Source organism: Magnolia sinica, chromosome 7, assembly GCF_029962835.1.
Source record: "Magnolia sinica isolate HGM2019 chromosome 7, MsV1, whole genome shotgun sequence".
In the NCBI taxonomy this organism is placed as follows: domain Eukaryota; kingdom Viridiplantae; phylum Streptophyta; class Magnoliopsida; order Magnoliales; family Magnoliaceae; genus Magnolia; species Magnolia sinica.
In genome coordinates this window covers 41,728,285-41,800,373 of record NC_080579.1, presented here as the reverse complement: position 1 = coordinate 41,800,373, position 72,089 = coordinate 41,728,285, and positions in this window count along the sequence as shown.

Here is a 72,089-nt window from a genome sequence, read left to right as displayed (position 1 = left end):
CATCAAGGTGGGCCCGCCCATAAGCGAATGGATAGATGGCCAGCATAAAACACATATATCGTGGTTAGCCCTACAGTAGCACCGTCCAATGAAGGACGGTGTGGATACAATATACATCGAGGTGGGGTCCCTAAGGATCAAAGGTGGATTCCCATTGTCCAATTCAATGGACTATGAGGATGAGAGATGGACCACATGCATCTGGTGGGTCCCACATGGGCCCACCAGCTATATATAATATATTATATTATATTATATTATATTATATTATATTATATTATATTATATTATATATACATATTATATTATATTATATGTATATTATTATTTACCTTATTGGCGGATGGTCAGGATTAACGGCTGGTGGGTCCACGCATGTGGCCCACCACCTATAGCAAGCTGATATTTATGTTATCCCTTCGTCCATACCGGCCAGAGAATGGACAACAAGGTGGGCCGGCTGGACACGGCAGCGAGATGGGCCCCGCTTTGGATAGCAGTATAGTCCAATAAATGCACTGCGTGGATCAATTCAGGCATCATCAAGGTGGGCCATCAACATGGGGAGAGAGAGATAGAGAGACGTGAGAAGGGGAGGGACCCCACCACTATGGGCCCTCCCTATACAATACATACATCAAGATGGGTCCCACCATATGTGGGCCCTAAAATCATAATAAAAATAACAGTGGAAGTCATGAAATCACCCACCGTTAGATCTTGGACTCCTACTTACACCGATGCATTCTAGAGCTCCAAGGGATGAATTTCAACGGTTGAGATGAAGCTTGGAGGGTGGGATTGGAAGGGAGGAAGGTGGGACATACCTAGCTCTTTCTCATGGAGAGCTTGGACGTCCACCTCTCTCATGGGTGTTGCTTGGGAGATGGGTTTGAGAAAGAGAGAGAGAGATGGTGTAAGAGAGGGAGAGGGATGGTGAGTGATGGGTGTACTTGACATGTATGGGTTGTGTAAGAGAGATAGTTGACTTTGGGGATGGGTGTTGTACTTTGACTAGTGATGTGATAGATTTGAAAGGTTCTCATGGGTTTGTAAATGTGCAACGTTTTCTTGAAATAGATGCGGGCCCACATCCTTGGCCTGGGTATTGCCTTGGTGCGCGAGACCCGGCATCGGAACCGCGACGATGGCGTGGTCGCTAGGGTATAAGTTTTGAGTCGAGTAGACTCCGATATACAGGACGCGACTTAGGTTCACATGCAATTGCCGGTTACAAGTCGCGGTTCGCCAAAATTCGACGGGGAGGATCGTGGAAGTCTACAGAATGGTACAGTTTAGAATACGGGCCTTACATCTACCCCAAACCCTTTTTCTCACGGGAGTTCATTCCTCAATCCACCGTTTTCATTGACAATCAATAGAGTGGATTGGTGAATGAACTTCCACATTCAAGGATCTTTCAGCTACCACCTTAATGACAAATCATTAAGCTGGGATCCCTTGAATGCCTAAAGAACTTAAAATTACTTTATCTCTTCAATGATTATCATTTAATAGAGTAATTACCAACATAACCTTGACTCAACTTGTCGCCATACATTGGAGTATCATTAGTGTTGCGGATCAAGGGAGTTGAAGATTCTTCATCATCAAAGGAGAAGATTCTCATCAACGTGCTTAATGGGGCTCATCTACTTATCTGTAAGTCGTTAGAGTCCAGAGACTCTGCTGATCATTCCTTTGAGCAGGATTGGGTCACAGATGATTCTCACCCCTTTCAAGTCCTCATTTGAGGCCTCCGACGGGAGAGTACGTGTGGGTGCTGTGTGTTGACCCTTACTCATGTAGAGCATAAACTTATGTCCTTAGTGTAGGTCCTTGGCCTGTGTGGCCTAAAACTTAGGTGTTGTGTGTTGACCTTTACTCTTATGTAGGGCATAAACTCTAGGTTCCTAGTGTGGATCCTTGGCCTATGTGGCCTAAAACCCTAAGTTGTGTGTAAAGCATAAAACCTAAGTTCTATGTGTTAACCCTTGCTCCTATGTGGGGCATAAACTTGTGTCTCGTAGAGACATGCGTAGATTCCTCGTGTAGGTCTTAGAGTCAACCTTGTGTAGGTTGTGAAGGTTAGAGGTGAACCTGATTTGAATCCTCCTTTAGTGAGATCCGGTACACTCATGGGTTGAGTGAGTCCGCCAGAAGTGGAGTAGGCATGTAGCCGAACCACTATAAACGACTGTGTTTGGGATTAATATTTTCTTTGTGTTTACTTTAAATGTTCTCATAAAGCATGCTAATATGAATATTTAGAACTGATAAGAATCACATCCCACACACACATACAGTCATATCATTCATTCATCATAGACTGAGATTGCATACTATTTAAATACTGGATAGTCTTATGATTGGATCCTCTATTTAGCTTGGAAGCCTTTAGAGTTAAATTGGGGTCATCTTGGTAGGAGTTTGTTAAATCAGGATTATGATAATAGGATTTTAAATCATCATAATTTTTTTTATAAAGTCCTATTCACCCCACTCTTGGACATTTTGACCAATTCACACTTCTACTAAAGCAATTTCAATTGGTATTAGAGCGGTTCTCTCTTAAGGGCTTCACCGCCTAGAGAGTGATCTTAACTAAAGTTAGAATCATGGCCAAAGGAGAGGGCTCATCTGTGACTAGACCTCCTGTATTTAGTGGATCAAATTATGCCTACTAGAAGGCTAGGATGCATTACTTTCTAAGATTTTTGGATCATGATGTTTGAGATATTGTTGAAAATGGATATGTGCCCCCAACCAAGCAAGTGGTACTTGAAAATGGCACAACTATCTCCAAAGAAAAATCTAAAGAAATGTGGACTACATTTAATAAAGAAAAGCAAACCTCTGAAGCTAAAGCAATGAATGCTATTTACTGTGCCGTGTCTTAAGAAGTATTTAATCAAATTAGTATGTGCGGCACAACAAAACAAGCATGGGATTTGTTGAAAACAACCGATGAGGGAACCTGCACTATAAAAAGATCCAAACTATAGCTCTTAACATCACAGTTCGAAAGTCTCATAATGGAAGAGCATGAGACCTTCATGGAATTCTTCAGAAAACTGAACATCATCTGCAATTCTATGGGTGGATTAGGAGAAAAAGTTCCGGTTTCGAAAATATGTAGGAAAATTCTGAGATCCTTACCTGAACTGTTCAACTCAAAAGTTACAACTATTGAAGAGTATAGAAACATGGATGAAATTAAAGTAGAATAACTATTAGGTTCCCTACAAACATTTGAACTACACTTTAAGCAAACTCCTTAACCCAAAAATATTGTCCTCAAAACTTTAAAGCACACCACTAATGAGGAAGAGGAAAGTGAAAAGGATAATGAGGATGAGGAAGTAGCTCTCTTAGCTTAAAGGTTCAAAAAAAATTCAACAAAATTTGTGGCCGGCCATACAGAGGCAAACAAATGGACAACAAGCACAATATAAGAAAACCTTCCAAAAAGTCCAGAGAACCTCAGTGTTACAACTGTAGGAAATTTGGACATTTATCCACTAAATGCCCCAACAGTAAAACCAAAGGAAAGGCCATGGCTGCCGCTTGGGATGACACTAAAGAATCAAACTCAGAATTCAGTGATTTAGAGAGTGATGGGGACCAAAAGTCTTTGAAAATACTCATGGCTTCCACATCTACAAACTTTCTGGTGATAATCAAGGAAATTAATGAACCATGAATCGAAGAGACATTTCCCTCCGATGATGAGGAAGAAAAAGAAGAAGAAGAAGAGAAGGACAACATATAGGATGCCTATAATCAACTTTATACACATAACATCCATATCCTTGAAAGACGTGGAATGAATGAAACTAAAAATGAATTGCTGTAAATGGATCTAGATAAAACATCAGAGATCAATACACACTTGATTAACGATATTCAACAACACCATTTGAAAATAATAAGCTAGAAAGAATCAATTTATCACTCAAGTATGAATCTTTGAAACTGACTAAACAGATTGAACTATTGAAAGATGAAAATATGCATCTTAAGAATGAAAATCACACACTTAGGTTGATGCAGAACAATCTAGGAAGTCTATTGAACTGAATTACAAATTCACCCAGAGTAGTGAAAAATTAGAAAGACTCTTAGGAGTGGGAAGACCTGGAAAAGGCAAGAGTGGATTGGGATACAAAAAATTCAAATCAAGTCCCAAAAAATGCAGCACCAATGATGGAAAAATTAGCTGCATCAGGAAGTAAAACAAAACTACTCCTATCTGTCATTCATGTGGAGACTCAGGCCATTCTAAAATTTGAATGTATTACTCCTAGGTGGCCTCAATCAAATTATGGTCTGAATCATATTGGTAAATACAGACCAACTAGAAAAATAGTACAAAATGTCAAGGGTCCACCAAACAATATGGTAAGAGATAAGTCACATCCATCTCCACCCAGAATGACCAAGAAAATGGAGGAGCTATTAAATCAAGTGGCTCGATTGAATAAGAAAACAAATGATCTAATAAAACACGAAAAAATGATTCAATTACCTAATGTACCTAGACAAGTTCTTGACAAAGTAAAGGAAACATCCTCAAGGAAACCTGTTACAACATGGGTAGTAAAAGAAAAGAAAAATTTCCTTGTCACTCACTCAAATCATATAACAGGCAATAGTACTAAGTGGTAACTAGATAGCGGGTGTTCAAGACATGTCACGGGTGATAAATCTCTTCTCTCAAATTACTCAAATCTTGATGATGGGATAGTTACTTATGGTGATGGAAGCACCGTTAAGGTAGTGGAGCATGGAACCATAGAAGGAATGGAGATGCTTAAAAATGAGAATACTTTTGCATAAAAGGTCTGACTCACAATCTTTTGAGCATCTCTCAAATATGTGACAACAAGCATGTGGTTACATTTGATAAGTTAAAGTGCAAAATCTTGAATTTATCAGGAAAACCAGTTATGGAGGGTCTTCGCACCAGTGACTACTGCTATGTCATCAAAGGCAATGGAAAGATTGATCCATATGGTTAGTAACAATTGAGAATGAAAAACAAGTTCAGGTCATGGTATTTAGACCTGGATAGATGTGTGAGATGATACATTCTTTGAAATTATCATGATATATCTGAGGGTTTTATACCTCAAAACCTCTTTTTGTGTATAAGTATGACTGATGTTTATAATTTTGGTGTCATAACTTTTTGTACAAATTTTACTGTGTATACAAGCTGATAAGAATATACTTTATGATATGAATATTTGTATGATTATCAAAATCTGGAGATAAAATGTCATATTCTTCTCCTCAAATAAGTTAATCATCATATCGAATAGCCCCTCGAGATCATCGGGAACACATCGATATCATCGGTGCCTTCTCAGAATCAGAAACATCGGTCTAAATGATCTGTTATCGAACTCCTATTTAATAACATCGAATGAGGCATATCGATATCATCAAAACCAAACTCGATGATATCGAAGGTTACCACCTGATAAAAAGCGAGCGAGTGGGAAAAATCTACTTTTCACTATTCTCTTCACGGTTCATCTTCTCCGGTCATTGTTTTCCCCTTTTCACCATGAGCAGTCTAGCATCACTCAAATCAGGTAATTTGTTGCACATCCTCTTGATTCCTCAAGGTATACTCTAGTATTTTAGGTCTTTCTAGATTGGTTGACAGACTTCAGTTGGGAAATCTCGTGTTGATGCTCATTGCTTTCAGTCTTTTGTCAAAATCCTTCCTTTTGTCATTCCTTTTTGGTTATTGGTTGTCTAAATGAGTAAAGACAAAGGGAAAGCACCTGTCGTGGGGGAATCCTCCAGACCCACCATGCAGAAATCTCTAGCCCCAAAAGATAGGGCGAAGGCACTGGTTCAGAGGTCCTTAACACGCCGATGGAGCACCACAACTCGACAAACAATGCATGTTGAGGCTCCTGCTAATGCACCATCATCCCCACCTACTACTGTAAGCCCTCCACCACATATTCTTAAAAAATACATTGGGAGGCACCTGGTGCATGAACGAAGGGTGGACAGGGAGTGCATCAAACGCTTCAATCTGGAGCACTTATTGGATATGATCGACTGGTTACTCGTTCTAGATTTCGAAGGTTCGTGTTATGATGAGAGGACCTACCGTTTTCTTGCATATTGTCATTCTCCAGTCCTAGATCCACCATCCATTACTGTCACCATCGGGGATGATAGCGTTGACATTACTGTGGAATCCATTGCCAACATTTTCGGTCTTACCTTATCTCCAATCGGCATGTCTGATCTTGATCTTGAGAATCCCATCACTCGCTCTAAGATCACAAAATTCCTATGCCAGGATAGAGATATCCATGGTACCAAGGGAATGCATTGAAAGCTAAATATATGAACCCAAAGTACCAAGTCCTACACAGAATATTCTCCACAAATGTGTAACCTAGAGGAACAAATAGATCTGATTTTATCGGTTTCATGGTCATGGTCATGTACTGTGTTGCAACTGGTATCAAGTTATGTCTACCAACTTTGATCCTTCATCAGTTGGTGAGTGTCATCCACACCTCTAGAGAAGTCTTTCTGCCCTTTCCTCACATCATTCATGTGTTGTGCGATACTATCAGTCTTCCTATGACAGACGATCCTGAACGCCCGCTACAACATTTTAACAGGGTCAATGTTTGAAAGCTAGACCTTAAGTTTCATCCATATCCGGAAGGCCAACCTAAGGAAGATATTCATGGAGAAGGAGAGATGGGAGGAGCAGTGCCAACAGGAGGAGATCTACAAGAGCCTCATCCTATTCCAACTTCGGGCGATTTCGCTCAGACCCAACATTCAAATTTCATCAAGATAGGGTCAGGGCGACACTGCGTGAATTGACTCAACTAGAGGACAAGCTTGAAAAGAATGATGAGAGGTTCTCGGCATTGAAGAAAATGGTTTTTGGAGTGCAGCACATGGTCCAGCTACTCATTAATATGATAATGTATCGTCGAGATGACATGGCGCCATCTTTATCAGCCCCAACACCATAGTACCGATAGCTCTCATACTTACTCATCTGCACGTAAGGGCATGGGTATCTTTTTAAATGCCCTACGTTCTTGTGAGTGTATGTGGTGGCTATCTAACATTGGAAAGTCTAACAAGTTTTTTTTAGGTAATTAGTTGTTGTATTTTGTGGATATCCTCTAAATGAGGAAAATACTTTATTTTGATATGCTCATGGTTGGGTTGGATATTGGGATAGTTTGTTTTGTTTTGAATGCTGAAATACTACCAAGCTTGGGCAGTTTCTTTTCGAAATTTTGATGGCTGAATGTTAATATATATATTTGATGCCTATTCTCTGCCAAGTCTATCTGCTCACATTATTCACTAATCTCTATGGAATGCATGGTATAAATGTTGATTGCTTTTCTGATCATTATTATATATCCATAAGAAGTTGTGAGCTGATTTGTGATTTATAGTTTGATAAAGTGATGTTGCTATCTGCTTTTGACAAATCATAGCTCTCCCTAGACCATGATTCCCCCAGTTTATTAATTGTCAACTTTAGTCATTTGGTCTATTATTAGTATATACCAACCTTTGTCAATGACTAAAAAAAGGGGGAGAACAAATCCCACCATGAGATGACATTTGTTATCTTTTTTTTTTATCTCATGATGATGCAGGTGATAGGGGGAGCAGTTGCAACGAAGACAGGAGGAGCAGCTACTTAAGAAATTGTGTGAACTGTGTAGTATCTATGTAAAATTGTGTAAAGGGTCATGTACACACAATTTAGGATGTCGTTCTAGGTGTGATTAGGTGTTTTGTCACGTAATTGACAAAGGGGGAGATTAAAAGTACCCTGGTTTGTCAATTAGCGTGAGTGTTAAGTCAGCAAGTCAAGGGAGCCCCATAAGAAGATCATTCAAGCGTCTGCCTCACCTGGATGTGTGCTCCAAACTCGTCAAAGGTAAATTTAGCCTCACATCCCATGTCCCAAAACACCCAGGTATAAAAAACCCTTAAAAATGGATATAACAGCATAGGGTTAAAAGTATGAAAACTATTTTGCAAATCAGGAAAATCTCTAAGTTTTCAGCTTTTGTCGATATATCGAGATCCATCGATGTGATCGGACACCTGGTATTAATGTCATCGAAATGCACTTGATATCATTGAATTAGGGACCTCTTATGTCCAACAACCAACTTGATCTCTAGACAAACTTCTCGGTGAATTGATGGAAGAATCGATATCATCGACATTCAAATTTCGAGATCATCTAGACGGCTCGATATAATCGAATTCTGGTTAGTTTGTGTTCAACAAGCTGTTAAGGCAAATCATATATTTCTTGATAACTCAAAGAGAGCCTCGATATCCTCAGAATTCAAACTCTGATGATAATGATGGATCTTCGATGTTATCGAATTCGGACCAAACTAGTCCAGTAAGTTCTTAAGAAAATCCTCTTTAAATGTTCGAGGAATCGAGACTCCCTCGATAATATCGATATTCAAATATCGATCATATCTAAACTAGGTCAATATCATCGAATTCGGACAATGGAATGTCCAGCAAGCTTATAGGAATATCTTCTATAAATGATCGATGAATCGAACTAGGTATCGATATCATCGACATTTGAAATCAGATGAAATCGTGGGAGGATCGATAATATCAAAGCCAGCTATCTCATATTTAGCCTACTCTCTTGTTTTCATTGTCGAGGAATTAAACTATTATTCGATGAAATCGATGTTCGAAATCCGATGACATCGAAGAATTTTTTATATGATCGAGCTGAGTATAAGAGATTCAGCTGTAATTATCAATAGAGTTCTTATTGTTGATCTGTCTCTCGATGTCTTCGAATGTATACATTCGATGACATCGAAGATAGCTCGATGATATTGAACTCTGTAAAATAACTGACTATTTTATTACCGTTGGATCTCTTTGCCTATTGAAGGAGAGCTTGCTATTTGTTGTAAGAAGGAGAAAAAGTAAGAGAGCTTCGAGAGAGAGTAACTACATATCATCTACCCCAAGCCCTTTTTCTCAAGGGAGTTCATTCCTCAATCCACCCTTTTCATTGACATTCAATAGAGTGGATGAATGAACTTCCGCATTCAAGGATCTTCCAGCTACCACCTTAATGGAAAATCATTAAGCTGGGAACCCTTGAATGCCTAAAGATCTTGGAATTACTCTGTCTCTTTAATGATTATCATTTAATAGAGTAATTACCAACATAACCTTGACTCAACCCGTTGCCATACATTGGAGCATCATTAGTGTTGTGGATCAAGGGAGTTGAAGATTCTTCATCATCAAAGGAGAAGATCTTCATCAACGTGTTTAATGGAGCTCACCTACTTACTATAAGTTATTAGAGTCTAGAGACCCTGCTGATCATTCATTTGTGTAGGATTGGGTCACAGGTGATTCTCACCCCTTTCAAGTCCTCATAGGAGGCTTTCGACAGGAGAGTATGTGTGGGTGCTGTGTGTTGACCCTTGCTCATGTAGAGCATAAACTTAGGTCCTTAGTGTAGGTCCTTGGCCTGTGTGGCCTAAAACTTAGGTGTAGTGTGTTGACCTTTGCTCTTATGTAGAGCATAAACTCTAGGTTCCTTGTGTGGATCCTTGGCCTATGTGGCCTAAAACCCTAGGTTCCTTGTGTGGATTCTTTGCTTGTGTGTAGAGCATAAAACTCGGGTGCTGTGTGTTGACCCTTGCTCTTGTGTGGGGCATAAACTTGTGTCTTGTGGAGACATGCCTAGGTTCCTTGTGTAGGTCCTAGAGTCGACCTTGTGTAGGTTGTGAGGGTTAGAGGTGAACCTGATTTAAAACCTCCTTTAGTGAGATCTGGTACACTCAAGGGTTGAGTGTGTCCGCCGAAAGTGGAGTAGGCACGTAGTCAAACCACTATAAACGACTGTGTTTGGGATTGATATTTTTTTGTGTTTACTTTGAATGTTCTCATAAAGCATGCTAACATGATTATTTAGAACTAATAAGAATCACATCACACACACATATAGTCGTATCGTTCATTCATCATAAACTAAGATTGCATACTATTTAAATACTGGATATTCTTATGATTAGATCATCTATTTGGCTTGGAAGCCATTAGAGTTAAATTGGGGTCATCCTGATAGGAGTTTGTTAAATCAGGATTATGATAATGTGATTTTAAATCATCATAAAAAATTTATAAAGTCCTATTCACCCCCCTCTAGGACTGTTTGACTAATTCACACTTCTACTAAAGTGGTCATTACCGCAATTTCAACCTACCTACCGTAGCCACCCTAGCCACTCTTGTTTCCATGCCCTCATAATGACCTTACAACCATCATTACATCTCTTACAAAACAATCATTACAACACTACAACTCTCTCTCCCTCCCTCTTTCTCTTCATTTCCCTCCATTGCTAGCCATGGACGTCCAAGCGAGCTCCCTAATTTCCAGCCCTTACATGTTTCAATAACCTCTCATCCAACCGTCCAAAATCAATCCCAACCCTTGAATCTCATCTCTTGAAGCTCTAGAACATCGTGGTGGAAGAAGGAGATCTAGAAGCTTAGGTGGGTGCATCCTTAGGTAAATCTTTCCACTTTCTAGCATGGTGCAAGTGAGACCCACCAATCAATGGTGGGGATCCCATCTTGGTCCCTAGGTGTGGCCAATAGCCCACCATGTCTTGCATGCATGTATCCATGGTGGGGCCATTCCCCATGGACCCCACCATGAGGTTTGTTGAGATCTCATATTGCATGAAAGCCATTTAGGCCCTGATTTGTGTTGGAAATGGGATTTTCACCCTTGATATTTTTATGATTGTGGGCCTATATATGGATAAGACCCATTTAATGTATATGTGGTAGATCCTTGAGAGGAGCTCATAGTGGTGGAGCTCCTCCCACCACCAACCATTCTCTCTCCCTCTCCCTCTCTCCATTTTTTTTGTGGCCTACTTTTCTACCCTGGATAAACACAAATGTCAGCTTGATTTTAAGCTGGTGGGTCACACATGTGGACCCCACCCTGATGAACTTTATACCCACACCCTTCATAAGTAATCCTGTTTTTATACCTGGATAATAACTTTTAAAAATTGTATAAAATTAATCATGCAAAGATCGGGGTTGAAACTTATAAATGATATGAACCAAAATATGAGCTAAATCTGGACCAAATTTTGTAGCCATCTAATGGTTCAATTATCCGTAACATCAAGTTTACTTGGCTGCTATCCAGTAACACATGCAGGATTCCGACTTCCCTAAAATGAACCCATTTTTAACTCCTTTAATGAGTGTATTAGAATTATATGTTCCATTTGATTCATAGAAAATCATTCTAGCTTTCCAATGGTATATAATAAGCCTCAATCGTAATTCAGACGGCTGAGATCTTGGCCTTATACAAAAGATGTATTTGGGAGGTTATTATGACCATTCTTGTTTGGGCCATATCCGTAATTCCAATGGTCAGATGTATTTGATATTTGCTCTTAACTTACTTGAGATAATTAATAATCAAATGTATGGTCCCTATGGTCAGATTCTTTCATGATAAAATTTAGAAAATTTTGGACCAATAGATACTTCTGTAAAGATAAATCTTGAATTTTCTATGTGTGTTCCAGATGGATCCAAGGCTTTATATGGTTGGAAACCTATAAACGGCCTGAATGACTTGTTCTCAAATCATCCATTAGATATGATCTTCTAACAAAGAATCTGATTATAGCGATTTCATCAATATATAACTCATGTGCTACTTGATGAATATGCTGGATCTATGTTATACATAACAATTATCCTCTCATTGACCCACTTGGGTGTGGGATCACTTGTGATTCATACATTTTACAATGGACACCCATGTACATTTTTATATGTTCTTTATCTATGCTTCACTAGCGTATGAGCCCCACTTGTCATTGGATCTATTTCATTCCCTTTACACTTTCTATTTGCTAAAAATTTTCTAAGTACTTAACTGTATTGCATATAGGCCTCTTTGACACCTTGTAGTGGACCCCACACTCTGTAGTTAAGGGTCCCACTTTGGGTATGTATAATTATTATATAAGTGAGCTGGGATGTCCCACCTTCTTGTCAGGAATGATTTCTTAAGTGTTTGGAAATTGGGCCCTAACTTGTGACAGATGCCATTTCTGAAAACTGTCTAATCATTTGTGTTTTGTACCAACTTTAGGCCTCTGTAATGGACCACACACTGGAGGTTTGAGTAGGCCGCTACTTGGAACCTCTAACCTACACTAATGAATAGACAAATAATATTTTAATTGGGCCAAATTAGATATTTTGATTGGGCCAAATCAGACCTCATATGATTAGGGAGTGGATCCCAAAATGGGGCCAGGTAATGTTGTGCAGAAAATTAAAGTGCCTATGTTGGGCCCTATACCAAATATCACGTGTGCACAACCAGTTGGTCCTAACTTATAATTTTTGAAGTGCATATATAGTACAGACAAGGGCACCTGACGGCACAATGAAATGTGGTCCCTTGTGATTATGGGATATACTTAAATTGAGCCAAAACTAATTTTGTACTACATTTCCTACATCTCAAAGCACCCATGTTTAGGCCATCACCATAAATTGTACTCAGCCAACTAATGAGGCCTGCCTTATAATTTGTAAAGCCCATACATAGAGTTACCAGGTGGTTAGTTTCTTTCACCATATGTAGGCTCCACGTTATCATGAATCTGACTCTAAAATGACCCAGAACCAACCCTATGCCAATAGTCTGTTTTACATAGAATTTATGTGAGGCCCCTGTATGAAGCCCATGGTGATGTATGTGAGGCCCATGTGATGAGGCCCATGGTGATGTATGTGAAGCCCATGTGTTGAGGCCATTTTGATGTATGTGAGGACCATGTGACAAGGCCCATTGTGATGCATATGAGGCCCTGTGTGAGTTCCATTGTGAAGTATGGCCCATTGCATTGTATATATGAGGCCCAATTGTGATGTGTGAGTTCACCATGATAAGTGTTATAATATTTATGATGCCCATCTATCTCCTAGTTAGTATAAGGACCATGGACCCCATTATAGGCTAGGTTCTAAATGGGCCACACCTTGGGGGCAATGGTGGTTAAATGTCCACATTACCCGTTGTTAGGACCATCACCTTAAGAGCAATGATGGTTAAATGTCCACATTGTAATCCTCCCTAGGGCCCATTATTAGGCCCATTCTCATTGATTTGGGTCCTCATAGTGTTACTTATCTAGCCTTAGTGGGTTAACCCAAACCGTTGGGCCCCCACTATTGATTATGCTTCCTCCATGCCTTGTAGACTTGTCCGAGTCATAGAGCCCACCTTGTGCTTATTGGGCCCCATAGGAAGCTTGGTTTGTTATGTGATGGAATGGGTGAGGAAGCCCATTCCTTGTTCTTAGGCCCACTCTTGATATGAGCAGACCATCTAGGCCCATCCTTGATATGAGGAGAGTGCATCATCACCCCTCCCCCTTGTCATAAATGGAAGAATATGTGGTATCAGATTGGGCATATCCACTGTTGATGTTATGGATTAGATTCGTTATCTGTCTATGGACCCACCATATGTGTAGGCCAATTATTTGTAGCCATGCTAGTATACTTTATCTAGTAAGACTCACTGAGTATGTTCTAGCATGACATCATGATACATGCCCATTGTGATGGTATGAGGCTCATTGTGATTATATGAGACCCATCGTGATTATATAAGGCCCATTGTGACCATGTGAGGTCCATTGTGATTATGTGAGGCCCATTGTAACCATGAGAGGTCCATTGTGATTATATGAGGCCCATTGTGACCATGTGAGGTCCATTGTGATTATATGAGGCCCATTGTAACTATGAGAGGCCCATTGTGATTATATGAGGCCCATTGTGACCATGTGAGGTCCATTGTAATTATATGAGGCCCATTGTAACCATGAGAGGCCCATTGTTTTATATGAGGCCAATTGTGACCATGTGAGGTCCATCGTGATTATATGAGGCCCATTGTAACCATGAGAGGCCCATTATGATTACATAAGGCCCATTGTAACCATGTGAGGCCCATTGTGACTATATAAGGCCCATTGCGTATGGGGCCCATTGTGATTTTATGAGGCCCATCGTGACCATGTGAGGCCCATTGTGATTATATAAGGCCCATCATGACCATATGAGGCTCATTGTGATTATATGAGGCCCATTGCGATTATATGAGGTCCATCGTGATTATATGAGGCCTATTATGATTGTATGAGGCCTATTGTGAATGTATGTATCCCATTGTATGAGGCTCATTATGATTGTATGAGGCCCATTGTGACTGATGAGGCCCATTGTGATGTGTGAGGCCCATTGTGATTGTGTGAGATCGATCATTGTTATGTTCGATAATCATGCATAGCATCATGTTACATGCCCATACACATCATCTGCATGTTTGATATGAGATGTGGTTGACCATTGCATATGTCATTAGGCAAGTTATTTATGGACTTCCTGATAGGCGGACTTGCCCCACATGAGCGCATGGTTTGTGTATGATTGATGCATGAATGGGCTACGTGACTCATGCATCTTGCTTTGTGTGATTATGATTAGTGTACACCCTGGCGACATCAGGGCTGTAGCCTCCACAGATATAGCGTGGTTGGCAAGATTAGACACCGAAAATCTTCTCTTTACATGGGGCGTGATAGATGTCCCTGGGTGAAAGTTCCTAAACTTGATGGTACTGGAAGATGCTCTAATGTCTAGACCGAGTGGATGTATGAGGGCATGAGGGCCGAATACCAGGAGACCGCGTCTCCCACTGTGTCATGGTCTGTTAGAAGGGGGTGTGGCCTTACCCGCCAGAGGGTAGGGGGCAATGCTAGGCTGAGTCTGACCAACTCATAAATGGGTCCACTATCGATGTGCCAGATAGATATTGGCAGACTATTGGTCAGGTGGATAGTGAGGTCTCTTATGCTCACTTGGATTGTGAGCCTGGGGAGGGGCAGTGCCATTTTGAGTGTACTAGACCCCGGTGGTTGTTCAGAGAGGAACTGTACTGATATGCAGATTAGATGAGGATTGACATGACTTGTGATTGCATCTTGCATATGACATTGGCCACATAGGCCTTACACTGCATAGCTTTAGTCAGGCTGACAACATTGTACTATACCCAGGTGATGATCCCAGGGATGTGTGGTACTGATATTATGTCACCCCATCACTTTGCACACGTGGGCGGATGCTGATGTGGGTGAGGCCTAAGGGCCTAAGTAAGCTACTAGTGGTTGGTAGGCTACTGTGTAGCAGTTGCATACTCAGCATTTGACTCATTCATTCATTCATTCATCCACTATCCACTCGAGTTGGTGGTGCGCAACCAAATCATTATGTGTATCTTCGTGATGGTCAGGATTTTAGTTAGGGCACGCTACCAACTTGAGATCAGGAGTTTACGACATTGAGTCTGGGTATCCAAATTTAGGTATGGGACTGGTTTAGATAGAAGTCCCTTCTGATGAACCCCACAGCTTGCGATACCATGTACTATCATCCTGACTACATACACTAGCTTCGTCATTCCCTTACATTGCATGTTGCATTACACATTCGGTATATGACATTTAGGTTATTATGATTCGACATTACATGGCCTAGATATGTTATTAGCCTATTATGTTTTTGAATCACACAGCCTGAATAAGGCTGATGGTATTTATGGACTTGCTAGTATGTTTCCGTATTACTATGATATTGCATTCTTGCATTGCTACCCTGCGCACACACTTACAACACTCTCTAATCTTTCTATAAGCTTATGCATGATAAATGTGTGCAGGTGACGTTAGGATGTAGTCGAGCTGAGGCAGGAGCGTGCGGTAGAGCTTCTGGAGTTTTTATACCTATCTTGTATTTCCCCTTCCGCATTGTACTTAAACGCTTTGATTATAGTGAATATGTGGTGATGTTATTTTGTGACCTGGTTATGCTTTGTATTACAAAAAAAAAATTATGTTAAAAATCCTCCTTGTAGGATCTCAGGATCGGAATCTAGCATATGGGTGTCGGGAGCCGAGAATGGGGTACTACGAAGGCTGTCGGCACTGGATTCAGTGATCAGGAGTTTTGTAAGCCCGGTTTCTGAGTTTAGGGCATGACATGTAAGCCTTCTCAGGGTCACCGTAAGTCCAGGGAAAGTATACTTCAAGGAAACTTGAGAAGTAGTGCCATAGAGTAAAAGAGGATGAAGCTCCAATTGCTGGGCTTGAGCAATACGCCGTAGCATTTCCAAAAGCTCTATACAATGAACATAGAACGAGAGGGGCCAACGAAGACTTCTTCTTACCTTCTGCTGTGGCTCCTACTGCTACAATTAGAGTTGGTTGAATGGAGTTTGACCATTTTGAACTGGGTAAAACAACCAAACTTAACCAGTACGCTAGGAAAGTGGCTAATTTAGTTTCAGCAATGAAATTGGCTGGACCTCTTATCCCCCTGCGGACAGCTTCCAATTCTGGTGAGTGGTTGCCAGAAAACCTGAAAAGAGAAGAAATATGAGAAAAAGAAAGATGCATGAAAATATGTTCGAAAGGAGAAGGGAAGAAATATTTTTTAAAAAAAACATTTACCACAGAAATTGTGAGAAATGCGCAAGCCATTGGAGTGGGGATATTTTGTGAACATCGGGGAATGGGACATTTCATGAAAGAGTTTGATAATGGAAGCAGAAATCTGAGGTGTTCTGCCAGGAGCGACATAAGCGAACTCTTCATTGGTAGGAATATATTCATCCAGAAAAGAACCAGTGATGGGAAGGCTTGCTATCCTATGCAAATCCCACAAAGTAATGCTCACTTCTCCAATTGGGAGATGAAAGGAATTCGTGGTGGAAGACCAATACTTCAAGAAGCCCTTATAGATCAGAGTGTCCTTGTGAAAGAAATTAGAGGTGGCTACTATGGCTGCATATATATTCACCGCAATGAGAACTTCCTTGTATTTTTACAGGATTGCCGTAGTCCATGAACTATAGAACTAACGTTGAACCAAGAGACCACGCGTTCTGAATTCATCTTTCCCCCACAAAGAATCACAGTCATGAAAACGTTACTAGATTGTTTCAAAATAGTGGGTGGGGTATATAGAGTGAGGATTGTAACACGGTGTGAGAAAATGCATATACAATACTTGCCCGGTCTTCTAAACCAGACACTTTTCTATGAGATAGCCTTCGAGAATTCTAGACTCTTTTATAACCCAATTTGCCATGTATAGAAGCCGATTCTGTGTCATATGATCAGATGGTTCGCTCTGGATCATAGACAAGTGACGCTGAAGGTGTAAAGGGATGGTGGTGATCTCATCTTTATAAGGACTTCTGAACTTGATTGCATCTGCTTGAGACTTGATCATCTCCTAAACGTTTTGATAGCATCTCTTGTTATGTTCTCGAATTTTCTCTTGAAAGATTTCATCTTTACTCTTTCCGTTCTTCTTCTTTGAAATAAAGGGAGGAGGGCAAGATTCAAAAGGAGCAAGATGGGGATTGTCTGTCTAAAAGTTAGCAGCAGATTTCAGCTAATTCTCCCAGTCAGACTCCTAACCCTCCGTGGGTGGTCCTTCTAGCCCTCTCATCAGAATGGCAGTGCGGATGGAATCAGATAGGCACTGGAGTCAATCAGAGAAGTTAATAATCAATGGGGTTAGTGCCTTAAAAAGAGAGGAGTAGCCTTCAGAAGATCTGGCTTTCTATTGGGGATGAGTTTCAGGTAGCTGGGGGTCTAACGATTCAGCGGCATGACGGTTTGGAGAAGTATGAGGCCTCTTGGAATGGGCCATTAGAAGAGGAGAATTTAGTAGATGAATCAAAGCACTTGGAGGAAGTCTGAAATTTGCAAAGTCCAAAGTTGTGCGCAGGGGTACTCTTGTGCATAAAGTTAGAGTTGTGCGCAAGATAGTGTTGTGCGCAAGAATACGTTGTGCGCAAGAGAGAGTGGTGCACAAAGGAGGAAGGCTGCAGAGTAGGAATGAATAAAATGAGGGCCTAACCGAGTTTATATAGACTTTTTCAGACTGAGTTGTGTGTAAGTATGCTTGTGCGCAAACATGGGTTGTGCGCAAGATGCATTATGCGAGGATTTAAAATTGCGCACAATAAGAAAAAATGAAAATTGAATAAATTATTAAAGGTTGATCCCATATTTTCTTGTTTTGTAGATAAAATTGAAAATGCAGGATTAAGGGGGCATCTGTTGAGGCATAAAAAAAAGATCAAGAAAGATAAGAAGAAGAAGAAATACTTCCTGAAAGATGATTGTGCGGAGCACAACAGAAGCATGCAATGAAGGGTTGTACACTGCACAGGGTGGTCCCCACACAAGGGTGGCCTGCGCACAAGTATGGTTTGCGCACAAAGGGAATCAGCACACAAGTGGGTTTAGCGCACAAGTGGGTTCAGCCACAAGTAGGGTTAGCGCACAAGTGAGGTCAGCAGATAAGTAGGGTTAGCGCACAAAAAGGGTGATCACACAATTGTGCTGGGTGCACAATGAATATGTTGAGGTGTTCACACATGCGAAAGGCTATATATACCCGACCATCCCTTTATAATTCATTCATTAGAGCAAGATTCAAGCAGAGGAGAAAGATCCAGACTTCAAAAGAACCCAGGGATCGTCCGCACCCATTGTGCTGAACATGGCCCATGGGGCACACAACCGATAAGGGCACATAACTGTGCTGGCATACAACCGATAAGGGCGCACAATGGTTGTTAGCACACAACCCTTTCTGATGATTCATGGTTGTGGGCGCACAACCCTCCTGTTGGTGTACTGTTCTCCCCTATGGGCATGCAATGACTTCGTTCATGTTAGGGATTCATTGGTGACTAATCAAAGATCAAAGAAAACCCTAATTCGGATCGAAATATCGGAATACTTTCTCAAGAACATGGAATCAATCAACATAAATGTTGTTCCAGCACATCAATACCGCTACATTGAAGATCATGATACAATCAATATTGAACATTTAATATTTGTATTATGTTTATGTAAATGTTCTACTTTGGAATCAAAGGGGATGAAGGATGTAAATGAATTCAGAACGAATGAATATAGTAATTGTTCTCTTTATTGTTCTTTTGTTAACTATTGAGAAAAATGAATTCCCCCAAATCGAATGTATTTGTTTCTTGTCGAAACACCAACTTTCGTACCTAGTTGGAAAACTCTAGAAGCCGCCACAAATTTACATAGTTTACTAAAATAGACTTCACCCTGCGCAGTTTTTCAAAATAGACTTTACTATATGCAATTTCACATAATGACCCAGAGTTTTAGAATATACTTTTTCAGGATGATTTCAGGATTCTTTTTCTTCATTTCAAATCTTTGATTCTCTTCATTCCTCACTTGGTTTTCTTGGATCTTTGGCATGTGAATTCTTTAATCTTGGTCTCCTAAGATCCATCCCTTGCCTTGGTGATTCTTGAGCATTAAATCCATGCTTTTAGCACCCTTTTCAATCCAAGCTCTTAAATTCACCTTGCAACACAAACATGAGTAAAATAGAACATTAAGCATTGTCATGTTCATAAAACTAAGATATAAATAGGGGATAATATATAATATTTGACCCTCAATAGTAACCCTCGTACTAATTTTCAGACTAGAAGAAAGTTAGAAAACATCTGTAATTACGTCCGCTTCACTTCTCAAATTGAACCGACAAATGTAAATGAAGCACTTGCCGATAAAAGTTAGATATTTTCTATGCAAGAAGAGTTAAATCAATTTATCAGAAATGATGTTTGGTACTTGGTTCCTAGACCTTCTGATAAACATATAATTGGAACTAAGTGGATCTTTAAGAGAAAATTTGATGAAATGAGGAATATCATTAGAAATAAGGCATGACTAGTTGTAAGACCCATATCCTTGACCGTACCGTTTCGTAGACTCCTGCGGTCCTCCCTGTCGAATCTCGACGACCCGCGATCTGTAATTGGCATTTGTGCACGACCCTGAGTTACATCCTATCGATCTGAGTTAGCCCGGCCCGAGACTTGTATCATTGCAATTGCGCTATCGTCGCAGTTCCAGTGTTGTGTCTCACGCGCCAATGAGATACCCAGGCTAGGAGTTGTGGGCCCACGTTTATTTCGAGAAAAACACCACATGTTGTGAATTCCGAGAGAATCTCTACAACCCATCACATCAATCAATCAAGTACACATCCTATCAGAAATACAAGTCAAGTATAAGCAACCCATCCCTCTCCCATTTCCAAAGTCAAATCTCTCTCTCTCTCTCTCTCTCCACCCATCCCTTTCTTATACTCACCCATCACCCATCACTCACTCTTACATCACCTTTCTCTCTCTTTCTCTCTCTCATTTTCTTACTCTATCCCAAGCACCAAGGGAGGAAACGTCCATGAGAGGAGCTAGGTGTGACCCACCTCCTATCCCCCTAATCACCCATCTCCACCATTCAATCCTCATGATCCTCCATCAAAGGGAGAGCTTAGGAGCCAAGGATTCCAAGGGATCAAGAAGATTCGCAATCCGTGGGTGTTCGTAGCTCTAGATCGTGATTTTGATTTAGGGCCCACTTATGATGGGACCCACTTTGATGTATGTGTTGTGATCTAAGAGGGGCCCATAGTGGCAGGGCCCCTCGACTACACCGTCTCTCTCTCTCTCTCATTGTTGATGGCCCACCTAATGATTTACATATTTTATCCATGCTGTCCATTTTGTGGACCACACCACACTCCACTTGTGGGGTCCACCCTGCCACCGTCTATTTGGACAGACCTTGATGAAGGGAAAGCATAAATATCAGCTTTATTCAGGCTGTTGGTTGGCCACACATGTGGACCCACCTTTAATGAATGTATTATATTAGCACTGCCATCTAGACGGTGCCATGTGGGCCTTATCTCGTTGTATACAATGCCGCCTGGATGCTGGTCTGTATAATATAATAATAATAATAATAATAATAATAAGATTTGATGGCCCCACGTGGGACCCACCCACCGTGGACCGGATTGGCTGGTCTACCACACACTAGCTATATTAGCTGGTGTATTGAAGTCAGTTTAGTAGGTGGGGTCTGATCATCCAGACCATCCACCTACATGGACCCCACCTTGATCTTTTATCAAGACCGTCCTTCCATTTTTAGGTGTGGGACCCACCCCACACATGCTACACGTGTGGAGGTGGGGCCCACCTTGATATATGTATTCTTTATCTACACCATCCACATCCGGACAGTGCCATGTGGGCCTCCAATGTGATGTATGTGATCCTCCACCCGTCCTTCCATTGGGCAGACCATGGGGCCCACCCACACGTGTTGCACGTGTGGGGTGGGGCCCACCTAGCTGATGTGTATTCACACTGTACATCTGACGGTGGAGCCTACCTTTGATGTATGTGTTGTACATGCATCACCGTCATGGGCCCATCATGTTATACGTGATTCATCCATGCCACCCGGTCCACTAGCGTTGACCCCACCATGATATATGTGTTTTATCCTCTGTCATCCATTCATTGGCCGTCCCTTGTAATTCCCAATAGGTCCATGTAATAAGGGCCCATTGTGATGTATAAGAGGCCTATATGATGAGGCCCAATGTGTTATATTTGAGGCCCATTTGGTAAGGCCCGATGTGATGTGATGAGGCCCGATGTGTTATATTTGAGGCCCATTTGGTAAGGCCCGATGTGATGTGATGAGGCCCATATAATGAGGCCCAGTGTGATGTATGTGAGGCTTATGTGATGAGGCCCATTGTGATGCATTTGAGGGCCAGGCGATGGGGCCCATTGTGATGTATATTAGGCCCGTGTAAGTGACCCCTTGTGATGTATTTGCGGCCCATAGATGTGGCCCATTGTGATGTATTTGTGACCCGTGTATAGGGCCCATTGTGATGTGTTTGAGGCCCTTGAGTGAGGCCTATGGTGATGTATATTAGGCCCTTGTGTGAGGCCATGGGCCCACTATTCGTATGGTTCTATCAAGGCCACTCCTTGGGAGCAATGTTGGTTGAATGCCTACATTGATGGGCAATGATGGTTAAATTCCACATTGTGACCTTCCCTTAGGCCCTTTGTTAGGCCAATCATCGATGTCAATTATCGAGGCTGATTATCGATGATAATTATCGGTGCCAATTATCGAGACCGATGCTGATTATCGAGGCCGATTATCGGTGCCGATTATCGATACTGATTATGAGTATGTGATAGTATAGCATCATGATACATGCCCATACACATCATCTGCATGTTTGTTATGAGATGTGATTAACCATTGCATATGTTATAAGGCAGGTTGTTTATGAGACTCCCTGATAGGCGGAGTCGTCCCACATGAGCTCACGGTATGTGCAGGATTGATGCATGATTGGATTGTGTGACTCATGCATATTGCATTTTGTGATATGACTACTATACACCCTAGTGATATCAAGGTTGTAGCCTCCACAGGCATATTGTGGATGGCCAGATGGGTCACCGAAAATCTTTTTCTACATGGGGTGCTATAGATGTCCCTGGGTGAAAGTCCCTAAACCTCCGTGGCCAGGAGATGCTCCAATGTCTAGATTGAGTGGATACATGTGCGTTCGAGTGTCGAATACCAGTAGGTCGCGTCTCCACTATGTCATGGTTGGTTGGAAGGGGGTGTGGCCTTACCAACCTGAGGGTATGGGGCATATCTTGGTTGAGTTTGACCAGCTCATAAATGGGTCTGCTATCGATGTGATGGGTAGAAATTGCCTGACTACTGGCCAAGCGGATAGTGTGGTCTTTTCCACTTGCATGATTTCACGTCCAGTGGGTGGCGATCGCGTGTAGAGTGTACTAGACCTCAGTGATGATCCCAGAGATGTACAGTATTGATATGTGGAATTATTGAGGAGGAGTTGTATACTCATCATTTTACTCATTCATTCATTCATTCACTATCCACTCGAGTTGGTGGTGCTAACTAATTGTTATGTGTACCTTGGCATTGGCCAAGATTTCGATTGGGGCGCGTGACCAACTTGAGATCAAGAGTTTACCACATTGAGTCTGGCTATCCAAATTCAGGTATGGGACTAGTTTGGCTAGAAGTACCTTATGATGGACCTCATGGCCTGCGATACTACGTACTATCATCCTGACTTTACACTCCAGCTTGATCATTTCATTCGCACCACATATTGCATTATATCCGCGGCATATGGCATTTCAGGTTGCTATGTTTCTGTATTTATATGGCCTAGATGAGGTTGACGGTACTCATGGACTCGTCATGATTTTCATATTGCATTGTATCCTCAGTATATGATATTGGCTTATTATATTTTTGCATCGCATAGCTCGGATAAGGCTGATGATATTTATGGACTTATTGGCATGTTTTCGCATTACTCTGACATTGCATACTCCGATATTATATGACTCTTGGACTTGCTAATATTTCTGACATTATATGATTTAAGGATTTATATTGTATACTTGGTACTTACCTTGCGCACACACTTATACCACCCTCTAAACTTTCTATAAGCATATTCACGATAGATGCATGCAGGTGGCATTACGTCACAGCAGTATTGAGCTTGGAGCATGCAGCTATCTTCTAAAGCTTTGATTATCGATATATGTATTTCCCCTTTCAGCACTATATTCAATTGTTTATATTAGTGGGCCCCCGTTTATTTTGAGGGAAACGCCATGCGTTGTGAATTCCGAGAGAATCTCTATAACCCATCACATCAATCAATCAAGTACACATCCTATCAGAAGTACAAGTCAAGTACAAGCAACCCATCCCTCTCCCATTCCCAAAGTTAACTCTCTCTCTCTCCACCCATCCCTTTCTTACACTCACCCATCACCCATCACTCACTCTTACATCACCTCTCTCTCTCATGTTCTCACTCCATCCCAAGCACCAAGGGAGGAAACGTCCATGAGAGGAGCTAGGTGTGGCCCACCTCCTACCCCCATAATCACCCATCTCCACCATTCAATCCTCATCATCCTCCATCAAAGGGAGAGCTTAGGAGCCAAGGATTCTAAGGGACCAAGAAGATTCGCAATCCGTGGGTGTTCGTAGCTTTAGATCGTGATTTGGATTTAGGGCTCACTTATGATGGGACCCACTTTGATGTATGTGTTGTGATCTAAGAGGGGCCCATAGTGGCGGGGTCCCTAAACTACACCATCTCTCTCTCTCTCTCTCTCTCTCTCTCTCTCTCTTTCATTGTTGATGGCCCACCTAAGGATTTACATATTTTATCCACGCTATCCATTTTGTGGACCACAGCATAGTCCACTTATGGGGCCCACCGTGTCGTCATCCGTTTGGACAGGCCTTGATGAAGGGAAAACACAAATATTAGCTTTATTCAAGCCATTGGTGGGCCACACATGTGGACCCACCTTTAATGAATGTATTATATCAGCACTGTCCATCTAGACGGTGTCATGTGGGCTATCTCGTTGTATACATTACATCTAGGCTGTCCAGGGCTGGACGCTGGTTTGTATAATATATATATATATAATATATTAAAAAATTATAATAATAAGATCTCATGGGCCTCACGTGGGACCCACCCACCGTGGAAGCAGATTGGCTGGTCTACCGCACACCAGCTATATTAGCTGGTGTATTGAAGTCAGTTCAGCAGGTGGGGTCTGATCATCCAGACCGTCCACCTATGTGGACCCCACCTTGATATTTTATCAAGACCGTCCTTCCATTTTCGGGTGTGGGACCCACCCCACACATGTTGCACGTGTGGAGGTGGGGCCCACCTTGATATATGTATTCTTTATCTACACCGTCCACATCTGGACGGTGCCATGTGGGCCTCCAACATGATGTATGTGATCCTCCACCCGTCCGTCCATTGGGTAGACCGTGGGGCCCACCCACATGTGTTGCACGTGTAAGGTGGGGCCGACCTAGCTGATGTGTATATTCACACTGTACATTTGATGGTGGAGTCTACCTTTGATGTATGTGTTGTATATGCACACCATCCATTTAGACGATGATGTGTGGGCCCATTATGCTGTTCGTGATTCATCCACGCCACCCGATCCACTAGCGTGGACCCCACCATGATATATGTGTTTTATCCTATGTTGTCTAGCGGCTGTGGGGCCCACATGATGTATGTATTTCATTCATACTGTCCAGTAATAACCTGAACGCTGCTAGACAACAGTGATTAAAAGCCCACCGTTAAATCTTCTGAGCCCCATTGTGATGTTTGTGGAGGGGCCCAGCAACTGGCCCATTTTTCTGGATGACCCATATCCAAAGGGACCCTCTATGTGTTTTACCTAGGTCGTCCATCCATGGGCCGTCCTTTGTAATGCCCAGCAGGTCCATGTAATAAGGGCCCATTGCAATGTATAAGAGGCCCATATGATGAGGCCCGATGTGTTATATTTAAGGCCCATTTGGTAAGGCCTGATATGATGTGATGAGGCTTAGTGTGATGTATGTGAGGCCTATGTGATGAGGCTCATTGTGATGCATTTGAGGGCTAGGCGATGTAAAAGTGCTATGTTGATAAACCCTAAGTATTGTCAAATTTTGGTGTGACAAACCAATTCAAGTTTGTATCTTGATTTGTATCAAGCTTGTGCATCTGTTCACATTGAATCTTCGACGTTCATTTTGTTCGTGCTGAATCTATCTTGCCGATATGTACGACAAACTTACCGAGATCTTCAAACTAGAAGAAAGTGAAGACTTTCATATATTGAGTGAAGATAGAGTTTTCAAGAACATTGCAGTTTAAGATCTAGAACCAAAAAAGTCCAAGAACTCAAGACCTAGTTGAAGATTATGTTTGGTATGTCGAGTTTAAGCTTTGAAGATCGCAAGAATTAAAGCTACTGAAGTGATCGATATATTAAGTGTTCATATGTTCTATCTCACAAGTAAGGTATGATTGACCTAGATTGACCTTAGATCATGATTAGATCATTTCATACTTCATTCGGTCATTTTGGTCATTTTATAAGTGTAAAATTCTATTCTTTTGACTAGCCCTAGCACTGGCTTGACTAGTCCTAGTATTTCCTTAACTAGTCCAGGATTTGTTATGAATTTTCAAAAATTTTCTGTTAGTCTATGACCAGTCCTGGAAACTGCTCGACCAGTCATGTGAATAGCGCTTGAGCAGTCGTGCAGTGCTCAACTCATTTTCCAGCGAGTAATCTGGACTCACATGACCAGTCGTGTGGTGTCCATGACCAGTTGAGTAGGCCACTCAACCAGTTATGGGACCCACAAGGCCAGTCGTGCGACTGAAAAATCTTATCGCGCCTGAATTTTTGAAAATTTGTTTGGATAAGGCCAGTCGTAGCTAACCAAAGGCCAGTCGTGTGAATCGATTTTTCACCTATAAATAGTGCTTAAATTTTAGAGTTTTTTTATTCAGTTCTTATCGTTCTTAAGCAATCACTCTGATATAATTTTGAGTACATTCTAAGCTATTTTGTGCATATTTAAGATTCTTTAAAGTAGCTATTGTCTTTTATTTTGATTCTCTATTCCATTCTCATTTTGAAAAGGGATATTTGATTTACCCTTCCATGAGATCAAAATCAATACAAAGCCCTTGCCGATTTAATTAAAAATCATCTAGACTTAGAACCCTATACACTTAAGAGACTGAACGTTGAACATTTACGTCGTCATCAAGTTGGTTCTACCGGGCTGCTTCACAATCGTCATACAGATGAGTTTTTATTTTTTTTGTAATTTAATTCATTTTTTGTTTATGAAATTGTTTCAGAAAATCTCTATTTTGGTTTTGTTTGAGGTGATCCAAAAAATCTCAGAGCGAGGGGTTTTTTGAATTATGTAAGCCTATCTAAATACACAATTGTGAAGGTTTTAGGTGAACCTTAAAAAACCTATTTTGATTAGTGAATGCTAATATCCCAAGGGAGTGGATATTAGGAGTGGAGTAGTTGTGTGGCTATTTATTAACAGTTAGTGTACACACAAGCAAACCACTATAATTCTCTGTGTTTGGTAGATGTGTGATTTATTTCTTTATCTTTTATGGTTTAAGAATGTGAGATGTATTTGTGGATTTGAATGTTGTAATCTTTATATTTTAGCATTGTGTGGTGAATGTTATAATAGATTAGTTTCTTTTTCTTTCATATCCTCTTAAGTTTGAGTTTTTAATACTCACCCACGTTCTAGTAAGGTTATCCTGCCATAAACCATTGGTTTTTGGTGTTAGGTTGTCCTTAGAACCAAGTTTGTATTAACCTCTCAATACTTGATTTTTGAGGTTGTTATTTCCTTTTGTTATATGGATTCTTTTTTGCTATCTGTTGTCTATATTCTGCTTATTAATTTTTATTTGGCATAGTCCTATTCACCCCCCCTCTAGGATATATAGCTTGGCCTTTTCAAGTGGTATCAGAGCTCAATAGCTTGTTTATTTGGATTTAATTCCTAAGCTAACCGATCTAAGCTTTTAAGATGTCAAATTTTGATAGCCTTTCTATAACTAGGTCTCCACCTTTTAATGGCTCTAATTATGCTTATTGGAAAGTCAGAATGAGAATATTCTTGAGGTCTTTTGATGAGAATGTGTGGCAAGCCATAATAACTAAATGGATTCCACCTACTGTCGAAGTTTTAGGCCTTGATGGAACTAAATCTCCAAGGGTTGCTCCCTATAGCACTTGGACCACTCTTCGGAGAACTGAGAGTAGTGCCAATGCCAAGGCTTTAAATGCAATTAGTTACGCACTATCACCAGATGAATTCAAAAGAATTATATCTTGTGATACTGTGAAACAAGCCTGGGATATCTTAGAAATGACACACGAGGGTACGACTACTGTCAAGAAATCTAAATTACAAATCCTCACCACTAGGTTTGAGGAAATACGTATGGAAGAAAGTGAAACATTCATGGACTTTTATATTAAGTTGAATGACATAGTCAACTCTATGTGGGGTCTTGGAGATAGAATCCCAGAAAGCAAAGTTTGTGTAAAGATACTACGCTCACTACCTGAAAGGTTCAATTCAAAAGTCACGGCCATTCAGGAACTTCGTGACACAGACCATATGCAGGTTGAAGAACTAGTTAGTTCTTTACAAACCTACGAGTTAAACTTTAAAGCTCCGAAAGGTAAATCTATCGCCCTTAAGTCTTCTAAAAGCATGTCTCATGAACATAACAATTCTGATTTAGAAAATTCTGAAGATGATATGGCCCTTTTAGCTAAAAAGTTTTATAAGATTTTCAAAAGTAAAAAAATTGGGTTGATGTTCAAAAACCTACTGAAAAGAAAAGATCAAGATCAAAAAATTGGAAATATCTAAAAGACAACCAATGCTACAACTGCCATGAATATGGGCATCTAGCGAACAAATGTCCTAAAAAGGACAAACCTAAAAAGAAAGGTATGTTGGCTACATGGGATGAATCTTCATGCTCTGAAGCCTCTTCTGAGTCAGAAGATTCTGAAACTGAGTTGGGTAATGTTGTTGTAACGTCTCAGAAAAATTCGTACAAAGACGCAAGTACCACCTCAGGCAGAAATCCTTAAGGACCATACCCTGTAGAAATTAGACGAAAATTTAGTGAAGTACTAAACTAAATAATCAATGAATTTGGCTCGAACCACTATCTATACAAATGGTAAGACCTAAAACTGTCAAAATTACTAACTTAACACTACTTGAAAACCTAGGAGGAATCCTAAAAGCCAGTTGCTCTCGGGAGCACATTGAAACTCCGTATCGGACCTGGACCGCATGTTGAAAGTTTGATGACCGTGAAACTATAGGGTTATGACCTTCTTATTGGGCTTGACAACCATCGCTAGAATCAAGCCCAAACAGTATCCTGAAGTGCACAACTTGAGCCCTGAGCAAAGTGTGTGAGAAATGTGAATACCTTTGGAAAATGCATTAAAACTTAAGTGAATTGGGCCATTGGCTTGCGGGTGAAATTGAAGATTTCAGACCATCAGTTTCTGACCAAACTGCACCCATGGATCAGGGAAATTTCCCTGCACATATTTGTATACTTGTAGCCCTAATCAAGCGACAACGACTGTTGATCTGGTCCTCCTCGGTCGATCCACTAATCCGATCATACCGAAATCATAACCTAGCTTAGATCCATGGTTAGGGAGCTTTCTCCATGCAATAGGTGAGTAATGGACCTCCAGATGAGCCCCGTCTGCTCAAAACTGGCACCCTTTAGTTATATTTAGTTATAACCGAAGTATACCATGGCCCTAGGGCCATTGACATCAGTTCTGGGCCTATTTAAAGACCTTAAACCACTCCACCCCTCTCTCATACGAATTTTCTCCTAACCCTATGAGAGAGAGAGAGAGAAAATGAGAGAAAGAGGAAGGAAGGAAGAGAGATTCCTGGAGATCTTTGCTCGGATTCTTTCTAACAGCTCCACGCACTGATTCACCTCCCCACCATCGCAACATAAACCGTTCCAACTACGATTTGGTTAAGAATCTAAACCCTAACACCATAATTAAGTTTAGAGTAGTCGTTTGTCAACTTAGCTAACAAATTTCGTGATTTAGGTACCTGTTATTCCATTTTCTGGAACGTAGGTTTTGAACCGCATACAAATTGAGTATTCTGACAAAAGGTGCAGACTACAAACATTTAGGTTATGGTTTTTAAGGCCTTCAATGTCAGCAATGATTTATGTTAGACTTGATTGCTGCCATATGATCTTAGTTACGACGTTGTCGACAAATTATACATGTGTGAACTATGTTGAATATATGATGCATTCCATGTGTTTGTTGAAATGTTTGAATGAATATAAAATTGTGATTTGTGTTTGTCATGACTATAGATCTAGGATTCATGTTTGTCGTGTGTATCACGATCTCTTTATGTAATGAATTGTTATGGTTCATGTCGTAACTAATCTAGTCTATGTAATTAGTTATGTGTAGTCTAAGTATTTGATAAAATGCTCGAACAAGAAATTGTTGATTAATTGTATTTAATAAGGGTGTTGAGATAGGATTCTCAATTACCTTATCCATATGTACATTTTACTTCATGTAATCTTAATTTTGACTATGCAATTTATGAATGAAATGCAATGTTTGGTAACATGTTCAATATGCTTAATGAAATGCTCAAATGAGATATTGAGTTGAATTGTTTGTCAAATGCTGATATAATTTTTACATGTATTTACATGCTACATCTGAGTAAGATTGAGACTGCAACGTAGTCCAGGCAATCGATAATGATTCCCGTTGAGTGGCCGAGTTAGTCTCACCACATTTGATACGTTCGGTTAATTTGGGTTGTACGACGATTGTCAACAGTGGTTAGGCCATGGGAAGTGCTTATGCGCTCCATGTCAATTAATTCAGTGTGCACCTGTACCAATTGAAATTTTCTAATAAACTGATGGGCCTATTGTGTTTTTACCATGTATAGACATCACTGCTTGAATCTAAGGTAACACGTATCAATGTACAGATCCACTTCAACCATGGTACGACGATCCGCTAAGACTCATGAGCCGGGCATGGTGGTTTGGGACACTATGGTCGAGCTATTGGCCTACGTTGGGGTGACGAGCCTCCCCGTAGTAACCAGTGAGCAACCCAAACTTATGAGCCGAATATGGTGGTATGGGATACTGTATTCGAGCTGTCGGCCTGCGCTGAGGTGATGAGCCTCCTCATAGTGACCTCGAGTATAAACTCTTAAATTTCCCTATCCACTTCTTTTCATTAGGAGTGATGTCCCACAACTTTTCTATTGTATGTGGTTAACTAGGATTGACGACCCCAGATGGATTTTCGTTTGGGTGAATGATAAAAAAGGAGGTACCTTAGCTTCCTGAATCTGCTATATGAATAAGCCTAATTAAGTACTTGACTAACATGGCCGTGTATCGCATTACATGTGCTTTGGCGAGGAAGTGCACATTTAGGGAGTTTGTCATGCGCGAATGGTTGACGGAGTCACTTATGAGGGAGCTTCGTGCGAGGGCATGCATCATTACAGCATATCATCCCTGCATTAACAAAAGTATTTAGGATATGATTGTTGTATTGCTTTATCATTACTGCTTGACTGAATTGATAGCATGTTAACCTTTGCCTTATAGTACCACTGAGTTGATCACTTACTCCCACTTTAGGACGGTGTTTTAAAATACCAACCAGACTATAGTTTAGATACAGGTGATGCCGAAGTCTATGCTGCTGATCTGGACTTCATAGATGAGGAGGAATTCTCCTATATTCAACTATCGGGCGGGTCTACATAGACCTCGTGCTGATTCGACGGGATTGCAGGGATATATGAATTAGTCGAACACTTTACATTTTGGCATTTTGTATATTTTGAAACAACCTTTGTATATATTAAACCCTGTTACATCATCATACTTTGGAGGTTGTATAACATTTTGTAAGTGCTATAGTTTATATCCCTGTTTGTTGTCAAATTTGTAGTGCCAAAATCACTATTATACTCTGTTATATATAACTTGCATAAGTGAAGCTCTCTCAAGGATCAACATACATGTACAAGCTAAGCTCACATCAAGCAACGCTCTCAAGTACAAGACTCAAGATCTTGAATGAAAGAACTGATCACAAGACAAGACTCTTGAATGCAAGAACTGCTCACAAGACTCAAGCTGAAAAGAAAAAGAAAGTACAAGGCAAGACTCAAGCTGAACTCAAGACTCAAGCTGAAACTCAAGCCACTTTCATGATTGAGCTACTTCAAGGTTTAGTCTACATCAAGACTTCAAGGCTCATTCTTCATGGTCTCTTGTTTCAATGTCCATACTTCATGATTGAGGTTTGTTTGACCATAGGATGACCTTAGAAGTAGGTCATTTCGGATACATAAGCCGAATGTTATTTTTCATGTGATTGGTCTGTTCTTCGACCAGTCTTAGGTCTGCTTCGACTAGTCCTAGACTTGCTTCGACCAGTCTAAGAAATTCCTGGATCGATCGTAAGTTTGTTACAAATTAGGATAAAATCATTAGCCTTCGACTAGTCACGGAATGCATTCGACCAGTCGTAGGAACAGTGTTTCTGCATCTTCGACCAGTCGTAGAATCTACGACTCGAAGTCCAGCGAAGGTTTTCAGTTCCTACGACCAGTCGAAGGAAACCTACGACCAGTCGTAGGAGGGCTACGACCTGTCGTAGAACGGTCAAAGCTTATCCCGCCTAATCTTTCAAATATCTGTTATGGCTTCGACTAGTCGAAGAGCACTCTAGACCAGTCGAAGACCTGATCTTCTCACCTATAAATAGTGCACGAATCTCAGAAGAAATCATCGATTTAATTATAGTATTCAAGCCAATCTTCGTCGAACTTCTGAGAGATAATTTTGTGCTCCATTTAAGCTAAGTGTGCTTATTTAATATCTTCTTTCCTTAGCTTTATTTTAATTGATTTTGTTTCTGCTATTCCAATCTGATTTGAAAAGAGGAATTGTTATTCCCTTTCTTTGGAATCAAAATCAATTAAGGCAAGCCCTGTTTGGTTTAATTTAAAATCAATTAGATCTAGAACCATTGTAATCGAGTACTGGACATTGAACTTGGACATTCAATCATCTACTTTGATTTGGTTCTACCGGGCTGCTACAACGAAGAAGATATTCAGGTATTTTACATATTGTAAATTCCTTTCTATTATTTTGGTTTCTTTCAAGATTTGCCAGAAAAATCTTGTTATATTGGGTATCTGAGGAAAGCCAGGAAAACTCAGAAGTGGGGGTTTTTTAATTGTGTAAGCCCACATACAAAGACACAATTGTAAGGGTTTTGGGTGAACCTGGGAAAACCTATCTTTAGTGAACGCTAATATCCCCTGTGTGAGGATATTAGGAGTGGAGTAGCTTTTGTGTGGCTGTTGTATAACAGTTGGTGAACACACAAGCGAACCACTATAAATCCTTTGAGTTGTGGTTGATTGATTTATTCTTTTAATTGTTTTTATTCTTTTTGTGGGATGTATGTATGGTGGTGAATGTTGTAATTATTTCAAGCTTTTTGAGAATGTTGTAATAGCTTAGAATTTACTTTCTGCTATTCCTTTCTAAGGTTGTTTTTCAATTTCATTTTGAAAGTTGTTCCAGAAGGTTGCCCTGCCATTTTTATGGTGTATGGCTGTCCCTAGAACAATACATCTTTAATTACAAGTTATTTCAATTCGTTCATATTTGTTTTTGTATTCCTCTTCGATTTGAGACTTGATACAAAGACCTTTCTAGAAATAAGGTTGTCCTACCATAAACTCTGTTTTGGTGTAAGGTTGTCCTTAGAATAACGTTTGTATCAACCTCTCAAGATCTGAATTTTGAGGTTGTTTTTCTTTCTTGCATTATTATTTAATTTGGCTATCATTTTCTTTATTATTCCGCTGTTATAAGTTTTTATTTGGCATTGTCCTATTCACCCCCTCTAGGACATATAGCTTGGCCTTTTCAAGTGGTATCAAAGCCTAATAGCTCCTTTTAATTCTTGGATTTAATTCTGAGCTAACGATTTAAGCTATTTAAGATGTCAAATTTTGATAGCCTTTCACTCACTAGGCCTCCACCCTTTGATGGCTCCAACTATGCCTATTGGAAAGCCAGAATGAGGATCTTCCTCAAATCAATGGATGAAAATGTGTGGCAAGCCACAGTGACTGAATGGAATCCTCCTATCATGGAAGTTTCTGGGGTTGATGGTTCAAAGTCTATGAAAACCACACCATATTACCAATGGACCACCCTTCGAAAAAGTGAGAGTAGTGCAAATGCTAAAGCACTAAATGCAATTACTTGCGCACTATCACCGGATGAGTTCAAAAGAATCATTTCTGTGATACTGCAAAGCAAGCTTGGGATACATTAGAAATGACACACGAGGGTACTACAATTGTTCAAAAATCTAAAGTCCAACTCCTCACAACCAGATTTGAAGAAATTCATATGGAGGAAAATGAGATGTTTATGGACTTTTACACTAGATTGAATGACATTGTAAACTCAATGTGGGGTCTTGGCGATAAAATCCCGGAAAGTAAAGTGTGTGCAAAGATACTACGCTCACTTCCTGAACGGTTCAATTCTAAAGTAACCGCAATCCAAGAACTTCGTGATACGGATAATATGAGGGTTGAAGAACTAGTTGGTTCTCTACAAACCTACGAGTTAAACTTTAAAGCTCCTAAAGGTAAATCTATCGCTCTAAAATCTTCTAAATGTAGTTCAAGAAAATTCTGATTCAGAAGATGACATGGCTCTTTTAGCTAAAAATTTTACAAAATTTTCAAAAGCAAGAAAAGAGTTGATTTTCAAAAATCAAATGACAAAAGGAAGTTTAGACCCAAATCTCTAAAATCTTTGAAAGATAGACAAAGTTAAAACTTTCTAGAATATGGGCACTTAGCAAATAGATGTCCTAAAAGGGACAAACCCAAGAAGAAGGGTATGTTGGCTACATGGGATGAATCATCCGATTCTGAAGGTTCTCCTGAATCAACGCACTATCAAATCGAGTCGGGCAATGAGGTCAAAGCTCTTATGACTCTAGCCAAATTCACATTTTCGGATAATGACTCTACAAGTGAAGAAAATCAATAGTGAATGTGAAAATGAAGATGATCTTCAAGATGCTTACAATGCCCTATATAAGGAAAGTTGTAAAATTGTTGTTAAACTTAAACTTTAAAAAGAAAAGTTTTCTAAACTCAAAAATTGTTTTGAATCGCTTGTCTTAGAAAAATCACAAATTTCAGATAATTTTGAAAAATCAAAATGCGATTTGGAATTTAAAAACTCTCAAATTGTTGATTTAAAATCTGAAATTGAGAAACTTAAAACTGAAGTTTCCTCTCTTCTGAGTTTAAAGGACACATGGAAATATGCCCAAGGTGATCCAAAGTTAGAAAAATTGTTATCCGGATCAAGAAAATGTGGCGATCGATCCGGGTTGGGCTATGATAAAAATCAACCTCCTAAACAAAAGTATACTCCTCCTATGTTTGTTAAAGGAGAGTCCTCAAACTCAAAAGGGAAAAGTACTTATCAAGATTTTTCTAAAAATTCAAAAACTTTTCAAAAACCTAGAAATAGCCATATCAACTTTAATCAGAATCGAAATCCACTAGCTGAAAAGATAGTTGATTTACTCAAGGAGCTATTAAAATCTAACTCTATAGGTCATTCCTACAAGTATACACAAAAGAAGACTTACTATGTTCCTAAACCCAAAACAATTATGAAATGGATTCCTAAAGTCACCTGCTTGGTTGCTCACACCGCTTTCAAAGCAACAAGTCATTCAAAGTGGTACCTAGACAGTGGATGCTCCAGGCATATGACAGGTGACAAAGCTTTATTCACCGATCTGAAAGATATGACTGATGGGTCAGTCACATTTGGTGATGGTAGCAACTGCAAGATAATAGGCCAAGGTACGGTTCAACTTTTTAATCTTCCTGTGTTTAAAAATGTTTTATATGTTGAAGGCCTAAAGCACAACTTGCTTAGTATATCACAAATATGTGATAATAACCATAATGTTCGGTTTGCTAATCAAAGCTGTGAGATATTAAATAATAAGGGTTCTGTAATATTAACTGGACGTAGAACGTCTGAAAATTGCTATATTATTAGTGAATCCAGCTCATCTAATCAAACATGTTACATGGTCCATACAGACGAGACCGACTTATGGCACAAACGTCTTGGACATGTACATTATCGAAATTTATATCGATTGAGCAAACGAGAACTTGTAAGAGGTTTACCCAAACTTCAGAAATTAGATAAAATATGTGGTGAGTGCCAGATAGGCAAACAAACAAAGAACTCACACAAAAAGGTGAATTCAAATACCACATCAAGACCACTCGAACTTCTCCACATGGACTTGATAGGACCTACCAGAACGGAAAGTCGTGGTGGTAAAAAGTATATCTTGGTAATAGTTGATGACTTTACCAGATTCACTTGGGTAGTCTTCTTAAGGGATAAATCAAACCCTTGAAGAAGTAAGAAAAGTTCTCAAAAGGATTCAAACTGAAAAATCTTCTCAAATCAGAAAAATTCGTAGTGATCATGGATCTGAATTTGAGTATAGCAATTTTGAGAAGTTCTGTACCGACCTAGGAATATTAAATGAATTCTCTGCTCCCAAAACTCCACAACAAAATGGAATTGTAGAAAGGAAGAATAGGGTGCTTCAAGAAATGGCTAATGTCATGTTGAATAGCATGAAGCTCTCTAAAAATCTTTGGGCTGAAGCAATCAACACAACTTGCTATATTATTAACCGAGTCTACACAAAAAAGATAATAATAAGACGGCTTACGAATTGTGGTTCAATAAAAAGCCTACTGTTAAATACTTTCGAGTTTTTGGCAGCAAGTGCTATATTTTACGTGATCGTGAAAATTTGGGAAAATTCAATACGAAGAGTGATGAAGGTATTTTTCTAGGATACTCTTTAAACAGTCGAGCTTATAGGGTCCTGAACAAAAGGACTGGTGTGATTCAAGAATCCATCAATGTTGTCATTGATGATCATTTAAACACACCAACTTCTAATTCAGATAATGATGAAGTACTAATCATTGATAAACCCGATACTTCATCAAATCAAACTGATTTTGAGTTGAGGACTGTTAAAGATCATCCAACCACACAAATTCTTGGAAACCCTCTCACCGGTGTTCGCACCCGTAGACAACTTGAGGATATATGTAATTATGTATGTTTTACATCCCAAATTGAACCATCTAACGTAAAAGAAGCGCTTACCGATGAAATCTGGATTGTTGCGATGCAAGATGAACTCAACCAATTCATAAGAAATGATGTTTGGTATCTCGTACCAAGACCTAAAGATAAACACATCATTGGAACAAAATGGATTTTCAAAAATAAGTCTGATGAACGTGGAAATATAATTAGAAACAAGGCTAGACTGGTGGTACAAGGTTATACTCAAATTGAAGGGATTGATTTCGATGAAACCTTTGCACCAGTAGCACGTCTTGAATCTATCAGACTATTTATATCCATTGCATGTTTTAAAAAGATAAAGATCTATCAGATGGATGTGAAAAGTGCTTTTCTAAATGGCGATTTACATGAAGAAGTCTATGTTGAACAGCCAATGGGATTTGAAGATTCCAAAAATATTGATCATGTGTATCGGCTTAAAAAGGCACTTTATGGATTAAAACAAGCACCTAGGGCATGGTATGAGAAACTAACGAAATTTCTTTTAACTCATAATTTTCAAATGGGATCTGTTGATAAAACTCTGTTTGTTAAAAAATAAAATGATCATATCTTAATGGTACAGATTTATGTTGATGATATCATTTATGGATCAACTTGTACTGACTTGACTACTGAGTTTGCAGATTTGATGAAATCACAGTTTGAAATGAGCATGGTTGGGGAATTGACTTATTTCCTTGGATTGCAAGTAAAGCAACAATCTGAAGGAATATTCATTTCTCAATCTAAGTATGCCTTGAATCTAATCAAGAGATTTGGATTTGAGAATGGTAAGAATTTCGATACTCCTATGAGTACTACCCTGAAACTATCAAAAGACTCTAATGATAAAAATGTTGATTCAAAACTTTATCGGAGTATGATTGGTAGTTTGTTATATCTAACTGCTAGTAGACCTGATATTTCTCTAAGTGTTGGTATTTGCGCAAGATATCAATCCGATCTAAAAGAATCTCACTTGATTGCTGTCAAGCGAATTATTAGATATGTCGCAAGTACTGTAAATCTCGGTCTCTGGTATCCTCATGAAACCAATGTTCAATTAGCTGGGTACTCGGATGCTGACTGGGCTGGTAATCTAGATGATAGAAAATCAACCAGTGGTGGTTGTTTTTTTATTGAAAATTGTTTAGTTTCCTGGTTTAGTAAGAAACAAAATTCTATATCACTTTCAACAGCTGAAGATATCGCAGCTGGTAATGCATGTACACAGCTTGTTTGGATGCAACGAATGCTAAGTGATTATGGAATTAAACAGGATTCTATGTTATTACATTGTGATAATTCCAGTGCGATAAATATTTCAAAAAATCCTATTCAGCATTCTCGTACTAAGCACATTGACATTAGATTTCATTATATAAGGGAATTAGTAGAAGAAAAAGTTATATCTCTAGAATATATTCCTACTGAAAATCAACGTGCTGATATTTTCACAAAACCTCTTGATAAAAGCAGGTTCAAAAAGATGAAATTTGATCTTGGCATGTGCATTTTAAATTGATAATTTATGCCTTCTTGTATAATATTGTATATATTTGCTAGATTGAATTCCTATTTTTGGGTAAATTGCAAGATATTGAATTTTTGGGGTTTGTACGACCAGTCGTGAGTATACACGACCAGTCGTGAGTATACACGACCAGTCGTACTACGACCGGTCGTGGAGCACGGATTTCACTTCATATTGGGGATTTTTCACTTTCTTCCTCATTTCTTCTTTCTTCTCCTTGGAGCCGAACTTCGACTCGTCGAACCCATCCTTCAAGTTCTTCAAGGTTAGTGTTCCAAATCCATTTTTCTTGCATATTTGTGTCAAGATTGCTTCCTTTTCTCTCTTGAAGCTTTCTATCTTGAAAATCATTGAGATTTGGGGTTGAGATTTTGAAAAATCTGTTTTGAGCAAACCCTCTTCTCAATCCTTTGCAACTTCTTTTTTCCTTTAAATCCTTGTTGCAAATGGCTTCTAGAGGTAAGAAAACTACTTCACGTGGTCCTTCTTCTTCCTCCAGATCTACCCCTTTATCTAAACGTCATCTTCTTGTTCCCAATGATGATCCATCATTTGTTAAGGACATTAGATCTCGTAAGGTTATCGTTGAACATCCTGTTGATGTCAATCATATTGCTCCATTTGACATCCTTCCTATGCTTGAAGCTGTAGGTTGGACTAACTTATTGCATTGGGGTGGGCCTGCATACCGGTCCATTGCCCAATCCATGTTTTCATGTATTAGTGCATTTTCACAGGATAATTTAACTTTTCAAATTTCTACTAGAGAAGGGAAATTTGACGTTGATCGTCATTTAATTTCAGCCCTTATGGAAATTCCTGTGAATGATGAGGGTATTCCAATTCATAACTTAACTGATAAACCCTCAATGGCTGAAAAACGCATGCTCACTAGAGACTTGTGTAATATGGATGTTTAATGGACTCAAAAAGGGAATGCGCTCCCCGCAAGGTATTTGTTACCCAAATACAGAATTCTTCACAGAATCTTTGTGTCTAATCTGTATCCTCGATCGGGTAATAAATCTGATTTAACTTCATTTATGGTTCGTGTTATCCATGCTATCTCAAATGGTACTCAGATTTGTTTGCCATCCTTAATCTGTCATTTCATTCTTCAGTTTCGACTCCATCCTGGTCATAGTGACATTCCATTTGCATACTTTATGACTGTATTGGCTACTCATATGTTAGTCGATATGCCTGTTGATGAAGCACCAATCCATCATCTGATCTTCAACAATACAAATATTAATAAGATGAAGTTGGATCTGCTTCCTGAACAAGGTGGTGGTGTTCCTGAAGAAGCTGGTGTTGATATTAATATGGATGATATTTTTGAGGAACTGGATTCTGACTCTGCTAATGATCCAGATTTTGTACCATCCGATGTTGATGCACGTCTGAGTGCATTAGAAGGTAGAGTTGAGGATATAAATGTTAAGTTGGAAAACATGTCTGTTGCTCATGATTTGCAATTCAAATACATGCGCAAATACCTAAGGCGCTTGAACAAAGGCATGCACCAACTTGATCCTTCTATTCCTGCTCCATCTTCAAGTTCTAATTCTGACTAGTTTCTATGAGACTTTTGGGTTGTAATAACTTTATTTCTTTGCTCTTGTTTGCTTGAGTTTGAGTTGGATTCTATGCTGGATGTTTGTTCTTAATGTAATATTTATGCTGGATATCTGTGATGATATCTTGAGTATCTCTATGACTCTTTTGCTAAACTCTATTTCCTCCTCATGTTTACTCTCATTCCTTTATTTAGTTCTCCTTTGTCATCTTGTGACAAAAAGGGGGAGAATGGTTTGTTGTTAATGTGATTGTGAGAGGAGTAGCATTGGTTATGTTACTCAGGGGGAGTGGGGTGTCAAGAAGAATATATGTTTGATCTTGTTGAATGTTGAAATTGGTTGAATGTTTAATGTTGCTTATTGATTTGCATGTATTAACCAGTTGTTTTACTTTTGTTTGGTTATGTGTTTTGTCACTAATTTGACAAAGGGGGAGATTGTAAGTGCTATAGTTTATATCCCTGTTTGTTGTCAAATTTGTAGTGCCAAAATCACTATTATACTCTGTTATATATAACTTGCATAAGTGAAGCTCTCTCAAGGATCAACATACATGTACAAGCTAAGCTCACATCAAGCAACGCTCTCAAGTACAAGACTCAAGATCTTGAATGAAAGAACTGATCACAAGACAAGACTCTTGAATGCAAGAACTGCTCACAAGACTCAAACTGAAAAGAAAAAGAAAGTACAAGGCAAGACTCAAGCTGAACTCAAGACTCAAGTCAAGCCACTTTCATGATTGAGCTACTTCAAGGTTTAGTCTACATCAAGACTTCAAGGCTCATTCTTCATGGTCTCTTGTTTCAATGTCCATACTTCATGATTGAGGTTTGTTTGACCATAGGATGACCTTAGAAGTAGGTCATTTCGGATACATAAGCCGAATGTTATTTTTCATGTGATTGGTCTGCGTTCTTCGACCAGTCTTAGGTCTCTTCGACTAGTCCTAGACTTGCTTCGACCGGTCTAAGAAATTTCCTGGATCGATCGTAAGTTTGTTACAAATTCCGAAATAAAATCTGTAGCCTTCGACTAGTCCGGAATGCTTCGACCGATCGTAGGAAGCAGTGTTTGCATCTTCGACCGGTCGTAGAATCTACGACTCGAAGTCCGGCGAACTTTTGCAGGACCTACGCTGTCGAAGGAAACCTACGACCCGTCGTAGGTGACCTACGACCGATCGTAGGAGGGCTACGACTGTCGTAGAAGCGGTCAAAGCTTATCCCGCCTAATCTTTCAAATATCTATTATGGCTTCGACTAGTCGAAGAGCACTCTAGACAAGTCAAGAACCGATCTTCTCACCTATAAATAGTGCACGAATCTCGAAGAAATCATCGATTTAATTATAGTATTCAAGCCAATCTTCGTCGAACTTCGAGAGATAATTTTGTGCTCCATTTAAGCTAAGTGTGCTTATTTAATATCTTCTTTCCTTAGCTTTATTTTAATTGATTTTGTTTGCTATTCCAATCTGATTTGAAAAGAGGAATTGTTATTCCCTTTCTTTGGAATCAAAATCAATTAAGGCAAGCCCTGTTTGGTTTAATTTAAAATCAATTAGATCTAGAACCATTGTAATCGAGTACTGGACATTGAACTTGGACATTCAATCATCTACTTTGATTTGGTTCTACCGGGCTGCTACAACGAAGAAGATATTCAGGTATTTTACATATTGTAAATTCCTTTCTATTATTTTGGTTTCTTTCAAGATTTGCCAGAAAAATCTTGTTATATTGGTTATCCTGAGGAAAGCCAGGAAAACTCAGAAGTGGGGGTTTTTAATTGTGTAAGCCCACATACAAAGACACAATTGTAAGGGTTTTGGGTGAACCGGGAAAACCTATTTTTATTGAACGCTAATATCCCCTGTGTGAGGATATTAGGAGTGGAGTAGCTTTTTGTGTGGCTGTTGGATAACAGTTGGTGAACACACAGGCGAACCACTATAAATCCTTTGAGTTGTGGTTGATTGATTTATTCTTTTAATTGTTTTTATTCTTTTTGTGGGATGTATGTATGGTGGTGAATGTTGTAATTATTTCAAGCTTTTTGAGAATGTTGTAATAGCTTAGAATTTACTTTCTGCTATTCCTTTATAAGCTTGTTTTTCAGTTTCATTTTGAAAGTTGTTCCAGCAAGGTTGCCCTGCCATTTTTATGGTGTATGGCTGTCCCTAGAACAATACATCTTTAATTACAAGTTATTTCAATTCAGTTCATATTTGTTTTTGTATTCCTCTTCGATTTGAGACTTGATACAAAGACCTTTCTAGAAATAAGGTTGTCCTACCATAAACTCTGTTTTTGGTGTAAGGTTGTCCTTAGAATAACGTTTGTATCAACCTCTCAAGATCTGAATTTTGAGGTTGTTTTTCTTTCCTGCATTATTATTTAATTTGGCTATCATTTTCTTTATTATTCCGCTGTTATAAGTTTTTATTTGGCATTGTCCTATTCACCCCCCCTCTAGGACATATAGCTTGGCCTTTTCACATTTACCGTTCTGAGATACCTATATTTCAGTCTTCCGCTGCTTAATTTAATTACATCTGGAGTATGATATGCTGTTTTAGTATAATTTCACTCATGTTTAAGACATTAATATGGACAACATTTAAACATCATTATCCATGTTGCATAAGTGATGCATTGGATCTCGGGAGTTGAGCTTTGCTTCGCCTAGGAAATCCAAGGCATTATAGATGTTAAAGCCCTAATGACTTTAGCCAAATTCACTTTCTCAGATAATGATACAACTAGTGAAGAAAATCTGGGAAGTGATCATGAGAATGAAGAAGATCTTCAGGATGCTTATGATGCCCTATACAGGAAAAGTTGTAAAATAGCTATTAAATTAAAACTACAGAAAGAAAAGTTTTTAAAATTGAAAGAGAATTTTAATAATCTGGTTTTGGAAAAATCACACCTTTCAGATTGCTTCGAAAAAGCTAAGTGTGACTTAGATTTTAAAACGTCCCAAGTTGAAAACTTAAAATTTAAAAATAAAAACCTAAAACTAAAAGTCTCTTCACTTTTGAGTTTGAAAGACACATGGAGGTATGCCTAAGGTGACTCTAAATTAGAAAAACTCCTATCTAGATTCAGAAAATGTGGTGATTGATCTGGATTGGTCTACAATAAAAATATTCCTCCCAAATATAAGAATACTCCACCTAAATGTGTTAAAGGAGAGTCTTCTAACTCAGAAGGGAAAAGTCTGAATCAAAATATTTCTAAAATGACTAAAACTTTTCAGTCCTTAAATCTTAAAAAGAATCATATCAACTATAAAAATCAGAATTGTAATCCTTTAGCTAAGAAAACTGTAGACTTGCTTAAGGAGCTCTTAAAATCTAACTCAGTGGGTAGGACGTATAATAATTATCATCAAAAAAAGACCAACTATGCTCCTAAACACAAAACTGTAATGAAATGGGTCCCTAAGTTTGCTTGTTTGGTTGCCCATATCGCATTCAAAGCCACAAGCCATTCAAAGTGGTACCTGGATAGTGGTTGCTCCAGACATATGAGAGGTGACAAAAGTTTGTTCACCAGTCTTAAAGACACAACTGATGGTTCAGACACATTCGGTGATGGTAGCAACTGCAAAATTGTTGGTCAAGGTACGTGTGAGACCCGTATCCTAGCCTGTATCGTTCCATAGGCTTCTACGGTCCTCTCGGTCTAATTTCAATGACCCACGATCTATAACTGGTTTTTACGTGCGATCCTGAGTCGTATCCCGTATTCCAGAGTCGGTTTAACATGAGACTTGTATTCTTGCAACCGCGCCGTCGCCCCGGTTCCGACGCCGTGTCTCACCGGAACTGAGGCAATACCTGGGACAAGAGATGTGGGCCCGCATTCAGTTCGAGGAAAATACCACGCGCTACAAATCCCAATAGAACATGTCCCATCAATCCCATCAATCAAGTACATGTCCCATCCCCAAAAGTAACCCCTAAAGTCAACTCTCTCTCTCTCCATACATGTCAAGTACACACCTATCACTCACTCATCACCCATACATGTCGAGTACACACCTATCACTCACTCATCACTTCATCACCTCTCACCCATCCCTCTCTCTCTCCTTACAACCTCTCTCTCTCATCTCTCTCTCATTCTCCTAAGCAACCCAATGTCCAGCTCCATGGGAGAGAGTTAATGTGGCTCACCTTCCTATCACCCAATCCCACCATCCAAAGATCATCTCGACCGTTGAATCGCATCCCTTGGAGCTCTAGAACGCGTTGGTGGAAAAGGAAGCAGAGATCAAAGGTGGGTGTTCATAACATTAGATTTTAATTTTTGATGTAAGGCCCACTTGTAATTAGGACCCGTTTGATGTATGTGTTATAGATCCTAGAGGGGCCCATAGTGGCGGGGTCCCTCACCATGCCGTTCTCTCCCTCTCTCTCCCTTTAATGGTGTTGATGATATGTACGGCCCACCTGATGATGCATGCATGGGACGTCGATTGTCCAGAATTTCCTGATAATCCAAATGGGCTGGATGTTTAGTTGTGGGCCGCCCACTGTCCAGCAACAGCGGCCCACCTTGCTGCTAACTGGCCTGGATGAAGGGAAATTCAAATATCAGTTTTATCCAATGAGTGGGCCATGCTACCGTGGGATCACCATGATGCATTTGTCTTGCATCCACACGGTTCAGTCCAATGGATGGTGGTTGCTGGACGTGGGTAGGCTGTGGTTGATGTTAATATAATATATATATATATATATATAATATACATATATACATGTATATATACATTTGCCTTCTGACAGTGTTAATATAATATTATATATATATACACATAATGGGCCATATGTGGGACCCACCGTATTTGGCAAAGGATTGGCAAGTGTACAACAGCTATATAGCTGATGTATTAACGTCAGCAAATTCGTGGGTCTAATCGTGATCCTGGACGGTGGGCCACACTGTTATGTATATGTTTTATACCCACGTCGTCCATCCAGCTTTTGGGCGTGGGACCACATGATATATGTGTTTTAATCTAAACCATTCATCTTGGGATGGTGTTGCATGAGGCGCACCATGATGTACGTGCCTTGCATCCATACCGTCCACCTGTTTTACATCATGTCGTTCATCTGTTTTACATCTCAACCGTCCATCTGTTTGACCAACAGTCCCGTTAGGTGGGTCTAATCATGGAGTATGTGTTTTATCCAACCATTCATCTGTTTGGGACCCACGTACTATAATCGTTTTACTCACACGTGTGGGTCCCACCTTGATGTGTTGCATATATCCACACCGTCCATGTGTATAGGACGGTGGGCCCTGATGTATGTGGCCTGCCATAGTGTATGTATTATATCCATGCCATCCTTGTAATTCACACCTTGCATCTGTTTTATATCCATGCCATCCATATGTTTTATATCCACGTCGTCCATCTTACATAAGGCCCATTTGAAGATGCCTACGTGATGTATTTGTGGCCCATTTGGGTGAGGTCCATTGATGCGGCCCACTTGATGTATATTGAGGCCCGTGGGTTACGACCCATTTTTATGTATATTGAGGCCCATGGGTCGTAGCCCATTGAGATGTATTTGGGGCCCATGGGTCATGTCCCATGGTGATGTATACTAAGCCCATGTATATGGCCCATCGTGATGCATATTAGGCTCGTGAGAGAGGCCCATTGTTGTGTATTTGAGGCCCCTATGAGTGGCCCATTGTGGTGTGCATTAGGCCATGGGACGTGGCCCATTGTAATGTATTTTCAACCCATTTGGTAAGGCCCATTGTGATGTATTTCTGGCCCATATACGTGACCCAATATGATATTTGTGTGGCCCATGCCATGCAGCCCATTGTGATGTGTATAGACCCATGTCATGCGGCCCAATTGATGTACTTGAGGCCCACATGATGCGGCCCCATTTGATGTATTTAAGGCTCATTGATGCGAGCCACTTGATGTATATGAGGCCCATTGGTGCTGCCTATTGATGTGGCCCACTTGATGTTTATGAGGCCCATTGATACGGCCCATTGATGCGGCCCACTTAATGTATATGAGGCCCGATACGATGTATTTATGGCCCATGTGCCAAGGCCCATTGTGATGTATGTGTGGCCCATGTCATGTGGCCCTTTGTGGTGTATTTGAGGCCTAGGTATGTGGCCCGTTGTAATGTATTTGTGACTCATTTGATAAGGCCCATTGTGATGTATTTATGGCCCGTATGGCGAGGCCTGATGTGGTGTATGTGTAGCCCTAAAGTGAGGCCCAATGCGATGAATGTGCAGACCGATATAATGTCTGATTTCACTATAATGTATATAATGATGTTTATGTGGGCCACTCCTTGGGAGCAATGTTAGTTAAATGTCCACATTAATGGGCGATGATGGTTAAATGTCCACATTATGACCTTCCCTTATACCCTTTGTTAGGCCTAGCCCGATTCTGATTGTCAAGGCCGATCCCGATTGTCGAGGTCGATTCCGATTGTCGAGGCTGATTCTGATTGTTGAGGCCAATTCTGATTATCGAGGACAATTGTCAAGGCCGATTTCGAGGCCGATTCTGATTGTCGAGGCCAATTGTTGAGGCTGATTCTGATTATCGAGGTCGATTCTAATTATCAAGGCTGATTCTGAATGTCAAGGCTAATTCTGATTGTCAAGGCCAATTCTGATTGTTGAGACTGATTGTCGAGGCTAATTCTGATTATCGAGGCCAATCCCGATTCTGATTTTCGAGGCTGATTCTAATTATCGAGGCTAATCCTGATTATCGAGGCCAATTTTAATTGTTGAGGCCGATTCTGATTGCCGAGGCCGATTCTGATTGTCGAGGCCGATCCCGATTGTCGAGGCTGATTTCGATTGTTGAGGCTGATTTCGATTATCGAGGTTGATTCTGATTGTCGAGGCTAATTCCGATTGTAAGGCTGATTATCGAGACCGATTCCGATTGTCGAGGCCGATTGTCAATGATGACTATCGGTGCTGATTATCGAGGCCGATGTTGATCATCGATGCCGATTGTTGAGACCGATTGTTGAGGCTAATTATTAGGCCGATTGTATAGGCCGATTATCGAGGCTGATTATTGAAGCCGATTATTGGTGCCAATTGTCGATACTGATTATGGGTATTTAACAACACAGCATCATGTACATTCCCATAAGCATCATCTACATGTTTATTATGAGATGTGGTTGACCATTGCATATGTCATTGGGTAGGTTGTTATGAGACTCCCTGATAGGTGAAGATTGTCTCACATAAGCACACAGTATGCATAGGATTGATTCATTAATAGATTTTATGACTCATGCATCTTGCATTGTGTGTTATGATTACTGTACGCCCTAGCAAGATCAGGGTCGTAGCCTCCACAGGCATGTCATGGATGGCTAGATGGGACACCGAAAATTTTTGGTTCAAGCATCTAGAAACTTTGGATGTCTGTAGGTGAAAGTCCCTAAACCTCCGTGGCCAGGAGATGCCCTAACATCTAGACTTAGTGGATAATGAGCGCCCGAGTGTCGAATACAAGTAGGCCGTGTCGTGGTCAGTTTTGAGGGGGTGGGGCCTTATCCACTTGAGTGAGGGGGCTATAAGCTAGGTTGAGTTTGACCAGCTCCCAAATGGGTCTGCTATCGACGAGCTGGGTAGGCATTGGTATACTACTAGCAGGCAGGTAGTGAGGTCTTTTCCACTCACTGGGCAGCGCGGCCGGTCGGGGCAGTTGCCAACTTGGAGTGTACTAGACCCAGGTGATAATCCCAAAGACGTACAGTATTGATATGTGGACTTATTGAGCAGGAGTTGCATACTCAGCATTTTAACCATTCATTCATTCACTATCCACTCGGGTTGGTGGTGCGCAATTATTTGTTACATGTACCTTCGCAATGGCCAGGATTTTGGTTGGGACGTGTGACTAACCTGAGATCAGGAGTTTACCACATTGAGTCTGACTATCTAATTTAGGTATGGGACTGGTTTGGATCGAAGTCTCTTGTGATGGACCCCATAGCCTGCGATACTAAGTACTATCATCCCAACTTCACACTCCTACATGGTCATTTCATTTGCACTACATATTGCGTTGCATCCTCGGCATCTGATATTTGGCTCTCTATGTGTAACGTCTCAGAAAAATCTGTACAAAGGCCCGAGTACCACCTCAGGCAGAAATCACTATGGACCATATTTTGTGAAAATTAGATGAAAATTAATTAAGTACTAAACTAAATTAATCGATGGATTAGCTTGAACCATTATCTATACAAATGACAAGACCCAAAACCATTAAAAATTACTAACTCAACATTACTTAAAAACCTAGGAGGAATCCCAAAAGCCAGTCGCTCTCGGGAGTAGATTGAAACTCCATATCGGACCTGGATAGCATGTCGAAAGTCTGATTATCGCGAAACTATAGAGTTATGACCACCTTATTGGGCTTGACAACCATCGCGTGAATCGGGCCCAGATGGTGTCCAAAAATGCACAACTTGAGCCCTGAGAAAAGTGTGTGAGAAACGCGAATATCCTTAGAAAAAGTATCGAAACTTAAGTGAATTGGACCACTGGCTTACGGGCAAAATTAAAGACTTCGGACCATCAGATTTTGACCAAACTTCACCCATAGATCAGGGAAATTTCCCTGCACATATCTCTATACTTGTGGCCCTCATCGAGTGATAATAACTGTTGATCTGATATAGGTTCGTCACGGTTGATCAACTATCCTAACATGATGAAATCGCATCCTGGCCTAGATCATTGTCAAGGAACTTACTTTATGACATAGACAGGTAATGGAGCCCCAGATGAGCCCCATTCGTCAGAAACAGTCGCCCTTTGGCTGCCCTAGGGCCATTTACACCAGTTCTGGGCCTATATAATGCCCTTAAACTACCCCATTTCTATTCCATACGAATTTCTCTAACCTTAGGAGAAAGAAGAGAGAAAAGAAGAGAAAAGAGTGAGGAGAAGAGAGAGAGTTTGGGAGATCATTGCCAGGATTCACTCCCACTACTCCTCAAGCTTATTCGCCTTTCAGCATCACTACATGACTCGTTTCAACTACAATTTGGGTAAGAAATCCTAACCCTAATCTTGATTTAGGAATCCAAATAGAATAATCGACGAAATAGTTAACCTATTTCAATGTTTAGGTAACTGTTATTCTGTATGTGGGAGCGTAGGATTCGAACCGAGTTCAAAATGAGTAATCCAACGAAAGGTGCGGACTATAAATGTTTAGGTTATGGTTTTCAAGGCTTTCAATGCTAGCTAATGATTTATGTCTGACTTGATTGCTGCCATATGATCTTAGTTACAACATTTTTGATAAATTATACATGTGTGAACTATGTTGAATATAAGATGCATTTCATGTGTTTGTTGAAATGTTTGAATGAGTGTGAAATCCTGATTTGTGCTTGTCACGATTTCTAATCTAAGATTCATGTATTTTATATGCTTTATAACCGATGTTGTGTAATGAATTGTTATGGTTCATGTCATAACTAATCTAGTCTATGTAATTAGTTGTGTAGTCTAAGTGTTTGATAAAATGTTTGAATGAGAAATTGTTGAGGAAATGTATTAAATAAGGGTATCGAGATGGAATTCTCAATTACCTTACCCATATGTATAGTTCCTTCACGAAATCTTAATTTTGACTACGTAATTTATGAATGAAATGCAATGTTTGGTAGCATGTTCAATATGCTTGATAAAATGCTCAAATGAGATATTGATTTGAATTGTTTGTTAAATGCTGATATGACTTTCACAGGTATTTACATGCTACATCTGAGTAAGATTGGGACTGCAACGTAGACCAGGTAATCGGTAATAATTTATATTGAGTGGCTGAATTCGTCTCGCCACATTTGATACGTCCAGTGAATCCATGTCGTCCGACGATTGTCAACAGTGGTTAGGCCACGGGGAGTGCTTATGCGCTCCATGACGATTAATTTGGAGTGCGCCTATACCAATCGAAATTGTCTAATAAACCAATTGTCCTATTGTGTGTTTACCATGTATGGACATCACTTCTTGAATCTAAGGTACCACTTACCAATGTAAAGGCCTGTTTCAACCATGGTACCATGATCCGCTAAGACTCATGAGCCGGGCATGGTGGTATGGGATACCATGGTCGAGCTGTCGGCTTACGCTGGGGTAACAAGCCTCCCTGTAGTGACTAGTGAGCAACCCAAACTCGTGAGCCAAATATGGTGGTATGTGACACTGTATTCGAGCTGTCGGCCTACCCTGAGGTGACGAGCCTCCCCGTATTGACCTCGAGTATAAACACTTGAATTTGTCTATCCATTGCTTTCATTAGGGGTGATGCCCTACAACTTGTATATCGTATGTGATTAACTAGGATTGACAACCCTAAATAGATCCCCGTTTGGGTTAATAATATAAAGGGAGGTACCTTAGCTTCCCAAATCTGTTGTATGAATAAGCCTAATTAAATACTCGGCTAACACGACCAAGCACCGCATTGCATGTGCTTTGGTGAGGAAGTGCATATTTAGGGAGTTTTCCAAGCGTGAATTGTTGATGAAGTCGCTTGAGGGAGCTTTGTGCAAGGGCATCATCATTACTGTATACCATCCCTGCATTAATAAGAGTAGCTAGGAAGTGATTGTTGTATTGCTTTATCATTACTACTTGATTGAATTGATAACATGTTAACCTTTACCATGTAGTACCACTAAGTTGATCACTCACTCCCACTCTGGGACGGTGTTTTAAAACACCATCCAAACTCTGTTATATACACAGGTGATGAGGACGTATATGCAGCGGAGTTGGACTTCGTAGACAAGGAGGAAGAGTTCTCCTATGTTCAGCTCACTGGCAGGTCTTCATAGACATTGTTCTGATTCGATGGGATTACAGGGTTACATGGATTAGTTGGACCTTCACATTTTGATATTTTGTAAATTTTGAAATAATACATGTATATATTCAGCCCGATAACGTACTCATACTCTGGAGATTGTGAAACACTTATACACTTTATATATCTATCTTAGTCTTCCGCTTGCTAAATTAAATTGTCTTTGGAGTATGATATGTTGTTTTAGTATAATCCAACTCATGTCTAATGCATTGATATTGAACAATATTTAAACATCAATATCTATGTTGCATATGTGATGCGTTGGATCTCGGGAGTTGAGCTTTGCTCGGCCCACGAAATTCGGGGCATTACAAGTTGGTATTAGAGCATGATTTGGATTAAACTAGACCTGGGTTATGGAAACACAATGCACACTGACGCACTTTGACTTAGGAGGGGGTGATAAAAAGTAGGAATGATCGTATGATCCCAAGGTTTTGCCGATGGGCGAAATTGACCGTTGTAATATAGCCCGTACGCATCCGAGATCATGTGAAATGATCTAAGCCCCTTTTTAGCCCATTAATCGATGAGTTAGAATGAAAATTCGGTGAATCCTGAATTTGAAACAAATCAGAAGGCGTGAATACGAGCGAGTTAGACCCAAAAAACACGTCATGCGGGCGTAGGGGCCTAAAGCCCAATTTTCAGTGGGACCCAGGGGGGTCCCCCGCATGTATTCAACATCTCGGGAGGGGGTGGCCACTGCCCTAGGGAAGGGGCACCACCGACAACCTAGGGGGGCGGGGCGACACCGCCTGGACGGCAGTGCACCACCCGCCTTCACAGCGGGCCGCGGCGAGCCCACAATTCCAGTGGCCTGCCACCTTCACCCATTCATGTGTGGCCCCCCCACATGTGGGACTACCTTACTTCACTCTCTTTTACTCCTCCCTCTCATTTTACCCCATTCCAAATCCTCTAAACCCCTCTAAAATCCCATTTTCTCTCTCAAATCTCCCTTCCATATACACAAAGCTTCTTCTTCTTCTACATTTCACACCCATCTCCACCATTTCCTCAAACTCACCGCTTACAACTCCCTACCTTCCTTATTCCTACCTATTTAAGCATAAAGCCTACATCTTTGTGTCTCATAACTCTCAAACTTCCCAAATCCACCTCATTCTCAAGCTTTTCCAACTCCATGGCTCTTTTTGAGCTTGTCATCGGTATCTTTTCCATCTCAATGCTCCTTTCCCTTATGGGAAAGAGAAGAGCGGCCCTGGATGAGGCCGGGCCAAGTCAACCAACCCGCTGGAGGAAGCTAGCAAGCGGCATGGCTACTATGAGCGCCGTGCAAGAGCGAAGAACAAAACGGGACCTCGATCCCCAAATCCCGCTCGAAAGATCTCTACCGGTGGGCACCAGACTTGGTTAGTTTCATGACCTCAAAGTCGTATTTGACGCACATGTTGATGAAAGGCTATTTGGACTGTATCTAGTGATGGACCTCCTCTTGGAGTCCGAGTGGGGTCCCATATTTGAAGGTAAGTCTCATGCAAGTGAAGGCACTGTCTGAGCCTTCTATGCCCCATATGGAATCCACTACTGGAGCCACTTCAGTTTACTATTCCCTTGGGGAGGCAGGAAGTCATAGTCGATGTAAATGTGATGGCCCGTATTATGAGAATTGAGCATGGGTTGGTACATGCTAGTGCATCTCGTCTCACTAGTGTGCGAGAGAGAGATCACTGCACGCAGTTTCTTTGTGGCCGACTAGCTCATTGGAGGCGAGGCAATAGGCTCCCATCGACCAAGATGATGGCAAACTTTTACCTACTCCACCATATACGCACGTACAATGTGTATCCTAGGTGGAGCAACTGTAGAGAATACACTTGTTTGATGGTAGACTTCCTATACAGAGCTATATAGGGAGATAAGCTGTGTCTGCCTACTTTCACCCTGACATAGATAATCAGGACCGTACGCTCTACTAGGGGAGATGCCTCACTCCTATTTGGCCGACTTATCTGCAAGATTGCTTATAATTTCAGTTTCAGACTAAACATGGATAATCTTACACCGATCCACTTCATTAATGATACTACACTCAATAATATGGGGATCGGTCCTAGGCAATGTTAAGTCCGACTCAATGAGTATGAGGATGAAATGGAAGATGAAAGTGAAGAGGAGAAATAAACTGAGGAGGAAGGAAGTGGAGAGGGAGAAGGCACTAAGGATGAGGAAGGCAATGAGGAGGAAGAGCAAGATGAAGAAGAGGAGGCCTAAGACTCTAATGGGGGACCTCCTACTACTATTGGTGAGGACCGCCATGATCAGGTTGCCTTAGAAGCCCGTATGGCCAAGATTGAGGAGAACCAGGCTGCTCTGAAGCAGGAATTCAAGGAAAATCAGGCCTACCAAAATCAGAAATTCAAGAGGATGTCTCGCACTCTAAAGACCCTCCTATGCTGTATGCAGGATAAGTGTGTGCCTCCACCTTCACCAAAGTCGGAGGACTAGTCATATGTTGTAGTTGTCTTTTGGTTTTCCTTGTTTCTTATTTTTCTTTGTGATAGCCTTAGTTACCTTAGTTTGGTGTTAGAATGTCAGTGTTAAAACTTTTTTTAAGCTTAGCTCACATGCATTCTCAATCATGATTCAAGTAATCTTACATTATATGTATCGTTACAATTTTGGTTAAATGAAATGCGTGAAGCTTCTTTTATTTGACATGTGTAAAATGTTTGGAAAAGTGAGTAATTATTTTATATCTTACACATGTTGCACCCTATGTTGTATATAGGGAATGCCTCCTAAAAACACTCGAAATATAGCACGTCTCGCACTTGGCGGATCGATTGACGGGGCACCTCCCCTGAGCGATAGCCATACAGACCCTAGCTTAGGCCCAGATATTGAGACTATGTCAGATTCATAGCCGGCCACTGGCCCCACTAATGGGCCAACACCTTATGCACCACCGGTTCCGGAACAGAACCGTACGTCTATATCGACGCCACGCATGCCTCAGGCGGCTCCTCCCCTTGATAGGCTGGAGCAGATGATGCTCCTAATGCAACAACAGTAGCAAGTTTGGGCCACTATTATGAGGGCTATTACCTAAAACATGAACGTGGTCCTGCCTATGCCACTTGTGTAGCCTACTGGAGCCATGAACACTAGTGGCTTGTTTGAGCACTTTCAGCACTTTCGTCCTCCTACTTTCGTAGGAACTCACCGACCTGAGGAGGTTGAGTATTTATTAGACCGTATTTCCAAGATGTTGAAGCCATTGCACTGTATTGAGGCAGAGCAAGTAGAGTTGGTTACTTATATGTTCGAGAATGAGGCTAGTCTTTGGTGGGATAGCATCCTACGAACTATTCCCGCAGGACACGTGTGGACGTGAGACACATTTGAGACTCGCTTCCATAGAAAGTATTTCTCCCTCACTTACCATAATGAAAAGGAGGGTGAATTTCTTCACCTCTGACAGGGAGGGATGACCATTGCTGAATACGAGAACGGCTTTATGGAGCTGGTGAGATATGCTCTACTGATCCTAGTAGATGAGCCAATGAGAATGCGACGATTCTTAGAGGCTCTGTGGCCTGAAATCCGCACAAAGATGTGTTGTATTAGCATTCCCAACTATGCTGAGTTAGTGAACATGTCCCTGCGATCCAAGTAGGATGCCGAGAGACTGTCCTAGACACGTATGCCTATGGGCCCAAGGCCTCGACCTAAAATGTCGAACCGACCATTCCTCCGTAAGAGGCCACATGCAGATTCACCTCCCAAGCTTATGGCTCCACCGACCCAGCAGAGGCGATCAGACCTTTAGTGCACCTACTGTAAGAAGATGGGCCATACAAACACCTATTTTTTTACTAAGATGAGAGACAATGACTTTATGCCACCTCAGAAGATTAACCACCAGCTGCCCCAATCTATTTCGGCTCCACCTCTACGATTAGCATTGCCAACACAGCCTTTTTATAGACCAACCGTACCTCAAAATAGGCCACCTCAATGACATATGGTAGCATAATTAAATCATCCTCAATAAGCTCATGTACACGCACTTGCAACTGAAGCATCTGAGGCAGCAACTGCAGTGCTTTTAGCCTTTGAAGTCACTTCCCACATTCAAGGTACACCTGTATTTCTATTGGTGGACATTGGGTCCACTATTTTTATAATATCGTGCTCTACAGTCAAGTGAGTAGGGTTGAGCACTACCCCTATGGTTGGGGTGAGAGTCCTTACCGCGACAGGGACTTTCTCCGACGCTACTAAGTTTTGTAAAGATTGCTCGATAGACTTAGGGAGCCAAACGGTGCACATTAACCTGATTGTCACCCCACTGCATCATTATGACATCATCCTCGACATGGATTGGCTCACCGAAATAAAGGTAGAGATCGACTGTGATACCAGATTGGTGACAGCCTGTGGACCTGAGGGCACGACCTTTACTTTCTCAGTTCAGGACAGTTGGCCCTACCACATAAATTGTTACGCTTCCTTATTAGAGAATATTGATGGTTTGACTCTTGGGGACACGCTTGTAGTCTAAGATTTCATGGACCTGTTCAGAATGATACCTGGACTACCTCCTCAGCGTGAGATCGACTTTACTATCGACCTTGTGCCTGGTGCGACGCCCATTTTCTTGCCAACATACCACATGCCTCCGTGTGCAATGGAGGAATTGAGGAGGCAGATAGATGATCTGCTGGAATCGGGTTTTATACGGCCCAGTTTATCTCCTTGGGGAGCACTGGTATTGTTTGTAAAGAAGAAGGACGGGTCATTGCGATTGTGTATTGATTATCGCAGGCTGAATCACATCACAATCAAGAACAAATATCTTCTACCTAAGATAGATGACCTGTTTGACTAGTTGAAAGGGGCACAATATTTCTCTAAGATCGACCTGTAGTCTGGGTATCATCAGTTGTGTGTCAGGGATGAAGACATGCAGAAAACAGCATTCAGAACCAGTTTTGGGCATTATGAATTCCTTGTGATGTTGTTTAGACTTACAAATGCACCAGCCGTGTTCATGGACCTCATGAACCAAGTGTTTTGACCGTAACTGTACCGATTCATCATCGTGTTTATAGATGACATGTTGATATACTCCGTGAGTTGGAAGGATCATGAAGAACACCTGCGGCAGTCTTCAATACTCTCAGGAAGAATCAATTATTTACACAATATTAGAAATGTGACTTCTGGAATGAAGAAGTCAAGTTTCTGGGACACGTGGTGTCCAAGGAAGGAATTGTCATGGACCTTGCCAAGGTGACCATGGTATAAGACTGGGAATAGCCTGGTTCAGTTACTGAAGTGAGGAGTTTCCTCAGCCTTGTGGGCTATTATCGTCGATTTATTAAAGACTTTTTTTCCAAGATAGCTCGATCGTTGTCTTAACTCACTCGAAAAGATCTTAAGTTTGCTTGGAGCGAGAAAACAGAAGTAGCCTTTCAAGAATTAAAGGACAAGATGATGTTTGTACTCGTGCTAGTATTGCCAGAGCAAGGGATCAGATATACTATATACACCGACGTGTCTCGTGTTGGTTTGGGTTGTGTTCTTATGAAAAACGACAGAATGATTGCCTATGTATCGCAACAATTGAGGAAACACGAGGAAAACTACCCCACACATGACCTGGAATTAGCGGCTCATTTTTGCATTAAATCTCTAGAGACATTACCTCTACAGAGAGGAGTTCGAGCTCTTTTGCGATCACAAAAGCCTCAAGTATATATTCATGCAGAGAGACCTGAATATGAGGCAACGACGTTGGATGGAAACTTTGAAAGACTTCGAGTTTGAGCTCTCCTACCATCCTGGTAAGGCTAACCTTATGGACGATGCATTGAGCCGCAAGAAGACAATAGAATTTACAGCTCCGCCGATGATAGAAGAATGGAATATGGTAGAGTTTATGTGAGACTTCGAATAGAAGCTTACAGTAGAGGAGTCGTTCGAGAGCGTCGCACATATCCATGTACAGCCACTTATTGATGATCGAATTGTTGTAGCTCAGAAAGAAGACGAACTATTGTAAAGATGAGAGAATGAACAAGTGAAAGTGAGGAATCTGAATGGAGGATTGGCTTAGATGGAGGTTTGAGATATCGTGGCCATCTATGCGTCCCGAATCTCCATGACTTGAGAAAGGAAGTTCTAGACGCTGCTCACAATTCAAGGATGGCAATGCATCCAGGTAGTACGAAGATGTATAGAGATATAAAGTGTTCGTACTGGTGGGACAACATGAAGGCCCATATAGCAGATTATGCATCCTGTTGTCTCATGTGTCAGCAGGTCAAGGCCGAACATCACCGACCTCCTAGTTTACTTCAGCCCATGCCCATAGCTGAATGGAAATGAGATTTCATATCTATGGATTTTATTTTCAGGTTACTAAAGATGAGAAAGGGGCATAACTCCATTTGGGTGATTGTTAATTGATTGACGAAATCAACCCATTTCCTCCCGATCAGAATTTCTAACTCCGTAGATGATTTAGCAAAGCTGTACACCAAGGAAATTGTACGGCTGCATGGAGTGCCTATGGAGATTGTGTTGGATCGATACATGCGATTCACGTCTATTTTCTGGACTCAAATCTAGGAAGTAATGGGAGTGAAACTGAAGTTTAATACCGCGTTCCACCTACAGACCAATGGGCAGACGGAATGAGTAAATCAGATATTAGAAGATATATTGCAAGCATGTGTGCTCGATTTTAAGGACAGTTGGGATGATTGTCTTCCCTATGCTGAGTTCACTTATAACAACAGCTTCCAAGCGAGCATTGGCATGGTATCCTACGAAGCCTTGTATGAGCGCCCATGTCGAGTACCCCATTATTTGGCAGAAGTTAGCAAGAAGAGCCTGATTGGCCCACATTTAGTACAGGCAACCTCAGAGAAGATCGACATTAGCAAGTGTCGACTTCTTGCAGCCCAGAGCAGACAGAAGAGTTACGCCGATACACGACGGCGGCAACTGGAATTCGAAGTTGGGGACCATGTATTTCTTAAGGTTTTCCCAATGAAGGGAGTCCTTTAATTTGGCAATAAAGGAAAAGCTTACGCCGCAATTTATTGATCCATTTCATATTCTAAACCGAGTGGGTATGGTAGCATACCGCCTTGCTTTGCCCACACCACCCGTAGGCGTGCATAATGTGTTTCACGTATCGATGCTGAAGAAGTATGTTCCTGATCCTACTCACATTATCAAGTGGGAGTAGGTGTAGCTATGTGAAGATGCTACCTATGTGCTTCAACAAACACATATTTTGGATAGGAAGGAACAAGTGCTACGCAGCAAGGTTATCCCGCTTGTGAAGGTACTGTGGACGCACCATACTGAGGAAGAGGCTACCTAGGAAACAGAAGCCGATGTCCATAAAAACTACCCTCAGATCCTCAAGGAGTACGAAAAGGTACTAATTTTGGGGACAAAATTTTTCGTTGATTGTAACATCTTGGAAAAATTCATACAAAGGCCCGAGTACAACCTCAGGCAGAAATCACTAAGGACCATATTCTGTGGAAATTAGACGAAAATTAATTAAGTACTAAACTAAATTAATCGGTGAAATAGCTTGAACCACTATTTATACAAACGGCAGGACCCAAAACCATAAAAAATCGGTGACTCAGCATTACTTAAAAACCTAGGAGGAATCCCAAAAGCTAGTCGCTCTCGGGAGCACATTGAAACTCCATATCAGACTTGGACCACACGTCGAAAGTCCGATGACCGCGAAACTATAGGGTTATAACCGCCTTATTAGGCTTGACAACCATTGCAGGAATCGAGCCCAGATGGTGTCTAGAAATGCACAACTTGAGCCCTGAGCGAAGTATGTGAGAAACACGAATATCCTTAGAAAAATTATTGAAATTTAAGTGAATTGGACCATTGGCTTGCGGGCAAAATTGAAGACTTCGGACCGTCAGATTCTAACCGAACTTCACCCATAGATCAGGGAAATTTCTCTGCACAGATCTGTATACTTGTGGCCCTGATCAAGTGACAATAACTGTTGATCTGATACAGGTCCGTCATGGTTGATCAGCCTATCCAAACATGCTGAAATCGCATCCTGGACTAGATCCATTGTCAGGGAATTTACTCAGTGACATAGACAGGTAATAGACCCCTAGATGAGCCCGATTCTTCAGAAATAGTCGCCCTTTGGCTATAACTTAAGTATACCATGGCCCTGGGGCCATTTACACCAGTTCTGGGCTAATATAATGCCCTTAAACCACACATTTCTATTCCATACGAATTTCTCTAACCCTAGGAGAGAGAATAGAGAAAAGAAAAGAAAAGAGTGAGGAGAATAGAGAGAGTTCAGGAGATCGTTGCCGGGATTCACTCCCACTACTCCTCGAGCTAATTCGCCTTTCCACATCACTACACTACTTATTTCAACTGCGATTTGGGTAAGAAATCCTAACCCTAATATTGATTTAGGAATCCAAATAGAGTAATTGATGAAATAGCTAACCTATTTCAAAGTTTAGGTAACTGTTGTTCTGTATACGGGAGCGTAGGATTCGAACCGAGTTCGAAATGAGCAATTTAACGAAAGGTGCGGACTATAAACGTTTAGGTTATGGTTTTCAAAGCTTTCAATGTCAGCTAATGATTTATGTCTAGCTTGATTGCTGCCATATGATCTTAGTTACGACATTTTCGATAAAGTATACATGTGTGAACTGTGTTGAATATAAGATGCATTCCATGTGTTTGTTGAAATGTTTGAATGAGTGTGAAATCCTGATTTGTGCTTGTCATGATTTCTAATCTAAGATCCATGTGTGTTATATGCTTTATAACCGATGTTGTGTAATGAATTATTATGGTTCATGTCGTAACTAATCTAGTCTATGTAATTAGTTATGTGTAATCTAAGTGTTTGATAAAATGTCCGAATGAGAAATTGTTGATGAAATGTATAAAATAAGGGATTGAGATGGAATTCTCAATTACCTTACCCATATGTATAGTTCCTTCACGAAATCTTAATTTCGACTATGCAATTTATGAATGAAATGCAATGTTTGGTAACATGTTCAATATGCTTGATGAAATGCTCAAATGAGATATTGATTTGAATTGTTTGTCAAATTCTGATATGACTTTCACTTGTATTTACATACTACATCTGATAAGATTGGGACTGCAACATAGTCCAGGCAATCGGTAATGATTTTCGTTGAATGGCTGAATTCGTCTCGACACATTTGATACGTTTGATGAATAAGGGTCGTACGATGATTGTCGACAGTGGTTAGGCCACGGGGAGTGCTTACGCATTCCATGTCGATTAATTCGGCATGCGCCCATACCAATCAAACATGTCTAATAAACTGATTGTCCTATTGTGTGTTTACCACATATGAACATCACTACTTGAATCTAAGGTACCACTTACCAATGTAAAGGCCCGTTTCAACCATGGTACCATGATCCGCTAAGACTCATGAGCTGGGCATGGTGGTATGGGACACCGTGGTTGAGCTGTTGGCCTATGCTAGGGTGACGAGCATCCCCATAGTGACCAGTGAGCAACTCAAACTCGTGAGCCAAATATGGTGGTATGAGAGACTGTATTCGAGTTGTCGACCTACGCTAAGGTGATGAGCCTCCCCGTAGTGACCTCGAGTATAAACACTTGAATTTGCCTATCCATTGCTTTCATTAGGGATAATGCCCTACAACTTGCCTATCGTATGTGATTAACTAGGATTGACGACCCTAGATGGATCCCCGTTTAGGTTAATGATGTAAAGGAAGGTACCTTAGCTTCCAGAATTTGCTGTATGAATAAGCCTAATTAAGTACTCGGCTAACACGACCAGGCATCGCGTTGCATGTGCTTTGGCGAGGAAGTGCATGTTTAGGGAGTTTTCCATGCGTGAATGGTTGATGAAGTCGCTTGAGGGTGCTTTGTGCGAGGGCATGCATCATTACTGCACACCATCCTTGCATGAACAAGAGTAGCTAGAAAGTGATTGTTGTATTGCTTTATCATTACTGCTTAATTGAATTGATAACATGTTAACCTTTGCCTCTCCCACTCTGGGACGGTGTTTTAAAACACCAAACAGACTCTGTTATAGATGCAGGTGATGAGGACGTATATGCAATGGAGTTAGACTTCGTAGACGAGGAGGAAGAGTTCTCCTATGTTCAGCTCTCTGACAGGTCTTCGTAGACCTTGTTTTGATTTGACGGGATTACAGGGTTACATAGATTAATTGGACCTTCACATTTTGATATTTTGTAAAATTTGAAATAATACATGTATATATTCAGCCCGGTAATGTACTTATACTCTGGAGATTGTTAAACACTTATACACTTTATATATCTATCTCAGTATTCTGCTTGCTAAATTAAATTATCTCTGGAGTATGATATGTTGTTTTAGTATAATCCCACTCATGTCTAATGCATTGATATGAACAACATTTGAATATTATTATCTATGTTGCATAAGTGATGCGTTGGATCTTGGGAGTTAAGCTTTGCTCAGCCCTCGAAATCCGAGGCGTTACACTATGTCTCTGCATTGCATAATCAATCTACATTGCATACTTTGATATTGTATGATTTATAAACTTACCAGTATTTCTGACATTATATGGCTTATGGTCCTGCATTGTATACTTAGACTTATCTTTTGCACACACTTTCACCACCCTCTAAGTTTTCTTTAAGCTTATACATGATGGATGCATGCAGGTGGTGTTAAGTCACAGCGGCGTTGAGCTTGGAGCATGTAGTCGTCTTCTGGAGTTTTGATTTTTGATATATGTATTTCCCTTTCAGTATTGTATTCAAATGTTTATATTAGTGGATATGTGATGATGATGTTGCCTTTGTGATTTGGGTATACTTGTGTTTATGCTTCTTATGGGATAAATATACGTTGGAAAATCCTCCTTGTAGGAACCCAAGATCGGAATCTGGCGTATAGGCACTGGGAGCCGAGAATGGGGTACTACGGAGGCTGTCGGCACCAGATTCGGTGATTGAAAATTTTGTGAGTCTGGTTTCCGAGTTTGGGGCATGACAGTACAGTTCAGCTCCCTAACCTCCCTCTATTTGAGAATGTTTTATATGTAGAAAGTTTAAAACATAATTTATTAAGCATTTCTCAAATTTGTGATAGTAATCACAGTGTAAAATTTTCAAACCAAAAGTGTGAAATCTTAAATAAGAATGGTTCTGTAATATTAACTGGTCATAGAACTTCTGAGAATTGCTATATAGTTAGTGACTCAAGCTCGTCTAAGCTATCGTGTTACATGGTCCATACTAATGAGACCGAACTATGGCATAAGCACCTAGGACATGTACACTATCACAACGTGTATAGATTGAGCAAAAGTGATTTAGTAAGAGGTCTACCCAGAATAAAGAAAGTGGATAAGATATGTGGCAAATGCCAAATTGGTAAACAAACTAGGAGTGTTCACAAAAAGATACACTCCATTGCCACATCTAAACCACTTGAACTTCTTCACATGGATCTCATTGGACCAACCAGAATGGAGAGTCAAGGAGCAAAAAGTATATTCTGGTCATTGTCAATGACTTTACCAGGTATACTTGGGTAGTCTTCTTAAGAGAGAAATCTAAAACTCTCGATGAAGTAAAAAGGGTACTTAAATGTATTCAAAATGAAAAAGAGTTACAAGTCACTAAGATTCGTAGTGATCATGGTTCTGAGTTTGAAAATAACAGTTTTGAAAAATTTTGTAGCGACTAAGGAATATCACATGAATATTCTGCTCCCAAAACACCACAACAAAATGGGGTACTGAAAAGGAAAAATAGGGTGCTTCAAGAAATGACAAATGTAATGTTAAATAGTATGAAGCTTCCTAAAAATCTCTAGGCTGAAGCTGTAAATACTGCTTGTTTTATAATTAACCGTGTTTATATTAGAAAATCTAATAATAAAACGGCTTATGAGATGTGTTTTAATAAGAAGCCTTCTGTCAAATACTTTCAAGTTTTCGGGAGTAAATGCTATATCTTGTGTGACCGAGAACATCCGGGTAAATTTGACACCAAAAGTGATGAAGGGATATTTTTAGGGTATGCTTTGAATAGTCGAGCATACACTACGTGAAAAATGGGAAAAAAAAATGATGGATTTCGAGACGGTTCTGGACCGTCTCTAAAATTGCTTGGTTTAAAGACGATTTAGAGATGGCCGTAAACCGTTTCTAAAATTTTAGATGGCCCCTGACCATCCTTAATATTGTCTTAAAAATTTGAGCATCAACAAATCATTTAAGACGGTCATTGACCGTCTTATATGGGGTCATCTGAGACGGTCATTGGCCGTCCGCACTAGAGACGGTCTTTGACTATCTTATATGCGGTCATTTGAGATGGTCATTGGCCGTCAGCATTAGAGATGGTCATTGGCCATCTGTTACTTGTAATCTGAGACTGTCAAAGACCGTCTCTATTAGAGATGGTCCTTAGCCGTCTTATAGCCCTGTCAAAGACCCTCTATTAGAGACTGTTAAAGACCATCTCTATTAGAGACGGTCCTAAACCGTCTTATAGCCCTGTCAAAGATTGTCTTTATTAGAGACTGTCAATGACCGTCTCTATTAGAGACAGTCCTAAACCGTCTCTAATGCCCAAGTCAAAAATTAAGAAGCTCAAAAAAATTATGAATTTAAAAAAAAAAAAAAAAGTTGAGAAGCTTAGAAAAATAATTAACAATGTTTAAGAAAAATTTAAATTTTGAAAAAAAAACTGTAATTTTATAAAAATCCAGATTTTGAAAAAAATAAAATTAAGAACTTTGAATAATGTTGATAATTTTGAAAAAACAATTTCAATAAAAAAATGATATTTTGAAAAAGAAAATTTTAAAAATTAAACAAAATTGTGAAAAAATTGACAAATTGTAAAAAAAATATATTTTTTTAAAAAAGACAACTAGATTTTGTATTTTGACAAGAAAAATTAAAAAGTTATATAATAAGATTTCAATAAAAAATGATATTTTGAAAAAGAAAATTTAAAAAATTAAACAAAATTATGAAAAAATTGACAAATTGTAAAAAAATATATTTTTTAAAAAAGAAAACTAGATTTTATATTTTGACAAGAAAAATTAAAAAGTTATATAACAAAAGTGAGATTAAAAAATGATATTTTGAATTGAAAAAGAAAATTTAAAAACTTAAACAAAATTGTGAAAAAATTGTCAAATTGTAAAAAAAATATATATATATTTTAAAAAAAAGAAAACTAGATTTTGTATTTTGACAAGAAAAATTGAAAAGTCAGATAACAAAAGTGAGATTTTGATGCTGTGTTGTATATCCTTGCCGCCCTATGTTTCTCCAACCCATTTTTGGGCCGGGTATAAAAAATTATGTAGATTTAAATATTAAGTGGGCCACACCACTGGAAAGAATGATAATATAATACATCGCCATTAAAAATTATAAAGAGCCCATCGTAAGGTTTTAATAATGTTTATTTGCAATCCAACTTGTTGATAATGTAAAGAAGATCTAGATGAAGGTAAACTACAAAGATCAAATTGATCCAAAACTTTTGTGGCCTTCAAAAGGTTTTTAATAGTTATTCATCATTATTTTGATTGGTATGGCCCACCTGAGATTATTGAGTTCTTATGATTTGAAATCACATCCTAAAATATGATGGAAAAATATATGGATGGTGTTTATATACGTAAAATATATCAAGGTGGACCCTACATGGTTATAGTAACACCCATGAAGGAGTTACCTAAATAGTGAAATGGTACTATACGGTCACCTCATGGGAACTTCCCATGAGGTTAATCTGTGTGCACCCCACATGACTTTTGGATGTGTATGAAACTTGGTTTGACTCCTCATCCAAGTGGGACACACATAATGAATGGGCTGGATCTATAAACCACATCTAGGCAGGCCCAATAAATAATTATGAAATGTTTTAATGGGAGGGTAACCCTCTCAACTATGGTATGTGGTGTGGCCCACCTAAGTCATGTATTAACTTTATTTTTAAGCTCGTGGCCCACCATGGAATGGTGCATCTGACTGACGGGGCAGATCCAAAGTTCAAGTGGACCCACCATAGAAAAGAGTGGGATAGTGACACCCACCATTGAAACCTTCTTAAGGCCTGCCACGATGTTTATTTAAGATCCAACCTGTTTATAAGTTAATACAGACATGGATGCAGTTGAAAATTGGTCCGACCCCTCATCCAAGTGGGACACACATAATGAATGGGTTGGATATGTGAATCACATTTAGGTAGGCCTAATATATGATTATGAATGTTCTAAGGAAACCCCTCCATTATATTATGTGGTGTGGCCCACATTTATGCTGATGTTTGTGTTTTCCCTTCATTCATATTTTTTTTGATATTATGAAAATGTTGGATGACAAATAAACATTACTGTGGGCCTAAGGAAGGTATCAACGGTGGAAATCATTATTCGACACCCTTTTGTGTGGCGTGGTCCTCTTGGGTTTTGGATTTATCAAAAATTTAGGATCAACCCACACCGTTCATCCATTTTTCGAGATCATTTTATAGAATTATCCAAAAAATGAATCATATCCAAAGATTAAATGGACCACACCACAAAGAAGGGGAACAAATTGGCTCCCCCCCCCCCCCCCAATGGCTTGTGGACCCAACCACGATGTATGTGTTTAATCCATGCCGTTCATCTATTTTTAAAGATCATCTTATGGCATGAGACCAAAAATGAGGCATATCCCAATTTGAAATGGACCACATTACAAGAAATAGTGTTGAATGATCGTCAACCATTTAAAACATTCTAGGGGCCATAAAAGTTTTAAATTGAGATGATTTTTGTTTTTCCCCTTCATCAAAGCCTGTATGACCTAATAAACAGATTGGATGCCAAATAAAGAGTACAGTGGGCCTTACATAGGATTTTAATGATGGATATCCATTCACTATTGTTTTCATGTGGTGTGGTCCACTTGATATTTATATACCTCTCAATTTTGGGCCCCACCATGATGTATGTTTTATATCCACATGTTCCATCCATTTGGAGAGATCATTTTAGGGCAATATCCAAAGATAAATCCAAAGCTCCAGTGGACCCCAGCACAGAAAATAGTGGGGATAGTGACCCCCACCATTAAAAAAATGTTTAAGGGCCACGAAAGTTTTAGATCAAGCTGAAATTTGTGTTTTAACTTATTTCATGTTTTTTAAACTTTTGAACAGGTTGGATTTCAAATAAAAATTATGGATGCATTCCCACGGTATTTTAAGTATTACCCTTACGTTGGAGCCCACCTTGACGATTTGATAAATATCCATCCTGTCCATCTTTTTTTTCCAGCTCATTTTAGGATGTGGTCCCAAAAATTAGGCAGATCCACCATTAAAAAATTCGTAGGGCCCACCATAACAAATTTCTTATTGATCCAAAACTTCTGTCACCCCTAAAAGGGTTTCAATGGTAGACATTCAATCCCTCACAGCTTTTGATCATGTGGTCCACTTGATAGTTAGATTTGTCTTATTTTTCATCTCAAGCGTTATGACGAGCTCCTCATATGGACGGATGGTTTGGATATAACACATACCTCATGATGGGACCCACAAGACTTGCTAACGTCACCCACCCCATTTCCATCGGGACGTGGATTAGCTACTGACAGGTTGAGTACAGAGACTTGCTGCTTAAGTGACGTCACTAAGTTCTGTGGGCCCAACCATGTTGTCTGTTTTGTATCCACACCATCCATCTACTTGGAGAGATCATATTAGGGGATGATCCAAAGAATGAGTCAGATCAAAATCTCAAGTGGACCCCACCACAAAAAATAGTGGGGAGAGTGACGCCCACCGTTAAAAAGTTCTAAGGTCCACAAAAGTTTCAGATCAAGCTGATATTTGTGTTTTCCCTTCTTCCATGTCTTTGCTAACTCATGAACAGGTTAAATCTAAAAAAATAAACATCATGATGGACCTTTGGAAGGTTTCAACAGTAGGCATCACTCTCCCCACTATTTTTTGTGGTGGGGTCCACTCCAGCCTTGGATCTGCATCATTCTTTGGTTAATACCCTAAAATGATCTCTAAAAATGTATGAACGGTGTGGATACAAAACATACATCATGGTGGGTCCCACATAACTTGGTGATGTCACTTCAGTAGCGAGTCTCGTTACTCACCTGTAAGTAGCTGATCCGCGTTCGATACAAAGAGGGGTTAGGGCACCGGCCCTAACCACTCCCTCTCCCTCCATCTCTCCTTCTCTCTCTGCGCCTCTCCCTCTCTTTATTAACGCCTCTCCCTCTCTCTCTGCCTCTCTCTCTGCTTGATCTTTCTCTCTCTCCATCTCCACTCTCAAACCCTCCCCTCTCCCTCCGGCTCGGATGTTATCGGCTTCCGTACTGAATCTGACGTCCTCCTCTTGCCAATTGCGACCTGCAATAATCGAATGATGGAGATTGATCCGGAAGAGGCGGTTGCTGGAGAGACAAAGGGCCTTCCTAGCGAATGTCGCAGCGGTTCTTTGTCATGGAAGAGAAGGTGGGGGGTGGTGCCTAGGCAGGGGAGTTTAAGTGTGGTAGATCAGGTGCATGCATTGGTGGGCCACAAGTGCTTGGAGATTGTGGGCCCCATCATGATGTGTGGTTAGGGTTTCGTTGAGGGCGTGGTCAGGTTGGCAGTTTTCGAAATCAAGGATAGCAGCTGCTTCTTTGTTTACGCATTTGAGGTATCATACTATTTCATCTCTCTTTTCAAAAATGTTTTTAATTTTAAAGTTTTTTTTAATTATTAATTTATGGATGAGGAATTTAGAGAAGTCTTGATAAAATGGTAAACTGCATTTGCATGCATGCATCTGCATTTTGGTTTGGCAAGTATTGCTATATTTAGAGGGCATATTTAGTGATCTAGACTGTCTATTTGGCAGGTTTCACTGTCGATGGGCTATGGTGTGAAGAATGTGTGCATCTGTTTGGATAAGAAGTCCAATCGTTTGGATGGCTGGCATTGTTTAGAATCCATTAATTGTGCAATGATTTGTGTATTGAAAATTTGACTATGTTGTGCATCTTTTGTTGAATGTCATATTATCTCTTTCATTAGATTGGTTTTGCTTTGATCTTTGCAATCATTCTCTACTTGTAAATGATTTATTAACAAAGCCCCCTTCTCATTTACCACCAAAAAGGTGAGTTTTCATTTACTAGTAAATGAGGAGAGGGCAGTGGCTTTATTTTTTTGAATGAAAGCCTATGAGGTAGATTTCAATTATTTAGTTATTTATTTATTGTTATTATTTTAAATACCAATTGCAGGCTATTCAAACATTGTAAATGATTTATTAGTAAATCATTAACCACCATCCAAATGACCCCTAAAATAGGAGAGGCATTGAATTTATGCTGACAATATGTTTACACTTACTTGGGAAGTGGATGATGTTGTGGCAAACTATTTGCCTTTGCATTTCCCTCAATAAATGTTTATGAGGGCTGCCTGTTGTTGTGATTATGACTATATGGTATGTTGTTTGACCTTACATATGTGTTTATTCATGTTTTGAGCAGGTTGCAAGATGCACAAAAATAATAAACCATAATTTTGAGGAAGTAAAGTATGTAATAAATGTTAAGCAAATTGCCAAGGTATATTTTCTATGCGATGTTTTGTTTTTTCAGGTTGGTATAACTTGAGAATCTTGGCACATTTTGATGGACCTAATTCTTTCTGTACCCGCAGTTTTTGTTGGTTTGGGCAATAAAGTTTCACCAACAGATATTGAAGAAGGCATGCGTGTCAAGTAAGTTCAATTTTCCACTCTATATATATAGTTTCCATTATTTATTTCTTTGACTTTCTTTCCTCTTTTTTTTTTGGGGAAATGGCTTTCCAATGTTTTGTTCATCTTGGATTTAAGTAGGATGTTTCATTCATGATAAGACATGCAATTGTAATTGACATGACTATTACTCTTTTACCCTGTCTTTAGGACCAGCCATAGTAGAGGCACACATTGACATCACTCACAGCGCAAGCCACCACTTCTTTTAAAAGATAGTAAGAAACTTTCATTGAAAGACACTGAGGTGGTGCCAAAAAACATACACAAACAAGGCAAGAAGCACAAACCACCACTTGTAATTGCAAAAGCAGAATCCTAGTGTGGAAACATAGAACTGCACCAAAAATGAAAACTGGAAATGAAAAATCAAGGTAAATGCTTCTCATAAGGTCTGCTTTATTTAGAGTAGAATTAGATAGATCAAAAACTGATTACCATAATCAACTCATCATTACAAAGAAAAAAAATCCTTTACATATTAGTTTTAAAGGAAGATCTAGAATGCATTCAGCTAATGCTTTTGAAGTAGAAATTACATTATTCAAGAAGTGAGTAATGAGTATTTTAATTCACATATAAGAATGCTTTTACATAAGCAATTTTCCAATTCCAGGATAAGCACCTGATGACTCAGTGCCGTAAGGGTGATATAACATTCAAATTCATAAGTTACCAAGGATATTTGTGCATGTGTTGTTGTTTTTAGATACATGCATACCAAGACATGTATTCTATGTTATTATGGAAAACATCAATGATCAATAATATTTGTTGTGTCCCCACATGATATTCAGTGATTGAACTAGTATTGATCCAAAGTAAAACCGATGACTCTAACTAATGTATTAACATTCGTCACTAGGGACATGCTTTAGTCACAAAAATCACAAAGGTAAACTTATAACCTAAACCTATAACCTACAACATTAACCTAAACCTAAACCTATAACCTAAACCTAAACCATTGTTAGATATATTTTGTTCCTTTCTTTTCCTTGGACTCCACATTTCCAAACATGACCTAAAAGGTGTAGATAGTTATGACGGTTAATTCCCATTTGCTTAAGCTCTATAAATTTTATTTATCCTTTTTTTTTAAAGGTAAATTCATTTTTTCTTATTCCTTATATTGTCTCCCAGTTATATTTGTGTTGGTTTCAGAGTACAGGTAGCGATAGAAATTGTTGGTTGATTGTGGCTTGTAGATAAAGGGATGAGTAACCAACAATACGAATGTGGGAGGCCTTCCCTAGGTATTTAGATGCTTTTAGATATAATTATGTTGTTTTTAAATGTATTAGCTCGATATTGATGGAGCAGACCTGGATGTGCGTCGAAACTATCCGGATGTTGAGCGGGGGTCCCTGGAAGGTGTGAACCACTGTTATTACCATGATGAAGCTGTCCATTTCCAATGGACAGGATTGGAGTGGCCTGACCATTTAGACAGGCCATGTTTATATATTTACTCGAAATTGATGGAGCAAACTCGAATGTGCGTCGGAGCTATCCAGATGTTGAGCGGGGGTCCCTAGAAGATAGGAACCACTGTTATGACCATGATAAAGCTGTCCATTTCCTATGGATAACACTGGAAGGGCCTAGCCAATTGGAGCAGACCGTGTTTATATCTGTATTTGCAAGGGCCACACCCTTAACCTATAACCTAAACCTATTCTCAAATCCCAAAACCTATAACTACAACCTAAACCTATAACCTAAACCTATAAACTATAACCTACACCTATAACCTAAACTTAATTCCCAAAACTTTAACCTACAACCTAACCTAAACCTATACTTATAACCTAAACCTATTCTCAAATCCCAAAACCTATAACCTAAACCTTAACCTAAACCTATAACCTATAACCTATAACCAGAACCTATTACCTAAACTCAATTCCCTAAACCTTAACCTATAACCTAACCTAAACCTATACTTATAACCTAAACCTTAACCAAAAACCTATAACCTAACCTAAACCTAAACCTAAACCTATAACCTTAACCTTAACATATAACCTTAACCTAAACCTAAACCTAAACCTATAACCTAAACCTATTTTCAAATCTCTAAACCTAAACCTATAACCTAAACCTATTCTCAAATCCCTAAACCTTTAACCTATAACCTAAACCTATAACCTATAACCTAAAACTAAACCTATAACCTAAACCTAAAACCTAAACCTAAACCTACACTTATAACCTATAACCTAAACCTATAACCTAAAACACAAACGTAAACCCGATCTCGAACCCAAACCCAATTTCCTAAACCTAAACCTTAATGTATTCTCAAATCCCTAAACCTAAACCAACACCTAATCCTAATCTCAACTCCCTAACCTAAACCTAAACCTAAACTTGAAAACCCAAACCTAAACACGATCCCGAACCCAAACTTGATTTCTTAAAGCAATTCTAAATTCCCTAAACCTATAGCTTATAACCTAAACCTAAACCTAAACCTAAAACCTAAATGTATTCTCAAATCCCTAAACCTAAACCTACACCTAATCCTAATCTCAACTCCCTAACCTAAACCTAAACCTGAACTTGAAAACCCAAACCTAAACCCGATCCCGAACCCGAACCCGATTTCCTAAACCTGAACATTAACCTATTCTCAATTCCCTAAACCTATAGCTTATAACCTAAACCTAAACCTATAACCTAAACCTAAATGTATTCTTAAATCCCTAAACCTAAACCTGCACCTAATCCTAATCTCAACTCCCTAACCTAAACCTAAACCTAAACTTGAAAACCAAAACTTAACCCGATCTCGAACCCGAACCTGATTTCCTAAACCTAAACCTTAACCTATTCTCAATTCCCTAAACCTATAGCTTATAACCTAAACCTTAAGCTAAACCTAAACCTAAACCTATAACCTATAACCTAAACCTAAACCTAAACCTAAAACCTAATGTATTCTCAAATCCCTAAACCTAAACCTACACCTAATCCTAATCTCAACTCCCTAACCTAAACCTAAACCTAAACTTGAAAACCCAAACCTAAACCCGATCCCGAACCCGAACCCGATTTCCTAAACCTAAACCTTAACCAATTATCAATTCCCTAAACCTATAGCTTATAACCTAAACCGAAACCTAAACCTAAACCTAAAACCTATTGTATTCTCAAATCCATAAACCTAAACCTAAACCTAATCCTAATCTCAACTCCCTAACCTAAACCTAAACCTAAACTTGAAAACCCAAACCTAAACCCGATCCCGAACCTGAACCCGATTTCCTAAACCGAAACCTTAA